We start from the raw sequence: 70,377 nt of genomic DNA, 5'->3' as shown, positions 1-70,377 counted from the left end.
CCCGCCTGTACTATTTAAAAGTTTTGTAGTCTCTGAGTACAACTATTCTTAAGTGTTTGTATCCACTAATAGTTGGAAGCTGTACATGTTACCCGAGTCCAAGCTTGCTCTACTCACCACATGACAGGCCAATAAATCCAAGAGACAACACGTCGAGGGAAGGAATACAACTTTATTTGGAAAGCTGGCCCCGAGAAGATGGCAGACTAATGTCTCAAAATAACCATCTTGTCTGGGTCTGGAAGCCAGGCTCTTGTACAGAACAAGGGTGAGAAGGAGAGGTGAGGAAGCAAAGTAAAAAGGCCATTAATCTTGCAAACACGTCCTAGAGTGGCAAGCTTCTGCGAGGGGGTGTGTTAACTTCTTCCTTCCTGTAGCTATCCACAGGTGGATAGGGTCCTGAGCAAAGGAGCCTTGATATTCAGGCAGAGGGGCAGGGTTCCCCAAGGCAGACCATTATGTAAAAACAGTGTCCTTTCAGCAAACAAGGCCACAAGAAGCAAAGGTTAACGTAAAGAGGCAGATCCAATGTGGAGTCAGTTCTCCCCTGTAACAGAGACACTTAGCTGAGCTGTATAAAATACAGAAACATCCTACAAGTGTCAAATAGCTAACAAGATAGCGAGCAGTGTTGGTTGAGATCTGAGAAAAGACAGGATCCAAAAAAGTTGAGCCCTACACGCAGGGTCACTTGCATTGTTCCACACATTTGCTGATATCAATAAGTAGCTCTCTCAGAGCTAGTGGAACTAAAGTAGAATTTTGAATCCCATCAAGGGTGAGGATCCTGGTAAACCATTCCCACTTTTAGCTGAGACTCAAAAGGGCTATACCCTAGGAGATGGGGTAAGATAGAAATAAGCAAGCTTTAGCTCACACTGTGGCCAGCCTTTGAGCCATCAGGGTGGCCCTGATGGAACATGGGTACAATAATACCAATATCATGCATTCTGTATAGGGTTGTAAGAATTAAATTTAGATAAAATATGTACCAGGCCTCCAGTGATACAATAATGCTATACATTTGAACTCCTTGAGCCTCTGTTTTCACATGTGTCCAAAATCACTCCAGTAGAGTTGTTTTCAGTTTTGGCTGAGACAAACTGTACATCGTAGCTGAATTCCTACCATGTTGCCATTTGCTGTGCTAGGAGCACGCTATCTATTACCTCCTTTCCAGGTGGATGAAAACATGAGACACACAGTTGTCTTCTTCCCTCTTAGATGTCTGAGAACCAAAAGCCTTGCAGGGGTCTCATCACAGGAGTGTCCTGAGGGAGGAGGAGGAAGAGAGAAGAGATGTTTTAGATCTTGGGAGATGCTCTTGATCTTCAACTTCTACTGCTAATTCTGAGCTCAAGGAGGAAAGAGATTACTTTGTTGAGCAAGATTCTCTCCTCCTGTATCCCAAGAAATTAAAAAAAAATTGACAACACAAGTCAGAAAGGGTCCCAGTATCTCTCACCCTATAGTCACTAACCTTTTAAGAAATAAATATCTGTTATAGTAAAACCCGTTTCCTTTGGGTAAGGTGAAGGGGGTAGGGGGTCAAAAATCTCATGAGGCTGATTTCAGGGGATTCAAAGCCCTGTATTTATTTATTTAATTTTTATTTACTGGGGGTATAGTTGCTTTATAATGTTGTATTCAGTTCAGTTCAGTCGCTCAGTCATGTCCGACTCTTTGCGACTCCATGAATTGCAGCATGCCAGGCCTCCCTGTCCATCACCAACTCCCGGAGTTCACTCAGACTCACGTCCATCGAGTTGCTGATACCATCCAGCCATCTCATCCTCTGTCGCCCCTTCTCCTCCTGCCCCCAATCCCTCCCATCATCAGAGACTTTTCCAATGAGTCAACTCTTCACATGAGGTGGCCAAAGTACTGGAGTTTCAGCTTTAGCATCATTCCCTCCAAAGAAATCCCAGGGCTGATCTCCTTCAGAATGGACTGGTTGGATCTTCTTGCAGTCCAAGGGACTCTCAAAGGTCTTCTCCAACACCACAGTTCAAAAGCATCAATTCTTCAGCACTCAGCCTTCTTCACAGTCCAACTCTCACATCCATACATGACCACAGGAAAAACCATAGCCTTGACTAGATGGACCTTTGTTGGCAAAGTAATGTCTCTGCTTTTGAATATGCTATCTAGGTTGGTTATAACTTTCCTTCCAAGGAGTAAGCGTCTTTTAATTTCATGCTGCAGTCACCATCTGCAGTGATTTTGGAGCCCAGAAAAATAAAGTCAGCCACTGTTTCCACTGTTTCCCCATCTATTTGCCATAAAGTGATGGGACCGGATGCCATGATCTTAGTTTTCTGAATGTTGAGCTTTAAGCCAACTTTTTCACTCTCCATTTTCACTTTCATCAAGAGGCTTTTTAGTTCCTCTTCACTTTCTGCCATCAGGGTGATGTCATCTGCATATCTGAGGTGATTGATATTTCTCCCAGCAATCTTGATTCCAGCTTGTGTTTCTTCCAGTCCAGCGTTTCTTCCAGTCCAGCGTTTCTCATGATGTACTCTGCATAAAAGTTAAATAAACAGGGTGACAATATACAGCCTTGATGTACTCCTTTTCCTATTTGGAACCAGTCTGTTGCTCCATGTCCAGTTCTAACTGTTGCTTCCTGACCTGCATACAGATTTCTCAAGAGGCAGATCAGGTGGTCTGGTATTCCCATCTCTTTCAGAATTTTCCACAGTTGATTGTGATCCACACAGTCAAAGGCTTTGGCAAAGTCAATAAAGCAGAAATAGATGTTTTTCTGGAACTCTCTTGCTTTTTCCATGATCCAGCAGATGTTGGCAATTTGATCTCTGGTTCCTCTGCCTTTTCTAGAACCAGCTTGAACATCAGGAAGTTCATGGTTCACATATTGGTGAAGCCTGGCTTGGAGAATTTTGAGCATTACTAGCATGTGAGATGAGTGCAATTGTGCGGTAGTTTGAGCATTCTTTGGCATTGCCTTTCTTTGGGATTGGAATGAAAACTGACCTTTTCTAGTCCTGTGGCCACTGCTGAGTTTTCCAAATTTGCTGGCATATTGAGTGCAGCACTCTCACAGCATCATCTTTCAGGATTTGAAATAGCTCAACTGGAATTCCATCACTTCACTAGCTTTGTTCGTAGTGATGCTTTCTAAGGCCCACTTGACTTCACATTCCAGGATGTCTGGCTCTAGGTCAGTGATCACACCATCGTGATTATTTGGGTCATGAAGATCTTTTTTGTACAGTTCTTCTGTGTATTCTTGCCACCTGTTCTTAATATCTTCTGCTTCTGTTAGGTCCATACCATTTCTGTCCTTTATAGAGCCCATCTTTGCATGAAATGTTCCCTTGGTATCTCTAATTTTCTTGAAGAGATCTCTAGTCTTTCCCATTCTGTTGTTTTCCTCTATTTCTTTGCATTGATCGCTGAGGAAGCCTTTCTTATCTCTTCTTGCTAGTCTTTGGAAGTCTGCGTTCAGATGCTTATATCTTTCCTTTTCTCCTTTGCTTTTCGCTTCTCTTCTTTTCTTCTGCTTTACAACAAAGTGAATCAGCTATATGGATCCACACATGTCCTCCCTATGGAGTCTCCCTCCCTACTCTCCCACCCTCTGGGCCATCCCGGAACACAGCTCTGGGCGCCCTGCGCCATACGGCAGGTTTAACTCATGCGGTGTATGTGTCAATCCCAGTCTCCCGACTCATCCCAACCCCAGCCCCGAGTGCACACAGCCGCTCTCTACATCTGTGTCTCTATTCTTGTCCAGCAAATAGGTTCATCTGTACCATGGCACCCCACTCCAGTACTCTTGCCTGGAAAATCCCATGGATGGAGGAGCCTGGTAGGCTGCAGTCCATGGGGTCGCTAAGAGTCGGACACGACTGAGCGACTTCACTTTCACTTTTCACTTTCATGCATTGGAGAAGGAAATGGCAGCCCACTCCAGTGTTCTTGCCTGGAGAATCCCAGAGATGGTGGAGCCTGGTGGGCTGCTGTCTATGGGGTTGCACAGAGTCAGACACGACTGAAGCGACTTAGCAGCAGCAGCAGCAGTACCATTTTTTTAGATTCCACAAAAACGCATTAATATACAATATTTGTATATTAATATTGTAATAATATTATTATTTGTATATTTGACTTACTTCACTCTGTATGACAGACTCTAGATCCATTCACTTCTCTACAAATGACTCAACTCATTCCTTTTTATGGGAAAGCCCTGTATTTAGTTACATCTGTCCAGCAAGCACTTTGAGCAGGCACTGCATGACCCACTCCTTCAATTTTCACAGCTCTTTTAAGGTTGTATCAGTTAGCGCTATAATACTGGATGCTCTATAACAAATACAACTTAACTTTTCAGGGGTTTAACACAATCGCAGTCTGCCATCCCCTCCCCTAACAGTCCATCGCGGGCGTTCCTGCTCACTGGCGGTTTTCCTCTTTGAGGTGGCTCAGGGACCCTGGTCTGGAAGTGACACGTTTCTCAGTGGTAAAAAGTTGTCTTTGCATCTGGATGCAAAAGGGGCTGGAAAACAGAGACCATGGTCGGGCAGTTCCCACTGTGGAAGAGGAAGCATGGGGTTTTGGTGGACAGCTAGTTATCTGTTTTGTAAATATCATCATCACCGTCCTCATCTCCATTTCTGGATGGGGAAACGGAAGCTCCAGTACTTAAATAACTTACCTAAGGTCATAGCTGATAAGTGACAGAGGCTGGACTTGGAGCCGGGCAGTCCGTTTTCAAATCCCACATGCTTGCCGTTGTATCTGCTATCTCACGGTGATGAATAGCAGGCAGGATCCACTAAGAAGGAAAAGAAAATATCAGACATGCTCTTGAAATTTTATTTTCACGAATAAAGCTTCTGGGACTTCCCTGACAATGCAGTGGTTAAGACTGCATTTCCACACCAGGGGATGAGGGTTTGATCCATGACTGGGGAACTAAGATCCTGCACGCCCTGCAGCCCTGCCAAAAAGAAAGAATAAAGCTCTTGAAATGAGGTAAACAAGCACTTGAGAAGAAGTGCTCTCACAGTCGCTCAGAGCTCAAACGCCGCCTTCTCAGAGAGGCCTTCCCGCTCCCCTTACCTTCCAACAACACTCTGTCTCCTGTACAACTGTGTATTTTCTCCATAGCACTCTCATTATCTGAAATCAGAGGCATACTTGTTTCTTGTGGATGGACTGTGTCCCTGACTAGAAGCTTCCTGTAAGCAGGGAGCTGGTCTGTCTTGCTCGCTTTATACCCCAGCGCCCATCACGGAGCCTGGCACACAGGAAATCCTCCAGAGATTTTTGTAAAATGGGAGGTGTATCTGCAAGGTACAGATGCATTCATTTATTCATTCTCACATTCTCACCACATATTAGTCATTCATTCATTCAGTCATTCATTCACTCTTTCTCAAATGCCTGGGCCTCATCTGAGGATTAGAATCTGATGCGTAGAGCCTACTCATTGGAAAAGACCTTGCTGTTGGGATATATTGAAGGCAAAAGGAGAAGAAGGCAGCAGAGGATGAGATGGTTAGATATCATCGCTGACTCAGTTGACATGAATTTTAACAAACTCTGGGAAACAGCGGAGGATATAGAAGTCTGGTGGGCTACAGTTCATGGAGTCACAGTCAGACATGACTTAGTGACTGAACAACAGCAACAATATTCTGAGGATGGAGAGATGATAGTCCTTGGTCTACGGGTAACTTGTGAAACCTTGGAAGGCTTCCTGTAGGAGGTGATATTAGAGCTGGAGGGAATATTTAATTGTGAATTGGAGAAAGGGGTGTGTCATATTACTTCTCTTGATGCTTTTACATCTTCCCTTGGTCTGTAACCAAATACACTGCTCCCCTGGGCTTTGTAAACTACCATTGTTCAGCACGGAGACGAGCCTGGCTACCACTTTATGATGGCAAGGTTCCTGAACCCTATCTACAATATAAAGAATAGAAAGTGGACTCACAATGGGACAAGGTGGGCTTGTCCTTTCTGTGTCTCGTAGAGGGGACAGGGGCAGGTTCTAGGTTTACAGCAAAGGGTTGGTAGCTTTCTTCAGCTTATAAATAAAAACGACCCAGTCATCCTTATGATGGCCAACCCACCTCAAATTCCTGGTCACAGCAACGCCAGTGTCACAGCTGTAAGCATAGTGTCCCTAAGGAGAGGTGTTGTTTGGTCGCTCCGGTCACTCTGCCACTCCACGGATTATGGCGCACCAGGCTCCTCTGTCCATAGGATTTCTCAGGTATGAATACTGGAGTGGGTTGCCATTTCCTTCTCCAGGGGATCTTTCTTATTCAGGTATCAAACCCAAGTTTCTTGCGTCTCCTGTATTGGGAAGCTGATTCTTTACCCCTGAGCCACCAGGGAAGCCCAAGGAGAGGTACTCAATGCTTTTCTTAGAAATCCGAGTGGCTACTCTCCAATTTTCTTTTTGGGCAAATCAAGGCAGTGGATATGACAGCTACTCATTTTTGGATACAACGAATACACTTAGATAACGTCACAAGTGACACGCCTGCAGGAATCAAAGTTAGGCTCAGCTGCTGGAGAATGAACCCTTTGACCTTTCCCAGTAAGAGGCTGCTGCACTGTGAGTTCTGATGCTAGCAGGAAGCTTTAGGAAAAGGATAAGAGCAAAGAACCAGGTGTCCCAAAGACATGGTTTTGGGAATGTTTTTCTTCTTACCATTGTAATAAAGTTTCAATGTCTGAAATTCAGAAAAATACAAACGTGCAGCAATGCAAACAAAAGGAAAATAAAAATCACCTCTATTTTCAAGAGCCCAGGGATAGTCAGCTTAGCATTCTGGTGTCTATTCTTCCATTCTTTATGCATGTATATGTGTGTCTTTTTTATAAACAGAAATAGGATCTTTGTGTGTGCTCAGTCGCTCAGTCCTGTCCGACTCTTTGCAACCCCATGGACTGTGGCCCACCAGGCTCCTCTGCCCATGGGGATTCTCCAGGGAAGAATACTGGAGTGGGTTGCCATGCCCTTCTCCAGGGCATCTTCCCAACCCAGGGATTGAACCCAGATCTCCTGCATTGCAGGCAGATTCTTTACTGTCTGAGCTATCAGGGGAGCTTTATCTCTTTGCAAACTGCCTTTTTCATGTAATAACACACTACATATACATGATTCCATTCCACTTCATTTGATTGATCATCTTTGATGAGACTATTTGGAATGTCTTCAGATATTCTATGGCATGACAACATCATAGTTCATTTGACAAGTCTACTCGGTGGATATTTAGGTTGTTTATAATTTTTTCCCATGATAACAAATGGTGTAATGATTATTTTCAAAGCTCAGCATCCAGTCAAGTGGTGTGCATATTTCAAAAGCATAACTTGTTCTTTACCAGCAAAGTGAAGTCCTAGCGGCTCTAGCTGAACAAATTAAAATAAAGGCCAATTTAAATAAAGTGTGTGTCTGTATATAATGGTAAATACAAAAATTAAACGCTCTTTTCTTTGAATAGATCTACTCCATGGGGATCATTTTGACCCCAATTCCTTTTTCATCTAACTGGAAAAAAGGAGATGTTTGCCAGGGGAAGAGTAGGTAGGTGGAACCACCAGATTTTACCTCCTTTTGTTATCCACTAGGGTTTTTGGCCTCCTTAATCAAGAGAAATTGATCAAAGGCCAGACAAGAAATTCAGGCAAGGCTTTACTGGGGCCCTTCCTGCAGCAGGGTGGAACGAGAACAAACAGCAGTTTCCCTTGGGGGCTCGCTCCCCAAGCACGCAAGCTGGTTCCTTATAAGCGCTGGGTCCAGGGGTGGAGCCAGAGGGGTGGCTCAGTGGTTTGCCCACCCTTTGGTGGTGTGTGTGCAGGGGGTATGCTCAGCACCCTGCTTTAGCTCCAAGATCTGCAGGAGTGGCAGTTGGACTTTTTGGTCTCTTTGTTGTTCAAATTTGCCCCATCTGTGCCTGCGCCGTTGTTTTTAGTCGCTTATGGTTTTTTCTAGTTCGAGTTCCAGGCAGAGACGTTTGTCCAGATGCAAGGCATTGCAGGGCTGCAGCAAAAGGTCGAAGGTCCCAACAAGTCTCATTTTCAGGAGGCTTTTGCACCTGGAGAGTTCACATAGGATTCTTAGGTGAATATGGGCACATTCTTTTTTTTTTTAAGATTCGCTGATACACACCCTTTCCCCCTTCCATCTTCTCTAAGAAGAGAAAGGGACACAGAAGAAAAGGCAGCTTCCTGGGATGTCAGAGATGTACCTTCCTCAAGGGACAGACATGTTCTTGGAGAGGGTTGATGACAGCCGTTTCCAGGACCAGCAACTGGCAGCAGCTGGCACCATGAGATTCTGGGTTTCTGTAACTGTGAGGAGTTTTCTTTTTCTCTCAATGAGCAGGTCCAGCTTCAAGTGTCAGAAATAGTTTCTTGCCAAACCAGCCTGCCAATAAAAACTGCTCCCTTTTATAGGATAATCAGTATAGATTAGGCAGTTTACATCCATCAACTTGCAAAGTGGGCATCGGTATTTATTTTTCAGGTGAAGAGACAGAAGTTGAATGGTTAGCTAACTGACCCAGCATCACATGTTCAGGAAGTGGCAGGTTCAGGATTCTAACTCTACTCTGATTCCAGAGCCCCTAAAGTCTTGTCGCTATGCCTCGTTGCTCCTCTGGTTTATTGTCATCCTTGCGTTTTTCAGTTCATTTTACAGATAATTTAAACTCCTCAGAGTTAAGATTTTAGCTACTAAAGGAATTGAGTTTTTTTTTGGGGGGGGGTTGTCTGTGTTTTAAGGTTCCAGCAATGCCGTTTCCTACCAATCATATATTTTAATTGTCAAAAAAACTGGGGATAAATCCTCAGAGAATTCTGAGACATGTTGACATATTCTCAATGCCTTTATCTAAAAATGTGGGCTTTTGCTTGCCATGGTGAAAGGGACTCACCACCTTTCAGGAATGGCCTCAGGATCCTCTGGGAGCTTTTCCTGATGTTCCTGCTCTGCCCTTCACTTCTGGATGGCAGGTCCTAGCACCCCAACTCTGGCACTAGAGATGTGACATTACCATGAAACGTGCAGTCTTGATGTCCACCTCTCCCAGACACGAGATCCTTCTTATCAGCGGTGCGCTCTGCCTTGGGTACCCAGCAGAGAAATCCAGGCTAAATTTTCTAGAAGAGCGGTCCTTACTCATTCACTTCCTGCACTTGTCCATTCCACTCAACACCCATTAATGGGGCCTCTAAGGCCACAGATAATCAATACAGAGTTCCAGCATGGACTGGCCTAGTCTAGTGGAGAGAGGCTGATAGCAACCCTGAATATTTAAAAGCAAAAATTTGAGAATTAATCAACAAAAGTGACATGCATCAACATGGATAAAGTTAATAAAATATAATGTTCATACAGATAACAAATAGGCACATGAAAAGATGCTCAATATCACTGATTGTTAGAGAAATGCAAATCAGAAGTATCATGAGGTACCACCTCACACTGGTCAGAATGGCCATCATTAAAAAGTCTACAAGTAACAAATGCTGGAGAGGGTGTGGAGAAAAGGGGCCTCTCCTGCCCTGTTGGTGGGAATGTAAATTGGTGTAGCCAATACGGAAAACAGTAGGGTAGTTCCTTAAAAAACTGAAAATAGATCTGCCGTGTGACCCAACAAACCCACTCCTGAGCATGTCTATGGCGAGAACTGTAATTTGAAAAGAAACACGTGCTGCAATGTTCAGGGCAGCACCACTTACAGCAGTGAAGACGTGGAGACAGCCTCACGTCCACTGACGGATGGACGGATACAGATGCGCTGTGCGTGCATACATACATATACATACAATGAAATGCTACTCAGCCAAAAAAACAGAATGAAATAATGCTGTTTGCAGAACATGGATCAACCTAGAGTTTATCACACCAAGTTAAGTAAGTCAGAAAGAGAAAGACAAATCCCATATGATACCACTTATATGCAGAATCTAAAATATGACACTAACTTATTTACAAACCAGAGACAGACTTACAGACGTAGAAAAGAAGCTTACGGTTGCCGAAAGGAGAAGGAGACGGGGAGGGATAGATTGGGAGTTTGGGATTAGCAGATACTGATAGATAAATAGATACATATTATATAAAAAATATAAAATTATATATAGATTATTATATATAAACAAGGACCTACTGTATAACACAGGAAACTATATTCAGCACCCTGTAATAAACCATAATAGAAAAGAATGTGAAAAAGAATAAATGTGTGTATTACTGAATCACTTTGGTGTACCCTGGAAACACAACATTGTAAACCAACTACTTCAATAAAAATGGTAAACAAGTCATAGAAGGATACATTCACTTTGGTATCGTTTATGTAAAGTTAAAAATGCTAAACCATACTGCATGTTGCGTAGTGACATAAACCTGTGCATGATAAACAACAAATTTATGAGTGTGGTTACCCCAAGGAACTGGGAGGGAGCAGGTTTGGGGGAGCGTGGGTGTGGGCTTCAGCTGTATGTGACATCTTGCTTCGCAAGAGAGGAGGGTCAGGCATGTTAGTGTCTGCTGCATTACTCTTAATCCATGTTTGTAACGTCAGTATTTCATTTTAAAAGGCAGATTTTAAAAATGCACACACCTGCACATACAGTCTCATCTTAATTTTGTATTTAAAAATGCATTTTGTTCATCATAGAGAAAAGATGGGAGGAAATGTGAGGTTAAACCACATGAAACTGTTATTTTTGTAGGTTATAAAGTGGTCAATTGTCAGCGATCTCTTATCAACCTCATACACTGAAATTACAACAATCACCATCTCTGAGAGGGGGATTATGGATGAGTAAAAAAAATTCTTTAACGTCTTTTCAGGTGTTCTCCCGTGATAGGTTGTATTTTTCCTATCAATCAGTCTTATGGACTCTGTGGGAGAGGGAGAGGGTGGGGAGATTAGGGAGAATAGCATTGAAACATGTATAATATCATGTATGAAACGAGTCGCCAGTCCAGGTTCGATGCACGGTACTGGATGCTTGGGGCTGGTGCACTGGGACGACCCAGAGGGAGGGTAGGGGAGGGAGGGGGGAAGAGGGTTCAGGATGGGGAATGCGGGTATACCTGTGGCGGATTCATTTCGATATTTGGCAAAACTAATACAATATTGTAAAGTTTAAAAATAAAATAAAATTAAAAAAAAAAAAAAAAGAAAAACTTCCCTGCGGATTGTCTGGGAAGAGAGAAAGCTGTCTCTCTGCTGCCCCCTTATGGCCCCTGCAGCACAGGGCTCCTCTGCCCAGCGCCTGCCAGCGAGTTAATCCGCGCCAACGGGTGGGGTCCTGGCACGTGAGCTGATGAGGCGGCTTCAGGTGGTTTGCCCAGATGTCTGATGATAACCACGGACACTGTGGGCTATTAGGATCGTTGGCACAGAGACACCAAACAAATAAATTGTTCTGGAGCCGTACAGATAAGTCCTGCAGCTCAAGGGCTAGCAAAGTCATTTTGAATGAGTATGAGCATCTCCTCCAGGACTGGGGGCTCCCATTCCCACACCCATCACCTTTCATCATCTTCAGGGGGCATTGATAAAATGGAGAAGTCAAATGAGGGCCGCGTGGAACTAAAAACTTTGTTAAAACTTTTTATTTTTAGAATATCACTCTATTATTAAGGGAATGTTCTTTTCAAAGAAATTGGGACAATTATAATAGTGAAATACTGTTTAAGAGTCAGTATTACTTCCTTTAAAAATTTTTTTATTTTATATCACAGTATAGCTTATTAACGGGCTTCCCTGGTGACTCAGACGGTAAAGAGTCTGCCTGCAGTGCGGGAGACCTGGGTTCGATGCCTGAGTTGGGAAGATCCCCTGGAGAAGGGTGTGGCAACCCACTCCAGTATTCGTGCCTGGAGAAGTCCATGGACAGAGGAGCCTGGTGGGATACAGTCCACGGGGTCGCAAAGAGTTGGACAGGACTGAGTGACTAATACACACATAGCCAATTAACAATGTGATAGTTTCAGGTGGACAGCAAAGACGCTCAGTCATACATACACAGGTATCCGTTCTCACCCCAATTCCCCTCCCATTCAGGCTGAAAAACCTGTGTCTGTTAATCTCCTCAAAAGCCAGGTAAAATATTCTGTTTAGTTGCCAGGAAAATTAACAATGTAGGATATTGAACTATTCACTTTACATGTAAATGTAATTTGGTATTGCAGACATGAAATTAAAAGACACTTACTCCTTGGAAGGAAAGTTATGACCAAACTAGACAGCATATTAAAAAGCAGAGACATTACTTTGTCAACAAAGGTCTGTCTAGTCAAAGCTATGGTTTTTCCAGTAGCCACGTATGGATGTGAGAGTTGGACTACAAAGAAAGCTGAGTGCCAAAGAATTGATGCTTTTGAACTGTGGTGTTGGAGAAGACTCTTGAGAGTCCCTCGGACTGCAAGGAGATCCAACCAGTCCATCCTAAAGGAGATCAGTCCTGGGTGTTCATTGGATGGACTGATGCTAAAGCTGAAACTCCAATACTTTGGCCACCTGATGTGAAAAGCTGACTCATTTGAAAAGACCCTGATGCTGGGAAAAATTGAGGGCAGAAGGGGAAAGGGACGACAGAGGATGAGATGGTTGGATGGCATCACCGACTCAATGGACATGGGTTTGGGTGAACTCTGGCTGTTGGTGATGGACAGGGAGGCCTGGTGGTTCATGGGGTCGCAAAGAGTAGGACATGACTGAGTGACTGAACTGAACTGAATATATTTTTACATAAATATATATATATATAATTTATATACATATTTATATCAGTTTTATAGCCATTTAAGGGGAACTGGAGAGAGTCAGCAGTGGTGAGGTGGAAAAAAAGGAGAAGTAAGGGAGAGAGGAGGCAGGAAACTCATATTTAATGGATTGGGCACTTTCTGAGGGTTGTGATATTAACATCTCAGAAAAACTCAGAGAAGGAGCCACCACTGCCCTCATTTCTGGGACGAGGAAACCGCAGCTTGGGAGGATGATGGAAAGCAGGGCTGGTCACACAGGCGGCTGGCAGCAGACATGGGGTCTGGACTTAATTCAGCCTGACCGCCCCGAAAGCCTTTTCTTTTTCATCTACCCTATGCTGAGGGAGTGAGACAAAGGAGGCACTGGAGCTTCAGAGAAAGATGCCGAGAGGGGAAAACGAGAAGGACAGAGGCACCCACGGGGAGCAGCCGCCACCAAGAAGAGGGGCCATAAAGGGAAAGAGGCAAAGGGGGGACAAGGCTTCACGCGCGTGTGCACACACGCACACCACCACCCCCACCAGACACAGAGGACGCCCGAGAGAACAGAAAAAAAAAAAAAAAAAAAGACAAAACGTTTATTTGACTGTGTCACGCAGGCTCTTGGTTGTGGCATGTGGGATCTAGTTCCCTGACCAGAGATCGAACTCAGGCCCCCTGCATTGGGGGCGCAGAGTCTTAGCCACGAGACCATTAGGGACGTTCCAAGACTTTTGCTGAACAACGTTCTTCCCTGTGGCCTGCTATGAGACGGAACAGAAGGCAATCAAACCGTGCTGCATTGCCACAACATTAAGCACAGAGGATGAAATGAAAGACCTGGCCTTGGTACTCTCTTCCCTGAACTTGTCCTCTGAGACTCTGCCAACCAGCCAACTGCACAGAGCACCCACCCTGCCCAAGTGAACATGCAGAGTGGTTCCGTGGGGTGGGGCGAGGGGACGTTCTCTGTCCTGAGTACTCGATGTCTACATGTCCGCTGCATGCCCATCAAATGGAATGACGTGTCATTAACTCAAATTTAGTACTAAAAACATCTGTGATAGTTTGGACATGGCTGAGTTGACACTTGATTTTTCTTAGAAAGCCATGTCCTGGGACTTCCCTGGTGGTCCTGTGGTCAAGACTCTGCCCTTCCTGTACAGGGGGCATGGGTTCTATCCCTGGTTGGGGAACTAAGATGCTGCACGCTATTGAGAGGCCCAAAATTAAAAACAACAAAAAAAGCCAGGTCCCCACAGGAAGAGCAAATTAACAATACAGTGAGATTGATCTGAGGGTGGTACAGTGGGAAAGGCAAGAAAGCAAGATGCTAAGGACGCTTAAAAGACTTAGGGAAAAGCAATATGCTTATCACCAATTCGTCTTACCTGATAAAGCAGGTCCCCCAAAACTCTATTGAGCTTCAATGTGACGGAAAGAATAGATTTTATTAGCCCAGTAAAAACAAGAAGGCAATGGCACCCCACCCCAGTACTCTTGCCTGGCAAATCCCATGGATGGAGGAGCCTGGTGGGCTCAAGTCCATGGGGTCGCTGAGGGTCCGACACGACTGAGCGACTTCACTTTCACTTTTCACTTTCCTGCATTGGAGAAGGAGATGGCACCCCACTCCAGTGTTCTTGCCTGGAGAATCCCAGGGATGGGGGACCCTGGTGGGCAGCCGTCTGTGGGGTCGCACAGAGTCGGACACGACTGAAGCGACTTAGCAGCAGCCCTCCCAGTGGCCAGACTAGTTTACCTCCCAAGGGTAGTGTGTGAGATTTCTCATTTCCCCATACTCTCACTGTATATTCTTGCAAGTCTTAAAACTGCATTTCTTCACTAAAATTCTACTTTCTTGTTGTTAAGTCATTAAGTCACGTCTGACTCTGTGACCCCATGGACTGCAGCACACCAGGCTTCCCTGCCCTTCGCCGTCTCATGGAGTTTGCTCAAACTCATGTCCATCGAGTCAGTGGTGCCATCCAACCATCTCATCCTGTAGCCCCCTTCTCCTCTTGCCCTCAATCTTTCCTGGCCTCAGGGGCTTTCCCTATGAGTCAGCTCTTCGCATCAGGTGACCCAAGTATTGGCGCTTCAGCTTCAGCATCAGTCCTTCCAATGAATATTCAGGGTTGATTTCCTTTAGGACTGACTAGTCACACTAAAATTTTTTTTAAAAACTAATTTTATTTGGCTGTGCTGGGTCTTAGTTGTAGCACATGGGTTCCTCAATCTTCCTTGAGGCATGAGGGATATTTTCAGTTGCAGGATATGGGATCTAGTTTCTTGACCAGGGATCAAACCTGGGGCCCCTGCATTGAGAGCATGGAGGCTTAGCCATAGGACCACCAGGGAAGTCCCTAGTCACACTTTAAAAAAAAACTAATTTGGACTAAATGCCAGTCAATGAGGTTCAATGATTCTTTTAATTAATTCTGGAGAAGCTAGAATTAGAACGTTCATTTTTATTCACTAGTCGTCCCTTCCTTTGGCCTTTAGATATAATTTATAAGCAGTATTGACTTTCACTCAAAGGGAGACATTGTCAAACACAGGCCTGTGATGACAGAAGAAAGACAAGCTCGTTCAAAATTCTAGGCATGGCCTGACAGGTCAAGGGCTTATGCAAGAAAAGATTCTACAAGAAGGGCTGCAATACGGAAGAACGGACCTGACTGCATATTAGATCTGCTTTTTACTTTAACCTTTGATTCGATTGCTTTTGCTTCCAGTTAAGAATGTTGCCTATAGCCTGAAATACACAAGATAGCCCATTCTCAAGGCTCTGACCTTTAAGGGTATAACACTTTTCTACTCATATAGAGAAAAGAAGTCGCAGAACAGAGAATAAGATTTGTCATATTGATGGTTTACAAGAATATTGTGACCTGACCTGTGTGGATAGCTGCAAGAACAAAGGATTTCTACACTAAGAAGTCTGGAAAAACCAACTAAGACCCTCTCTCACCTTGTCTTTGAAAATGGCTTGCTGAAACCCTTCTAGGAGTTTGGAGTTTTGGGGGCTCAACTCACCCATCTCCTTGGGGCTTCCTAGGTGGCATTAGTGGCAAAGAACCTGCCTACCAAAGCAGGAGATGCAAGAGACACTGGTTTGATCCCTGAGAAGATCCCCTGAAATAGGAAACGGCAACCTGCTCCAGTATTCTTGCCTGGACAATTCCGGGGACAGAACAGCCTGGTGGGCTATAGTCCATTGGGGTTGCAAAGAGCAGGACACGACTGAGTGACTGAGTGACTGAGTGTACATGCGCGCACACACACGCACTCCCATCTCCTTGCATGGCCCTGCAAGAAAGCTTTCTCTGCTCCAGACACTGATGTCTTGGTTTGTTTGGCCACATGAACTTGTGCTCAGTGCGCAAGTCTTTGCAGTTGTCAGTATTCCATGTGTCCTGCCTTTCCGCGTGTTTGGGGAACTCTTCTTTTGTGGAAACTCTTCTTTCCTGGTTTCTGAGGTTTGCAATGTCACTCTTTGCCCTGAGCCCAGGAGTTTTCCACAAACAGAGGGACGATTCAAACAGCTTAACTGTGCTGGTACCTGCTGCTGACCTGGGGCTTTACATTTTTATGTCATTTTTACAGCGCTTCCTCCCATTCTAATGTTATCTTAGTCGTTTTGCAGAATAGAAAGCTGAGGTTCAGAAGTTAAATAACTCATCTAAAATGAAACCAGGATAGAAACCCAGGCCTACCAGGCTCTGAATCTTTATGATGCACTTTAACGCGGACAGAGTGCAGATGGTAGTGATATCTGACAACAGATACAGTAGAAAGCCTGTATCGACAATTATGGGCAGTGTAAGGCAGTTAATAATGAGATAAATTCAGGTGTTTTGTAGAGGGCTCTCCATAGTTTAAGAAAAAGTTACATGTGTGGTATAACACAGTGGTTAAGAGCACATACTCTGGAGCTAGGTGGCCTGGCTTCACATCCTATCTCTGCCACTTCCTGGCTGTGTGACTTTGGGCAAGTTACTTGACCTCTCTGTGCCTCAGTTTCCTCAACTACAAGGTGGGGATTAAAAATAACACACGTTTCAGTAGGTCAGACAGAGAAAGAGAAATACCATATGATATCATTTACATGTGGAATCTACAAAAAGGGTACGAATGAATTTCTCTACAAAACAGAAGCAGAGTTACAGATGTGGAAGACAAATTCATAGTCATCAGGGAGTAAGGCAGGGGAGGGATGGACTGGAAGACTGCGGTGGACACATACACCCAGCTAAATATAAAACAGACCACGTAAGGACCTATGGCACAGCACGTGGAACTCTACTGCATACTCTGCGACGGCCTATACGGGCAGAGAATCTAAAAAAGAGCGAATACACGTGTACGGATAACAGACTCACCGTGCTGTGTACCTGAAGCTAACATGACATTGTAAATCAGCCATCAGTTCAGTTCACTTCAGTCGCTCAGTCCTGTTCTGACTCTATGAAACCCCATGGACTGTAGCCCACCAACCTGCTCTGTCCATGGCGATTCTCCAGGCAAGAATACTGGAGTGGGTTGCCATGCCCTCCTCCAGATGAGGAATACTCAGCTCAGTCCAGTCGCTCAGTCGTGTCTGACTCTTTGCGACCTCAGGGACTGCAGCACACCAGGCTTTCCTGTCCATCACCAACTCTTGGAACTTTCTCACACTCATGTCCATCGAGTTGGTGATGCCATCCAACCATCTCATCCTCTGTCGTCCCCTACTCTTCCTGCCTTCAGTCTTGCCCAGCATCGGGGTCTTTTCCAATGAGTCAGTTCTTTGCATCAGGTGGCCAAAGTATTGCTTTTTCAGCTTCAGCATCAGACCTTCCAATGAATATTGGTGTGTGTACTCCTTTCCCAATTTGGAACCAGTCCGTTGTTCCATGTCCGGTTCTAACGGTTGCTTCTTGACCTGCATACAGATTTCTCAGGAGGCAGGTCAGGTGGTCTGGTATTCTCATCTCTTGATGAATTTTCCACAGTTTGTTAAGATCCACACAGTCAAAGATTTTAGTGCAGTCAATGAAGCAGATGTTTTTCTGGAATTCTCTTGCTTTTTCTATGATTCAGCGGATGTTGGCAATTGGATCTCTGGTTCCTCTGCCTTTCCTAAATCCAGCTTGAACATCTAGGAGTTCTTGGTTTATGTACTGTTGAAGCCTAGCTTGGAGAATTTTGAGCATTAGTTTGCTAGTGTGTGAAATCAGGTATACTCCAATAAAAATTAAAAAAAAAAAAAGTTCAGTTTCAAAAAACCCCCACAAAATTTCCCTGGGTTGTTGTAATGATGAAATAAGGTGGTATTTGTAAAGAATAGAACGATGCCTTTACCTGGTAAACACTGCGAAGCGTATCATTACTACCACCGTGATCGTCTGTGGTGTGCACTGTTCCTCCCGTTTTATAGGTGAGGCAAAGGGTAAGCGACTCACCCACGATCGTGGAGTGAGCCAGGAATAGACTTGGGCCACAACCTGGGTCCCTACCATCCTGTCCAGGGTTTCCCACTCCTATAACTGCCTCCCAACTTCACTAAATGTAAGCAGAGGGGTTGCTGCAGGCCTTGGAATGTCGGTTGCAATTAAAGACAGGGCCAGGTATAATTCATGTTCTCTCTGAGAACAAAAGGGGGATCTGTAGAGGAGGAATTTCAGGAACTTCAGAGAAGCATGTGAAACATTCCACAGCAGTTCAGTCCAATTCTGTTTCATGAGCTTTTTCTAGCACGTGAATCCATCTTCCCAATCTACCACTCCCCTTTCTCTCCATCTCATCCCCATCACCTGTCTTTGGATAGCCACAGGAACTTTCTGCCTGGCATCCTACCTTCAACACATTCTCCTAACTAAAGCCAAAGATATATTTTAAAGGTAAGCCTACTCATGTCAGTTCTGGATGAAAATGCTTCGGTGTCTCCCCATGGCTCTAAGGACTTGGACTAAACCCTTTCCTCTAGCCTGCAAGACTGGGCTCAGAATGGACCCTTCCTTTCATTTCCTATCTCATAACTCATGTTCTGGGCTCCTTGGTCAAATTAAACTTCCTTCAGTTCCTCAAAATAGAGCTCTGGTGTTGGACACACAATCCCCTCTCTTTTAACCGTCTTACTCTGGCCAAGTCCTACTGATCCTCTGAGCTTCAGCCCAGAACGCAGCTCTTCTGGGAAACCTTTTTGCATTTTTCACTCCACTTTTTGCACTCTTGATAACACATGTCATGCAGCATGGAAACTGCTGTATCCTTGACTGTATCTCTCACTGGAATCTGGGCTCCTTGAGGACAATAGCCGTGCCTCTTTGATTCAATGCTACACCCACATCTAACACAAGAGCTGAAGATAAATACACTAGTTGAAACTGAGGACACGGAGGCTATTCCCAAAGAGGAACTTGTAGGTAGAGTGCGAAAATAAAATTATTAAGGGCAGAAACTTTAGGAACATTTCCAGAAATGGTGAAAGAGGCTGTTTGGAGGGTCAAGGGGTAGGCAACACCGTGGCAACACCTGTGGGAAGAGAGCGGTAAGAGAGCCCGGAGCGAGGCAGGAGAGGGGTTCTGCAGGGGAGAGGCGATTACTGACGGAGTTAGCTTTTAGGGGAGCTAGATGTGGATTAGGGTTACCCAGCTACTTTGGTTTGCCTGGTGCTGTCCCCGTTTTAAAATCGAAAGTCCTGTGTCCAGTGAAAACCCTGGGTTCAGGCAAACCTAGGTTGGTGGCGTTAGGGTGGAATCCAGATTATTAGAGGAACTGGTGGTTCTGGACAAGGGCTACTTCTCTCTGAGTTATGAGAGAAGGCAGAGAAGGAGAGAAGGGCAGGATTAAATCAAGGGTGTGGGCTGAGCCATCAGGCTTCCCTGGTGGCTCAGATAGTAAAGAGTTCAGTCGCTCAGTCGTGTCTGACTCTTTGGGACCCCAAGGACTGCAGCACGCCAGGCCTCCCTGTCCATCACCAAATTCCAGAGTTTACCCAAACTCATGTCCTTTGAGTCGGTGATGCCATCCAGCTATCTCATCCTCTGTCGTCCCCTTCTCCTCCCTCCTTCGAACTTTCCCAGCATCAGGGTCTTTTCCAGTGAGTCAGTTTTTCCTATCAGGTGGCCAAAGTATTGGAGTTTCAGCTTCAACTTCAGTCCTTCCAACGAACACCCAGGACTGATCTCCTTTAGGATGGATCGGTTGGATCTCCTTGCCGTCCAAGGGACTCTCAAGTCTTCTCCAACAGCTCAGAAGCATCAATGCTTCGGCGATCAGCTTTAATAAAGACAGTAAGGAATCTGCCTGCAATGTGGGAGACCCAGGTTCCCTCTCTGGGTTGGGAAGATCCCCCTCTAAAAGGGAATGGCAACCCACTCCAGTACTCTTGCCTGGAGAATCCCATGGACGGAGACTACAGTCCATGAAGTCGCAGAGAGTCGGACACGACTGAACAACTTTATTATTTAATTGTTCCTCATCGGCTTTGGAACCTTTCCCTGTTCTCTCCGGTCCCAGCGGCGCCGCAGTTAGGAGGTCTGCTCACCGCTAGGGGGAGGAGCGGCGCAAACAGACACGGGGAGAGCCCCTCTAGCTCTCGCCGACGAGCTCTCTATGGCGCTTGTCAGCCCGGCCAGGCCGAGTGGGGGGGGGGGGGGGGGGGTCCCGCCACGTGACCGAGGTGCCTCTCCCTCCCCCCACCCCCCCGCCCCCGCCCTCAGGCCGGCGCAGGCGCGGTGGTCGCGTCGCCGTCGCCGGGCTCCGTAGCCCGCGCCGCTTCTCCTCCTTCGGCCCCTGAGGCGGCCGCCCCGGCGGTGCTGCGGCTCTTCCTCCTGCGGCTGCGGGCCGCGGGGGCCGAGGCCATGTCCCGGAAGCAGGCCGCCAAGGGCCGGCCGGGCAGCGGCAGCCGCAGAGCCGAGGCCGAGCGCAAGCGGGACGAGCGGGCGGCGCGCCGGGCCCTGGCCAAGGAGCGGCGGAACCGGCCGGAGTCCGGCGGCGGCGGGGCCTGCGAGGAGGAGTTCGTCAGCTTCGCTAACCAGCTGCAGGCCCTGGGGCTGAAGCTGCGGGAGGTGCCGGGGGACGGGTGAGGCGGGCCCGGGAGCGCGGGGCCGGGGGGCGGCGCCGCGGTTCGCGCCGGGGCTTGACCGTCGCGTGCGTCGGCGGAGCGCGGGACGCCCGCGAGCCGAGCCCGCCAGGCGCCTCGTCCTGGCGAGCTGTGGGTCCTGACAGAAGGTCTCCCTTAGATCGGTGGCCGGGAAGCACCCTCTCCCCCCAGCAAAAATAAGGTGACTCTTAAGCCGAGACCTGAGGGAATGAGACGGAGCCACTCAGAGAGCAGGGCCGTACGAAGAGCTGTCCTGTCACAATGACGGTCAGACAGACGCAGGGAGGTGTAAGCCCCACTTGACAGGACGCTCGGACTCCTTTGAGCCCTTGCTGTTGGGTACTGCCCTCCTGCCACACTCGGGAAATTGGGCCTGCGAGGCCCTGTCGTTTGCTAAGTTGAAGGCAGCTTCTCTTGATTCTTCCTTGCATGGACTTCAGTTTCTCCTCTGTAACCAGTGGCGCTTACCCAGGGTTGCTTGGGGGGTTTAGACAGGAATCTAAGTCCAGCTTTGTAGGTCCAGCTTTTTGAAAGGACACGGGGTAAACAGATGGGATAGTAGGAGGGAGAGAATGGATGATGGGAAGGAAAAATGACCCGCAGGAAGAGGGATATGGATCCAGGAGTGTGGAGGAAAGAAGAAAAAGGGAAGGGAGAGGGGAGGAGATCAGTTAGCATCCCCATTGTGGGGGTAGGTAAACGGGAGTCTGGTTGCAGGAGTGTGCACTGTGGAAGAGGCAGTATTAATAACAGCCTGGCTATTGTTTCTTCCTTCATCTGGGGGCTCAGCTAGGCAAAGAGGCAAGAAAGATGAAGCTGAAGACCGTATAGAATTGCCTTAGCCTTAATCGTGGAAGAGGAGCAGGAAAACGTTTTTTGGATTACATTATGTTGCACCTTATTAATCAAGACTGTTTATGACCTGGCCTTAATTTACCTTTCCCAGTTTTCCTACACGGAGAAGGCGATGGCACCCCACTCCAGTACTCTTGCCTGGAAAATCCCATGGATGGAGGAGCCTGGTGGGCTGCAGTCCATGGGGTCGCGAAGAGTCGGACACGACTGAGCGACTTCACTTTCGTTTCTCACTTTCATGCATTGGAGAAGGAAATGGCAACCCACTCCAGTGTTCTTGCCTGGAGAATCCCAGGGATGGGGGAGCCTGGAGGGCTGCCGTCTCTGGGGTCGCACAGAGTCGGACACGACTGAAGTGACTTAGCAGCAGCAGCAGCAGTTTTCTTACATATGTGCAGTGTTTTAGGCAGATTGGATTTAGAGCTTGATTGCAATTTATTCGCCACCACCTAACACACTGCCTGGTACATTAAAGGCATTCACTGCTTTTTTGTTGAATAAATGATGATAAGAATATCATAGAGGAAGGCTACCTAGGCCCTTAGCAGGGCCCCTCAAAGAGGTGTTTTCTTAGTGGAGTCGCTACAGTTCAAAGGTTGCTTTGCTGGGTCTTGCTTTTAGCCTAATAGCTTGATTTTTGTCAAATATAGTTTATTAAATATTCTGGGCACTAGCCACTCATAAGCACAAGACATTGGTATATAAACCGAAGTACTAGTTGAATTTGGTGGGTCTGAGCTGGTGTCTGACTCTTCCTTACAAATGATTGGATTGCTTGTGTCTGCTATACTGGGGATGGTATTCCCACTGTCAGTGTGTCCAGGAAACTGACATACTCAACAGAAGGTTGCTTATGAGCAGGAATTGCGGCACAGGGAGTTGTAAGATCTTGAGGGAGTTTTCATAATGCTGTGGGAAACTTGGGGAGTACTGCTTCTGCTCCCCTGCCCCTGAAGAGAGCGTATTTCTTTAGTTAATTCGGCAAGCGTTGGTTGAGGAACGTGCTGGGAATACATTGCCTAGTAAGAGAGAGACAGGACAGCACGTCTCAAACATTCTGGTCTTAGGATCCCTTTGCCCTCTTTGGAATGAATGAGGACTCCAAAGAGCTTTGGCTTATGTGGATTACGGTTATCAGTGTTTACTATATGAGAAAGTAAAATAGAGTAAAAGCATGGTATGCAAACACATTATATTAGCTTTCAGAGTGATAGCATCAGATATTGTATATCAAGTAGCCTCTAGAAAACTCCAGTGTACACTTGTGAGAGAAGTAGAGTGAAAAGGATAACTGACATTGGTTGCGGAGTCAGAACTCTGAAAAGGCCTCAGAGACACCCTCCCTTCCCAAACTGGGCCGTACTCTAAGAATGAATGGTATAAATACTTAAAATACAAGTTGACATATTCTTTACAGTGACTGATTACAGCATACTATCGAGAAGAAAGCGGCCAGCACTCCCTGAAGTGGCCAGGGAGGCCGCGTCCATTCAGCACACGTTCATCGCAACCTGCCCTGCGCTAGATGTCTCTCAGAGAAGGCCATGCTCAGGCTGGGTCATGAAGGCCAATAGAAATACGCCAGGAGAGCGTTCTGGACTGAGGAGTAATATGTGTAAAGGCACAGGAGTGCTTTATTTTTGAGAGATCTGCAAAGTGTTGAGTATGACAAGGCCGGAGGCCAGCTTGACTGCAGTGCTCACGTCTCTCCCTTCTGACGAGCCTGTTCTTTGGACAGTGTTAGGTCAAATGATAATGGTAATTCCTCTTCTGTGGGCTCCGTGAAGCGAACCCCTTTCCGTTCACAAGTTCTTCCCATGGGTGCCATGCAGTGGGCTGTTTAGTCCTCTTTAGTATTACCCACTCCAGTACTCCTGCCTGGAAAATCCCATGGACGGAGGAGCCTGGTGCGCTGCAGTCCATGGGGTCGCTAAGAGTCAGACACGACTGAGTGACTTCACTTTCACTTTTCACTTTCATGCAATGGAGAAGGAAATGGCAGCCCACTCCAATGTTCTTGCCTGGAGAGTCCCAGGGACCGGGGAGCCTGGTGGCTGCCGTCTGTGGGGTCACACACAGTCGGACACGACTGAAGCGACTTAGCAGCAGCAGCATTGTCAGTTTTGGATATGGTGAAGACAGGCTTTATCACCGTGCAGTGGGTGGTGCTTCCTGTGTTTGTTCGGGTTGGTAGATATCAATGGATTATTTTGTTTGTTGATATTTCTTGAGTACTCTTGGTGAAATATGAAGTTAGGTAATGAAAAAATAATCAACTCTGCACTCTTCTGACTTTCCATTCTGGTCTGATAAGAATATTGAATAGCCCGAGATAGCATCTCGCTATATAAATGTATTCATTGTTGGCAGTGTGGCATTTGTAGCGTGCTAGAACCTTTGGGTGCTTGGGAATAAACCAGCTGGTGTTCTGTAATGTAGCCTGCATGTGGGCTGGACCAGTGTGCCATGGGTTAATCAGGGAGCCGCTTATGGGGTGTTGTGATGCTTCGTGGGCCACCTTCATATTTATTGTGTTGTCTGCAGGGTGGCCCCACATAAATTGGATTCAGTTTCAAAACAGGAAATATTTTAACCTTGATGTGGTTCTTAAAAACATGATTGAATGTAGCATGAACAGAATCTAATTGGATTAGGCAGTACAATAGTAACATTTCTCTGAACTCGATCCGGTTGTGTCTTCCTAAATGTAGCCTCAAATTACAGGACTAACTAGTAGTGTTCTAATATTAAAGCATTAAAGATTCATTAATTTTAGCTACTTATTTCTGTCTCAGACAAGTTGTTTTATTTTTAAAGTTCTACCTTGTTTTTATAATTGTAGGATTTTAGTGACAGAAAGGTATCTACAATACCCATTAGTTCCTACATCACGTGTATAGCAGCCTCATCTTTTGAGTCTTGCTCAGTGGTTTTCCACCTTGGTGGCACAATAGAATCACTTGGGGAGCTCTGGAAAAAAATACAGTGAGTGGGCTCTGCCCCAGATCAGCCACACCAGAATCTCAGGCAGTGGGGCCTGGTTGTGAATAATTGGGAAAAAAAAAGTCCACATGTGATTCTCAAGTGCAGTTTTATTGAGAACTGCTGATTTAGAGTCTAGACCCTAGTGCTGCTCAAACTTCAGCATAAAACAGAATCACCTGGAGGGCTAATTAAATCCTCAGTGAGACTAGATTGCTGGATCCCAACCCCAGAGAGTTTGACTCAGCGGGCCTGGGGCGGAGGGCTCAGAATTTTCATTTTGAACAAGTTCTCAGGTGATGATCAAGTTGCTAGTCAGAGATCACACTTTTGAGAGTCAGTGATTGAGCCCATCGCTGCCTGATCGAAATCAGAACCACATGTATAATTTGAAAAATTTTCAGGAGCCATATTAAAAACGTAAAATGAAAAGATGAAATTAATTTTAGTATATGCGGCAAGCCACTGTGTCTAAAATGTCATTTCAGCATATAGTCAATGTAACAAATTTTAATGAGATACTTTACATTTTAAAAAAAGTGTTCGGAATCCAGTATTCAACACTGAATTTGGATTAACCACGTTTCAAGTGGTTAGTAATCACCTGTGGACAGTGGCAACCGTCTTGTATAGCACATAAGTGGACAGTTCCTGAGGCTTGACAATAGAAATGTACAGAGTCCTTAGTCTGTGCAGTCTGTCTGTATAAAACTAACACAGAGTCGCCTTTTGTTTGTCTTTGTCTCTGTAGCTTCCTTGTTTTGGTTTTAGTTTTATTGCACAAGGATAACATCCCTTTCACCATGACAGACAGTTGGAGGCAGCTTTCATGTCCCCTGGAGCCTTCTTCTGGCTGAAGGTCACCAGGTTTAAAGCCACATCACCTCACTTGAACATACCTTAAAATGTACTGATCATAATTATATCTAGTACTCTAGCAGTGGTCTGACCTCAAAAGTGAAAGTCACTCAATCGTGTCCAACTTTTTGCGACCCCATAGACTATACAGTCCATGAAATTCTTCAGGCCGGAATACTGAAGTGGGTAGCCATTCCCTTTTCCAAGGGATCTTCCCAACCCAGGGATTGAACCCAGGTCTCCCACATTGCAGGCGGATTCTTTACCAGCTGAGCCACCCTGGAAGCCCAAGAATACTGGAGTGGGTAGCCTATCCTTTCTCCAGTGGATCTTCCTGACCCAGGAAGTGGACGGGGGTTTCCTGCATTGGAGGTGGATTCTTTACCAGCTGAGCTACAAGGGAACAAAACCTGACCCGCCACCCATTTTTCTGCATATTGTACTATTACTGCACCCTGTGTGTGTTTTAAGTCGCTTCAGTCGTGTCCAACCCTTCGATCCTATAGACTGTAGCCTGCCAGGCTCCTCTGTCCTTGGGCTTCTCCAGGCAGGTATGCTGGAGTGGGCTGCCATTGCCTCCTCCAGGGGCTCCTCCCAGCTCAGGGATGGAACCCAGGGCCCCTCTGTCTCCTGCACTGGCAGGCAGGTTCTTCACCACTGGTGCTACTTGGGAAGCCCTACTGTACCCTAAGAGCCCGTTAGTTATGTTCATGTCTGTGTTGCAATATTGTCTCGCGCTAAATCGTTGAGCCCCCAAAGCCCTTGGATGCTACTTGTGTGATTGATGACTTGTGTCTGTGTATCTGTAGGGATGGTGACGTGGTTCTGAAGTGGGGAGGACAGCGGCTGGAAATGCTTTTGGCTGTCCCATTGGCAGGAGAGCAGTGGCAGTGGCGCTCGCGGCCTCTAGTCGGTCGAGGCTGGAGATGCTGCTGAACACCTTCCGGCGCGTGGGACAAGGGACTGTCAGAACACCGGCAGTGTGAGGGCGGAGAGGCTCTGCTCTAGCGTAGTAGGTGAGGGTGTGGACCCGGAAGACAGCGGGGTCTCCTGAAGGCCCTCGGGCACTGGCCGCACTGTTCTCCTGAGGGTGGTGCGTGCTCTTCCTGGGCTCCCTAAGGGAACCCTGGTCATTTGTAGCGTGTGTTCACATTTCCTGTGTCATTGCCTTATAACTTAGGAAAGGAAGTGATCATCTGTCTTGATTTTTCATTTTGACTATTTTTAGTGAGCTCGAGGAAAGTTTTTTTAAATATAGAAAAGTATATTTAACATTTTAGGTACTCCCAGCTACCCAGGGGTAACTTCACTAACATTTTGGTGCCTGGCATTGAGTCCTGGATGCACCACCTACTGATTTTGTGACCTTGGGCACTTTACCGTAGGGGGATAGTGATTGTGCCTGTCTCATAGAGTTAATTGTAAGGACTGAATGCTTTTAGTGCGTGGAAAGTGCTTGGAACAGCCCCTGGCACACTGTCAGATGCGTAAGTGGTGGTTTCCGTGCTTTTTCCCGCGTACATCTGTGCGTGTCTCTGCATCTGTGTACGTGGTATGCAGATGAGCGTGTTGAGCTTATGCAGTGTACACAGTTTTATACCTGCTTTTTTGACTTGTGTGTGGAATATTCGCCCGTTACTGAAAGTTCTTAGAAGACATGTTACTTTCTGTAGAACACCATGAATTTTGAGATATCAAGTGTAAAATAACTTCATATGTAATTTTTTGCCAAATCGCACCTCTTAAATGGAGTTCAGGAGTAAACTAGTGGTAGCAGTTGGTAACGGAGAAGGTGCTGGCCCCACCCCAGTACTCTCGCCTGGAGAATCCCGCTGGCGGGGGCGCCTGGTGGGCTGCGGTCCACGGGGTCGCTAGGAGTCGGACACGACTGAGCGACTTCACTTTTGCTTTTCACTTTCCTGCATTGGAGAAGGAAATAGCAGCCCACTCCAGTGTTCTTGCCTGGAGAATCCCAGGGACGGGGGAGCCTGGTGGGCTGCCGTCTATGGGGTCGCACAGAGTCGGACACGACTGAAGCGACTTAGCAGCAGCAGCGGCAGTTGGTAAAGGTTTAAGAAAAGTTTGAGAGGGAAGCTTAAAATGGAGAACATGTTGTCCACTGGCTTCCTTTTTTACCCCTGTGGTGGAAAAAAGACCACCATTGTTAGATTTGAGCAACAGACCCCTCATTCTAGTGTATAGGACTGTTACGTTCTAGTCCCTTCTAGAATGTTGCCCCAGATAGATGCACAGTTTCTTGGATTCTTTTGTTTATAGAATCTGTTGCCTTTTAAATCTCCCTTCTTACCTCCCCACCCCCCAAAAAAGTATAAATCCTTATACGTTTGATGAGATTCCTGCCTCTCCAACTTTCTGTTGAAAACTCACTTTTCTAAGTTGAAAATAAAAAAAACCTCCGTCACCAAACACTTAGGTCTAAAGCCGTTTGAAAAGTGATGAGTTTATTTTTGGGATTAGAATGTCATAGATTTTCATTTGGAAGAGTGAACAGTTTGATGTGAAAGTGGGCAACTGTTTGGCTTCAGAACGGCTCTTGCCTTAGTTTTGAGGATGCCAGATTGTGTTCCAGTCTCTGTGTATCTGGGCTCTGTGTTTGTGATGTAGTTTGGAATTTTAGAAGCCGTTAAGGGGTGTGAAAATAAACTCTTAATATTTATTACCAGCATTTTAACTTTAGGAAGAAAACAAAAGGAAAACCAGGAGAATTTTCATCTGGCAGAAGTAGAAACATCACTGTGGCTCCTCGAGTAAGAGGAGAGGCGCCAGGGAGGGAGAGTGTCGCTGTGAGCTTGCCTGTGGGCGGCCCCAGTGCTCTCCCTCCCAAGCCTTTCTCCACTGTGTCCTCAGGACTCAGAACAGGGTGGGACGTGTGATTGCTTCTATTGGGAGCTTGACAGAGTGCTGTGTTTTTGATAGTTGTTGATTAGTTAGCTGTGCAGCCGTAGTGGAAGGGCTTTCGAAAAAGAGGTAGTAGATACGATTTACCATTTTGGAAGGAGATCTGAGCGTCATAGATAGCCCTTAGATGTGGAGTGGCCATAGTGTCTGGACCCTGTCTTCAGGTGGTTAGTAAATCACCAACTCCACTTGAAGCAGTGGAGGCTCAGAGAAGTTCAGTATCTTTCCCGAGTCAGCCAGCTCGTAAGTGGGGAGTAGATTCTTGTTTGTTGCCTCTCAAAAAGGTAATGTGGTTGAATATCTTCCCTGGTGCTCTCCTGCCCCTGGTATCTGGGAAGAATCCTGGGCAGTCAGAGGGTTGAAGCTTTATCTCTTCTCTGTGTGAAAGATTACCTTGGATGGCCTGCCATGAAGCATCATTGTTTGAGATGAACTAAGCTCATTTTTAAAAGGTCTTGACCAGCATTTTTGTTTTGATAGCAATTGCCTCTTCAGAGCTCTTGGTGATCAGTTGGAAGGACACTCACGAAATCATGTCAAGCACCGACAGGAGACAGTGGACTACATGATAAAGCAGCGGGAAGATTTTGAACCCTTTGTAGAAGATGACATTCCTTTTGAGAAACATGGTAGGTTCACCGTGGGACACTGGATCCTCCAGGAGTAACGCATTGGGCAATTAAATCCGTTAGCATCCCCGACCCTCCCAGCTAGGGGTTTGATTACATAAATTATGGCATTTTTTATTCAAAAAATATTTGTTTGTCTGCTCTGTAACAGGCAGCATGTTAGGCAGTTAAGAATCAGTACGTTTAGATGTGGGTGCCATTGATAAAAATGATGATAATTAACTAGAAAAGTGACTTTATTTGGGGTGGAGGGGAAGGGAGAAGGGGGAAGCAGGTTATAAAACAGTGTGTTTAGATTGATCCTATTTTTAAAAAAAGTTTTATTTATTTTTGGCTGTGCCTTGTCTTCGTTGCTGCACACGGGCTTTCTCCGGTTTCAGTGCGGGGCTACTCTTCACTGCAGTGCATGGCTTTCTCACTGCAGGGGCTTCTCTCGTTGCAGAGCGCAGGCTCTGGATGCACAGGCTTCAGTGGCTGCAGCATGCAGGCTCGTGGTTGCGGCTCGAGGGCTTTGGAGTTCAGGCTCAGTAATTGTGGTGCACGGACTTAGTTGCCCCGCAGTATGTGGGATCTTCCCAGAGAGGGATTGAACCTCTGTCCCCTGCAGTGGCAGGTGGATTCCCATCTACTGCGCCACTCCGCATTCCAAGATTGACCCTATTTTTAAAAGGTGTGTTTATACAAAACACATTAGGGAAGGTCTGTAGTTGGTGTCTGACTCTCTGAAACCCCATGGACTGCAGCACGCCAGGCTTCCCTGCCTTTCACTACTTCCAGAGCTTACTCAAACTCATGTCCATTGAGTCGGTGATGCCCTCCAACCATCTCATCCTCTGTCGTCCCCTTCTCCCGCTTTCCATCTTTCCTAGCATCAGGGTCTTTTCCAGTGAGTTGGCTCTTTGTATCAGGTGGCCAAAGTATTGGAGCTTCAGCATCAGTCCTTCCAATGAATATTCAGGGTTGATTTCCTTTAGGTTTGACTGGTTTGATTTTGTAGTTCAAGGGTCTCTCAAGAGTCTTCTCCAGCACCACAGTTTGAAAGCCTCAGTTCTTTGGTGCTCAGCCTTCTTTATGGTCCAACTCTCACATTCATACATGACTACTGGGAAAACCATAGCTTTGACTATAAGGACCTTTGTTGGCAAAGGGATGTCTTTGCTTTTTAATATGCTGTCTACATTTGTCATAGTTTTTCTTCTAGGAAGCAAGTGTCTTTGTATTTCATGGCTGCAGTTTCATGGCTTAATTTCATGGCTGCAGTCACCACCTGCAGTGATATTGAGCCCAGAAAAATAAAATCTGTCACTATTTCCTCTTTCCTACCCTTCTATTTGCCTCAGAATAATGGGACTGGTTGCCATGATCTTAGTTTTTTGAATGTTGACTTTTAAGCCAGGTTTTTCAGTCTCCTCTTTCACCCTCATCAAGAGCTTCTTTAGTTCCTCTTTGCTTTCTGCCATTAGAGTGATATCATCTGCAAGTCTGGAAAGATGCTAACAGTTTATGGTTGTTAGTTATGTTTTATAACTCTTGGCTCCAGTTATTTATCAGAAACCACTCTCTGTCTTTCAAGAACTTCTATTGAGGGGAAACAATAGGACCTAATTTCTAGGGGGTTTTAGTAAAGAGTAAACTAGATTATGCAATTAAAATAAGTTCTTAGTAAGTGCCAGCCATCTGAGGATCCTGGGACTATTGAGTACTTAAATTATCTTCTGTAGATTTTCTGATTTTTAAGTGATTATGAATTACTTTTATAATCAGAAAAACCAGTAAGGTCATTTTAATTTCTCCCCCAAACCCAACGACAATCTGATTTCTCTGAGGCAAGTCAGGGATTTAAATTAGTACTTTAATAGGCTCAAATCTAGTAAGAAAATACTTATGAGTTTTAAGCTTTGATTCTGACAATTATTTACTGAGACTGCTGTGCTAGGTGCTAATATATTTATGTGTTACAAATAGCATTTTCATCGCAGGGCTCATAGTCTTATCTGTCTCAGGAAAGAGAATCATTCTGTGTTTTGGAGCGCTGACTCTGGGAACCAGTCAGGAGTGGGTGGGGGGAGACTGCGAAGGGGCTGAGGTGGAGGGCTCTGCACGTTGGTGAAGGGGTGAGCACGTTCCCCCAGCGCTCTTCCTGGGGATGATGAGTGGGTCCAGGCCAGCCCCCAGTGTGGCAGTGTAGTTGACAGGCCTCCCTGGAGGTGGCAGAGACAGAGATGATTTTGAAGTTGTGCTTGAGGAATGGCTAGGGTAGCTGTGCTTTAATAAATTAAAGGGCAGCAGGAGGCACACATTGGAGCAGGAAGCTTTTCTCATCCATCACTGGGAAAGCGCTCATTCATTAGGCACAAGCAGCAAGAGAGACACAGCAGCGAAACTCCACCGAGTAGTTTCTTCTAGTGCCTGAGTTCTCACGGTCCTCTTCCTGGATCAGTTTTTGTCTGGCAGGCACCAGTTAATTAGGTGGTCACCAGTTTATAGATTAAATATGGATATATGGAGCAAGTTTTGTTGCTTAATGATATATGAAATGAGTTGAGTCATTGACTCAATAAATATTTTATGTGAAGAGAATCTTTAGTTTGTGACTTGGAGTTCTGCTTTGGCCCTCTTCAGTGAAGACCATGCGGCAGGTTTAGGGGGTGGAGGACCTTAGATGCACAGGTGCTGTGTCTTGGTTTGAGTATCACAGGGTAGTGGCTCTGATTGCCATAGCAGACAGAAGTGAAACCTGGAATCTGCACGTTCTCCTTGTGTGTCAGTGGAAGTCTGGACTTGTTACGTTTCCTGCTCGTGTAGTTATGTGTTTTTAATGTCTACCTTGTTACACTGTGAGATTCTTGAGGGCAGGAACTGTGTCTGTTCCCCACTGTGGCAATGGCTGGCACATTCGACACTCATATTTGTTGATGGAATTGAATGACTCACTTAACTCTTCAGGACCTGGTTATCCTTGCCTCTGACTGTGTCTTTTCTCTGGTCTATGGCTTTGGAGAATCAGCATCATCTTTTCCCTAACTAAACAGATACCCACCAGAAACCTGCATGTTCCTAATGCCTTCTCATACTGCTCACTTGTGAAGTCTTGTCACTTTTCCTGTAGTGTGTTTCCCTCATTTCTGCCGCCTCGCAGAACCAGGCCTCTGACCATTTGCCGAGATTTCTCCAGTGCTGTGGATTGCTCTCACTGCCTCCTGACCCTTTCACTTTGCTTTCCGTGTGGAAGCCAGAGAGGTGATCAGACATATATTAAATAGGTCTTCCCCCGTCTAACACTTGTAGGCAGCTCCCCATTGACCTCTAGAACCTTCCAACTCTTTAGCCTTTATGATGTGTGATTTTCTTGTTCCCCTACCCTCTTGCCATTTCCCAGTATATTTTCTTGCTCCCCCGCCCTGCCATCTCAGCATTCTAAGTTCCTGCCAGTACTGTGCAGTCCGTAAACTCATTGTGTTCTCTTTCTTGCTTCTGCTTGGAACACCATCCATTCCTCTTCTGTTTCTCTTTTACCTGCCCTTTGGGAAGCATTGTAGTTGTCTCAGCTGAGAAGCTTATCTGGTACACCTCCCCACCCCTCCCCACTGTTCACACTGGCTTATGTTCCCCACGTGGAGTTAGCCAAGCTGCAAGGTTTGAAGACACAGTCTTAAGACTGACTTCTGACACCAGCTGCAAATTTGTGGTTTCTCAGAACTATTCTCAGGTTTGATAGTTTGCTAGAAGGACTCACAGAGCTCACTGAAGTCTGTTATACTCACAGTTATATAGTGTATTACAAGGAAAAGATCCAGGTCAAATTAGCCAAAGGGTAGAATCATTAGAGAAGACTCTTGAGAGTCCCTTGGACTGCAAGGAGATCCAACCAGTCCATCCTAAAGGAGATCAGTACTGGGTGTTCTTTGAAAGGACTGATACTGAAGCTGAAACTCCAATACTTTGGCCACCTGATGCGAAGAGCTGACTGATTTGAAAAGACCCTAATGCTGGGAAAGATTGAAGGCAGGAGGAGAAGGGGACGACAGAGGATGAGATGGTTGGATGGCATCACCGACTCAATGGACATGGGTTTGGGTGGACTCTGGGAGTTGGTGATGGACAGGGAGGCCTGGCGTGCTATGGTTCATGGGGTTGCAAAGAGTCGGACACGACTGAGTGACTGAACTGAGAATCTTGGAAGGTTATACAAGGGTAAAATATCGGAAGGTTACACAGTACACAGTACTGTCAACCAGGGAACCTCACCCAAACATCAGTGTCCGGAATTTTTATTAGGCTGTCATCATGTAGATGTTATTGATTGATTGCCTAAGTGGTTGAAGTCATTCTCTAGTCCCTGAGGTCTTTCTAGTGTGACTTGACCAGAGAGGTCCTCCGAAAGTCACCTCATGCATAAACTTAGCATAAACAGTTAAATGTGGCTGAGGGGCCCACTGTGGATAATAGAGACACCCCTGTCACTTGGGAAATGCCAAGGTTTTAGAGGTTCTCTCCCAGGAGCCAGGGGCAAAGGTCAGACTTCTCTGTGTAAGGCCAGATGCTTTACTTCGTGTTTCTTTCCTGAAGCTCCTGCATATCACAGTGTCTGTTTTCTTGTTTGTCCCCCACTGGTTGTAAACTCCTTGAGGGCAAATTGTGACAGGCTGTATAACGCAGTGGCCAAGAGCCAAGATCTTGGAGTCAGGATGCCTGGGGTAGAACTCAGCTCTGCTGTGTACTGACTTGTGACCGTGGACACAGTTACAAACTGCCCTCTGCTTCAGTTTCCTCATGTGTAAGACGGTGTGCATGGTGGTACCTCTTTCACTTCTCTCAGAGGGCCGTTTTGAGGGTTCAAAGTGATTCATGAGATACAGAACGAACTGTGAACGTGCAGACTGCCAGACTCTGACAAAGCCACTGGACTTTGCTAGGCATATACCCCGATTTCTCAGTTTTGGGACTAGACGAATACCAAAGCGTGTTTGCATTTGGGTTTTTCCATTATAAAGACTTTGTTTTTCTTTCCTGTTTCCTTCATACAGTGGCCAGTTTGGCAAAGCCTGGAACATTTGCTGGCAATGATGCAATTGTAGCCTTTGCAAGAAATCATCAGTTGAATGTGGTGATTCATCAACTTAATGCCCCTTTGTGGCAGGTAGGTCATCTATTGAGGAATTTATGTTAAGCTTTTATTTAAAAATTATCGTTGGGGATATCCTAAGATAATGGGGCTTGACTGATAATATTGAACTATGCAGGGTAGCTTGGACTGTGAACCTCACCAAGCTTGTGGTGGCTTGGAATTAAACCCTGCATTACCAATGGAGGCTGAAGTATAATTCAGAGACTTAAAATGCCAGAAATACTACTAACTAACTAACTAACTAAATACTACTAACTAACAGTTAGTTAATTGGGTGATTTGGGGCAGAGAGCCTAATGTGGAAATAGCATAGATAATTTTGTAAAAATCTCTGGATGAGAATTCAGAGGATTTGCATGCAGATTCTAGTGTGAATACACCTGTTCCATGTGTATGTTTTTGTTTTTTAGATGCAGAGAAACAAAGACCAAATTGACTATAATAAAGTGTTGCTAAAAAAGAACTTTTGAACAACAAAATTTCATGGGCTAGGGCGTCAAGCTCTATGTCTGTGCTCTCCCCAGCTAGCCGTAGCATTCTGATAGTGTTTCTGCAGCAAGTAGGATTTCACAAGTGTTCAGTTTGTGCTGTGGGATGGCAGAGCGTGATGTTGAGCCGCTTAGGCCTCCCTTCCCCTCCTCATACCCCTTCGCCCTTACCGTTGGTATTCTAAGTTACCTTTGTGTTCTAAATTAACCTGATCTCCCAAACAATCGTCAAACCAAACATTCTGGAGCGTGGAAGTCAAAGGTCGGGATGAAAGTGTGCACAGACCACCCCTGCTCGCCTTCCTTGCACTTGTCACCCTGTGGCTCAGCTCCTGGAGACCGGCCAGGCGGTTCCCACCAGACTCCTCCCTCCCCTTCTCTACTGCTTCCCCAGTTCTAGCTTTGTTTACATTAGAAAGTAAAACATAATGATTATAGAACAATTTGAAAATTCAGAAAAGCCCATAAAGGCAAATAAAAATCACCCACACTTCCTAGAGATAATTGCTGTTAACATTTTAGTGTGTATCCATGTTATTCACACACACTCTTAAATATACAAACATTCGTATGTGACTGGGAAGAGACATACCACAGTGCCACAGTTTAAGAACTGGCTCAGGGGTAAAGAATATGCCTGCACCGCGGGAGCTCCAGGAGACTCTGGTTCTGTCCCTCGGTCGAGAAGGTCCCTGGAGGAGGAAACGGCAGCGCACTCCAGTACTGTTGCCTGGGAAATCCTGTGGACAGAGGAGCCTGACGGCTACAGTCCGTGGAGTTGGACAGAGTCGGACACGACTGAGCGACTGAGCATGCACACACACATAGATACATCCGTATGTATATATCTACACACAGTATATATCCCTATATAGCATATTACAAAGGTAGCAATGACCTTTCTTCCCTCATTGTTTTCCTGTGAAAAGTGAAAGTTTTAGTTGCTCAGTCATGGCTGACTCTTTGGGACGCCATGGACTGTAGCCCGTCAGGCTTCTCTGTCCAAGGGATTCTCCAGGCAAGAATAGTGGGGGGGGTTGCCATTTCCTTCTCCAAGGGTACTTCCCAACCCAGGGATCAAACCTGTGTCTCCTGCATTGCAGGCAAATTCTTTTTTGTCTGAGCCACCAGGGAATCCCATTTTCCTGTACCACCTGCATATATATTCCTTTGTAAATTGCTTATTCCTTTGCTTAGCTTTTGCTCTTTAAAAATAAAGTCAATTATAGATATATAATTTACATATATCAAAATTCACCCTTCTCTGGTGTATAGTTTGTGTTTGGACACAGTCATGTAAATGCTGCCATTACCTCAGTTCAGTTCAGTCACTCAGCCGTGTCCTACTCTTTGTGACACCATGAACCGCAGCATGCCAGGCCTCCCTGTCAATCACCAACGCCCGGAGTTCACCCAAATTCATGTCCATTGAGTTGGTGATGCCACTCAACCATCTCATCCTCTTCATCCCCTTCTCCTCCTGCCCTCAATCTTTCCCAGCATCAGGGTCTTTTCAAATGAGTCAGCTCTTCACATCAAGTGGCCAAAGTATTGGAGTTTCAGCTTCAACATCAGTCCTTCCAGTGAACATCAGGACTGATCTTTAGGATGGACTGGTTGGATCTCCTTGCAGTCCAAGGGATTCTCAAGAGTCTTCTCCAATACCACAGTTCAAAAGCATCAATTCTTCAGTGCTCAGCTTTCTTTATAGTCCAACTCTCACATCCATACATGACTCCTGGAAAAACCATAGCCTTGACTAGACAGACCTTTGTTGACAAAGTAACAGCTCTGCTTTTTAATGTTCTGTCTAGGTTGGTCATAACTTTCCTTCCAAGCAGAAAGCGTCTTTTAATTTCATGGCTGCAATCACCATCTGCGGTGATTTTGAAGCCCCAAAAAGTAAAGTCAGCCACTGTTTCCCGATCTATTTGCTATGCAGTGATGGGACCAGATGCCATGATCTTGGTTTTCTGAATGTTGAGCTTTAAGCCAACTTTGTCACTCTCCTCTTTCACTTTCATCAAGAGGCTTTTTAGTTCCTCTTCACTTTCTCCCATAAGGGTGGTGTCATCTGCATATCTGAGGTGATTTATATTTCTCCTGGCAATCTTGATTCCAGCTTGTGCTTCTTCCAGTCCAGCGTTTCTCATGATGTACTCTGCATAGAAGTTAAATAAGCAGGGTGACAATATACAGCCTTGACGTACTCCTTTTCCTATTTGGAACCGGTTTGTTGTTCCATGTCCAGTTCTAACTCTTGCTTCCTGACCTGCGTCCAGGTTTCTCAAGAGACAGGTCAGGTGATCTGGTATTCCCATCTCTTTCAGAATTTTCCACAGTTTGTTGTGATCCACACAGTCAAAGGCTTTGGCATAGTCAATAAAGCGGAGATAGATGTTTTTCTGCAACTCTCTTGCTTTTTGGATGATCCAGCGGATGTTGGCAATTTGATCTCTGGTTCCTCTGCCTTTTCTAGAACCAGCTTAAACATCTGGAAGTTCACAGTTCATATATTGCTGCAGCCATGCTTGGAGAATTTTGAGCATTACTTTACTAGCGTGTGAGATGAGTGCAATTGTGTGGTAGTTTGAGCATTCTTTGGCATTGCCTTTCTTTGGGATTGGAATGAAAACTGACCTTTCCCAGTCCTGTGGCCACTGCTGAGTTTTCCAAATTGGCTGGCATATTGAGGGAAGCACTCTCACAGCATCATCTTTCAGGATTTGAAATAGCTCAACTGGAATTCCATCACCTCCACTAGCTTTGTTCGCAGTGATGCTTCCTAAGGCCCACTGGACCCCGTACTCCAGGATGTCTGCTACCTGCGTATAGAATATTCCCACTGCCCCAAAAAGTTACCTCATGCTTCTTTGTAGTCACTTCTCCTCTTCCCCAGATTCTTGGAACCACTAATCTCATTTGCCTCTTGTAGTTTTGCCTTTAGTTTTCCCTGGTAGCTCAGCTGGTAAAGAATCTGCCTGTAATTCAGGAGACCCTGGTTTGATTCCTGGGTCTGGAAGATCCCCTGGAGAAGGGATAGGCAACCCACTCCAGTATTCTTGGGCTTCCCCAGTGGCTTGGACAATAAAGAATCCACCTGCAATGTGGGAGTCCTGGGTTCGATCCCTGGGTTGGGAAGATCTGCTGGAGGAGGGCATGGCAGCCCACTCCAGTATTCTCGTCTGGAGAATCTCCAGGAGAGGGAACCTGGCGGGCTATAGTCCATGGTGTTGCAGAGCTGGACACGACTGAGCAACTAAGCACAGCACAGCACGGTTTTGCCTTTTCAGAGTGTCATATAAATGGAAATATATCACTTTTTGTGTCTGGCATAATGTCCTCCTAACAATCGCACTACAACAGGATCAAGTAGCTACTGCCTAGACGGGTGAGGACTCTTACTTTACAGGGACACGGCGAGCCAGAGGAAACGGTATCCGCGTGTGCTGTTTGCTCTGGGGCAGTGTCGTCGCGCGTCCTCCCAGGAGAGCCGTCGTGTTACTGAGGCGCGCTCTTCCTCCGGATGTCTTTGAGTCAGGAAGACTGGTTACCTCCTTCATTGTCCCAGTTCTGTACTGCTTAGCAGAAGTCATCAAAAGCATTTGAATATACAGCATAACAATCCTATTCTTGAAGGAGTATACTCTGTGCCAACTTAGTAACTACAGCTTGCCTATTGCTCCATCAATAGCTTTTTTAAAGTTTCTTAATTTTCTAGGTAGTTGTGGAAGATATTTTTCAGTTAGACTTTTTTTTTTTTCTCTTAAATCCATGTATTTCTGTAGTGTTCCCTTTTATGAATTGCTTAACAGTCAAAGTGTGTGTTTTCAAAATAAATACATTTTCTGTATACCGTAATTATCCACTAGGTTTCCCCCATCACCCCCTACCCCAGTGAAGCATCTTATAAAATTTGAGAGTTAAAACTGAATTAGCTTTTATATTAATAATGAGGAGGTTTATACTCAGCCTACTATTTTTTTTTTTTTTTTGGCTGCAGATAGAATATATGCTTCTGTAAACAGTATAGACACATGTAAGTATAGACACGTATAGAAAGTGAACGTCCTCTGTGAGCTCCCTCACCTCGAGCAGCACAGTTAACACTTCGGTGACTGGTGCTCAAGTTATTTTTTCCTCTGGATAATACATACATAGTGTGTTATTATTATTTAAATATGTAAGTGCTGTAGGGATGACATCACTCACAGATTCTGATTGGCTTATTTCCTTCCCAGTAGTCTTCCTGGGAGATGAGCGGTGCTCTCTGTATTTTCTATGTGTCAAAACCAGACTCTATGCCCTTTGAGACCTAGATACTCTACCTGGAGAAAACTGCTGTGATTCTGACTGCTAGACCTGTGTGGTTCCTGTTTGTTTCATGGTTTTGCTATGTTTTTAGACCACAGATCAGATCAGTCGCTCAGTCATGTCCGACTCTTTGCGACCCCATGAATCCCAGCATGCCAGGCCTCTCTGTCCATCACCAACTCCCGGAGTTCACCCAGACTCATGTCCATCGAGTCAGTGATGCCATCCAGCCATCTCATCCTCTGTCGTCCCCTTCTCCTCCTGCCCCCAAGCCCTCCCAGCATCAGAGTCTTTTCCAATGAGTCAACTCTTCGCATGAGGTGGCCAAAGTACTGGAGTTTCAGCTTCAGCATCATTCCTTCCAAAGAAATCCCAGGACTGATCTCCTTCAGAATGGACTGGTTGGATCTTGCAGTCCAAGGGACTCTCAAGAGTCTTCTCCAACACCACAGTTCAAAAGCATCAATTCTTCGGCGCTCAGCCTTCTTCACAGTCCAACTCTCACATCCATACATGACCACAGGAAAAACCATAGCCTTGACTAGACTAACCTTTGTTGGCAAAGTAATGTCTCTGCTTTTGAATATACTATCTAGGTTGGTCATAACTTTCCTTCCAAGGAGTAAGCGTCTTTTAATTTCATGGCTGCAGTCACCATCTGTAGTGATTTTGGAGCCCAGAAAAATAAAGTCTGACACTGTTTCTACTGTTTCCCCATCTATTTCCCATGAAGTGATGGGATACTATTTAATAATAATGTCTTAGCTGCCTGTGACTTTGTGCAAAGATAAGGAGGTGCTGATATTTGGGGGATTTAACAGACAGTCTCAGCCTTCTAAAGGACAGGTTGAGGATTACTCTGGAGCCTCTGTGGAGATGGTGGTTTGGGGGAAATGCCTAGGCTGCATCTCAGGGCGTGTGTTTCGCATGACTCCTGGGAGCGCTGTTCTGGCCGGGTTGTGCTCCAGGGGTGCAGTCACACAGAACACTGTGAGAGCAGCACCTCTGGGGTGTGCAGTGCAGGAGTGCTGCTCAGCTGTACGTGGTTGTGTTTTGAAATTGACATAGATGGGACATTTGTGTGTTTCTCAGTATGTGTTTGATGAAAAATGCTGTTTTTATTTTAAAGACAGGGTAGATTTTCTGTGAAGCCTAAGTATGAGGTCTTTCAATTTTATGGCCCCCTTTCAAGGTCTTGGGAAGGGTGATAGCAATTTTATATATTTTTTTCATCAAAGAGGGCCCCCAGTTTTCTGAGATGCAAGGCTCACAAATCTGCATCCTGAGCATTTGAGGGGCTGAGGGGTCCTGATGCTCCTGAAACTTAGACTTACTTAACTTTGTGGTAAATTTGCCCACTTACTTAACTTTGTGGTAAATTTGTTTTTGAACATGCCTTTTCAAATGGCTTTATTTCTACTTAGTTGCATATTAAGTACATGGAGTCATACACACATGAGTGGGAGAAAGATGATTCAGAACTTGCTTAGGACGCATCACAGTGGTGCTCCCAGTCGGTGTTGTAGAGAGCCTGTGGACGGGGCGTCCTGGGGGCCAGGTGGCCTTTCTCTTCCGACGTGGACACCGCAGACCCTCGCTGGCATCTCCTCTCCCTCTGCCTGCAGATCCGCGGCACAGACAGGAGCAACGGGCGGGAGCTGCACATCGCGTACCGGCACGGCGAGCACTATGACAGCGTGCGCAGGCTCAACGACAACTCAGAGGCGCCCGCACGCCTGCAGACGGAGGTGAGCGGGGCCGGCGTCCTCTGCTCTCAGCCCTGTGGGGATCCGGTCGGGGGCTCCGTGCCCTGGAGCCAGAAGCCAGGCACGTTTTCATAGAAAGCTGCCTCTAAGAATCTGTGGGCTTGTTTTTTTTTTTTAAACTTTGTTCATTTGGGTGAGGGCAGTGGATAAAATTGTCATTCTGCTGCTTTCCCTCACAGTGATGGCTGTGGTTGCATGAATATAATTTATATAAACATTTAAAATTACTTCCATGTTTTAAAATTGATTCATGCTTCGTATCTAAAATTTGGGAACTATAGAAAAAGTAAAGAGAATAAAACAACATGAATCAGCATTTTTGTAACTGTTTTCGTATTTGTATAGCTTTTCCCATTATTTCGTATGTCTTTCCTCACGTGATCAGACACTTTCTTTGTAATTTAAAGACACACGGTGCGGGTCACTCTGTCCCCGTTTGCCTCTCTGGTGACAGTGGGTGCGGCCACTGTTGTTAGCACACCGTAAAACTGCCCACAGGTGTGTGCATATCAGGCATCACGTGCGTGTGTGCATGTGGTGTAGCTTTGCTAGAGTGCGCGCTCCTCATCCACAGTCGCGGCATCCTCTGCGTAGCGTTCTGCGCTGCGCGTTTCAAATGGAACATATCTCGGAGTTTAATTCATAGCAGGACATAAGGAACTTCCTACATCTTTTTAAACGGCTCCGTGGTTACTTAGTGTGTGGATGCATTATGATGTGCTTCAGTAGGCCCTTCGACGGACTTTAGATGGCTTTCAAACTTGGTTTTTACAAACAACACACAGTGCCTTACATGCATGTCTTTTCACACACGCGCGGGTGTATCTGTGGAGTAAATCCCTAGAAGGCTCTTTCCGCGTGGAGGATGTGTGCGTCTATGGCTTGGTGGCTTTGCCAGGCTGTTCCCTGCCGCAGTCTCACCAGCCCGCCCTCCCACTTGCAGCGTGTCTCTTCTGTACCTTTGCCGACACAGTGTGTTACCAGTTTTTAAATCTGTGTCACTCAGGGAAAAATCCTAACAGAATTTTAATTTCTATTTTTCTTATTAATGAGCTTATACATCTTTTCTTGTGTTTAAAACCAGTTTGTACTTTCCTGTGTGTGAACTGTATGCATGTTCTTTATTTTTTTTCTGTTCAGTCTTCTTAATGATTTTTGGGAAATCCTTTATGTACTAGGGAAATTAGCCTCTATTTGAGATATGAGTTGCAAAATTTTTTTCAGTCTGTTATCTTTTTATTATTTCTCATATTGTCTTTGCTATGAAGGAATTTTAGATTTTTATGTGGTTAAATTTATCTCATTTTCAAGACATCAGGTAAATGTCTTCTGGGTTTTTGGGTCATAATTAGGAAGCTCTTTCCCATTCTGAGTTTAAAAAGAATTTTCACATACTTTATTTTAGTACTTCTGTATGTTCATTTTTTAAAAGAAAATTAGGTCACGTCTCTATTTGGTACTTACATTGTACAGATGTGAGTGTATGGATTCAACTGTATTTTTCCTTGTTGTTACTTTCTTGAGCCCAAACTGCTTATTTTTATAATTACACGTCTTTTTCTCCATTGATGTAGCTTGCTGCTGCTTCCATGTACTAAGTTCCCATATGTAGTTGGGTCTATTTCTAGACATTGAGTCTATTCCACTGTTTTTTTCTGTTCAGATGTTCATGTGTTCATTGTTTTAATTAAGAAAGTATATTTTAAAATCTAGTAGAATTTTTCACCCATCATTATTTTCTTTTTTTATGGTTGCCTGTATATTTTTGCTTTTTTGTTTTATATATATGACTGTTAGAATAAGTTTGTCTAGCTAAAAAGTCCTGGTAGTATTTCCTTTCATTGTAATCTCATTAAATTAACAAACAAGCAGACACTGACATCTGTATGATGTTGGATCTTCCTAGCCGGGAACCTGGTGATCTTTTTATTTGTTTAATCGACTGTTTTCGGTTATCTGCAGGAGCGTTTTTTCATATAGATCTATCCCATTTTTTGCTGATCTTACTCTTACATGTTTTGTGTTTTCCGTCCCTTTTGTAAGGAAAGGGTCTTTTTTCCCTTTACATTTGTAGATATGAAATTTGATAACAAAATATTAGTTATGGATATACTCAGCTAGCCTACAGAGTTTTCTTTCTTTTTAATTGAGGTAAAGTTCACATAACGTAAAATTCACCATTTTCATGTGTACAGTTCATTGGCACTGAATACACCCACAAAGCTGAATAAACACTTCCTCTATCCAGTTCCAAATAATTTTCAACACCCCACAAGAAAGCCTGGTGCCCATTAAACAGTTACTGCCCATTGCTTTTCAGCCCCAGCCGCCACCAGTCTACTTTCTGTCTCTGGTTTTACTTTTTCTGGACATTTTTTATAAATGGAATCACACTCTGTGTGGCTTTTCAGGTCTGGCTTTCCTCAGCGTGATGTTTCTAGGTTCACCCACGTCACTGCATATCCCATTACTTAGTTCCTTTCAGGGTTGAGCAGTACTCCCGTTTTATTGATACACCACGCTTTGTTTACCCTTTCATCTGTTGATGGGCATTTGAGTGGTTTCTGTTCTTTGGCTGCTGTGAATAGCGCTGCTGTGGTTATTTGGGTGTAGTGTTTGTTTGCGTACCTGTTTTCAGCGTTTTGGGAGTACAGTGACCTTTGAACAAGGGGTCAGGGGTACCAGTGATGCACAGCTGAAAATCTGAGTGTAACGTACAGTTCACTTGCAGATCTGAGCTTCTGTGTCTGCAGTTCTGCACTTAGGTTTGGCCAGTGCTGAATTGCGCAGCACTAAGGCCTTGGCCCCTGGGAGCGTCTGTGTGAGCGCACCTGTGCGGTCCAGGTCTGTCAGCTGGCTGTGGGAGTGACGCGCTGGGCCCTGTGCTGACTCTGCCTTTAGCTTTCTGGGAAACTACCGTGCTGTTCTCCGCAGTGCATAGCTGCTCTGTTTCACGTCCCCACCAGCGGAGTACGCAGGGCTTCACTTTCTCTCCATCCTCACAGCACTTGTTATGTTTCCTTCTTTCTTGTTAAAACTGCGGCCAGCCTACAAGATGTGAAGTGGCATCTTGTGGTTTTGATTTTCATTCCGTGTGATTAACGATATTCAGCATCTTTTCATGTGCTCGTTTGCCATTTGTTTATCTTTGAAGAGATGTCTGTTCAAGTCCTTTGCACGTGTTTTAATTGCACTTTTTGTGATTTGGTTGTTGAGTTCTAAAAAGCTCTTTATATACTCTGGACACTAGATTCTTATATGACTTTCCAGAATTCTTTTTGTTTGAAGTAGTTTTTTTTTGTTTTGTTTTCTGTCTCTTTTAAAGGTGTAGAATTATCTGCAAATAGTGATACCTTTTCTTCCTTTTCAGTTTTATACTTCTAATTTTTCTTTACTGGGGGGCTAATTGCATTGCTGTTCTCCAAGACGTTGTTAAATAACCACGGTGGTGGTGAAGCTCCTTGTTGTGTTCCTTACTTGAGTGGGAATGAAGCTCCATTCTGTGGGTAATTTAACTACACCCACTCTCAGAAACCTGTAGTTGTTTGCAGTTATTCACCACCCTTCGTGGCAGTGGAATGAGCACTTTTACATAAATCCTTTCTGTCTGTGGTATTATTTCCTTGGATAAATTTCAAAGAATCCTGATACACATAGCCAAACTGTTAGGGTAAAGTTTTAGAATAGGTTTTGCTTTTTATTATACATTCTATGGAATATACTGCCCGTCGCTGGCTCCCACTTGCCCTTTTATTGGCAGAAAGCGAAAGTGTCCTTGTTTATGTCCCACTCGATGCATTAGTAGCAAGCAGAGGGAGAAAGTGATCGGAAGCCATGGACGGATGACTTTAGCTTTTCTGAAATGGGCTTAGGTCATAAAGTCCTGTGGACACCAAGTGAGTGGCCCTTGGTGGCTTTAGAATTGGGACTACAGGTTCCCATGAGTGTGGTGGTAGTACAGGAAGTTGGCGGACTCACGCTCACCTGTGATGATCTGCTCTGGACAGGAGCTCCAGCACACAGCTTGCTGAGCCAATAGAGCCTAGGGAAGCAGGTGAGAGTCGGGTGTGTGTCTCTGCAAGGTGAGCTGTCCTGCTGAAAGAGCTCATTGGGTGCTCACATAGAAGACTGATTCTGTTACTAGGCTCACAGCTCTAGAATCCAGCTGAGACAAGTATGTGCTGCCCGAGTCAGCAGTCATTGCCAAAATGTTGGTCTCTAATGCCATTTTTAGAGAAGGCAATGGCACCCCATTCCAGTACTCTTGCCTGGAAAATCCCATGGACGGAGGAGCCTGGTAGGCTGCAGTCCATGGGGTCGCAAAGAGTCGGACACGACTGAGCTACTTCACTTTCATGCATTGGAGAAAGAAATGGCAACCCACTCCAGTGTTCTTGCCTGGAGAATCCCAGGGGTGGGGGAGCCTGGTGGGCTGCCGTCCATTGGATCGCGCAGAGTCAGACCCGACTGAAGTGACTTAGTAGTAGTAATGCCATTTTTACTGAACAGTTTATCCCATATCTTAGGCCTTCTTTTAAAAAAAAAAAAAAGCTTTATTTGTGCCAGGTCTTCGCTGTGGCACCTGGGGCGTTTGATCTTCACCGCGCCTTGCAGGAGCTTCAGTTGTGGCTGTGAACTCTTTGTGGCGTGTGGGAGCTAGTGCCCTGACGGGTCAGACCTGGGCCTGCTGCATTTAGGATGTGGGGTCTTAGCCACAGGACCAACAGGGAAGTCCCTGGGCCTTTCCTCTTAACACTTCAAGTTGTGGCCTGGGGTCTCAGTGTGTGCATGAAATGTAGCTTCGTGCTTTCTGTTCCTTTAAGATGGTTTCTGAATGTTTTTTCATATATTTGAATGTTTTGAGATGATGGAGTATTTTCCTGTATTCAAAATTCTGAACATAAGTTGCTAGAGTTCCATGATTATCACTCTTTCTGCGTCCTTTAGTTTCAGATGCTTCATCAAGATGAATCAAATAAAAGAGAGAAGAGCAAGGCAAAGGGAGTCGACTCTGAGGATGACCTGCGAGATGAAGTAGAAGATGCTGTCCAGAAAGTCTGCAACGCAACTGGGTGTTCTGTTAGTATTTGTCGTGTGGTAACTGTGATTTAGCAGCGGTCCCTGACCTTTTTGGCACCAGGAAGTGGTTTCGTGGAAGACAGTTTTTCCACAGATCAAGGGGACCTGGGGGATGGTGGTTTTGGGATGATTCAAGTTCATTACATTTACCGTGCACTTTATTTCTAATCTAACGCCACCGCCGATCTGATAGGAGGGACTGGTCCGTGGCCTGGAGGTTGGGGATCCCAGGTTTATAGACAGGCATTGTTGAAAACCCGTCGGTACAGGTTTAACTTTTTGAGAAACTGCCACACTGTTACGGCCTCACTCTAGCATACCAACACCCGGTGAGCCAAAGCAGGCCCATGATGTTTGTAGTTTGATTTAGTTATGTAGTGTGACTTACTGAGAGCTGTTTATTCGTTTCTGTCTTGTTTTCTCCAGTTTACCCAGTATTGTTCAAAATCCTAAGAAAGTATGTGGGTTTATTATTTTCTGACTAGTGCACTTTTATATGAATTCACTTTATTAAACAGTTATTTCAGGTGTTCACCTTACTGAGAATATGAAGACATTTTCTAGATAGAAAGTCTTGAAACCTTGCCTCAGTTGCATCATTTTGCGCATCAAATTGTTGACATAGAGATGGACAGGAAAGTACACCCAGGTTCCGATGTGTTCTTTGTTTCTTTCATAGGATTTTAGTTTGATAGTTCAGAACCTAGAAGCTGAAAATTATAATATTGAATCTGCGATCATTGCCATGCTGCAGATGAACCCGGGGAGAAGAAATAGTAAGTCTGTGATTGATATTCCTAAGCTTTCAAGATGATTATGTTGGTGATTTTTCAAATATTTAATTTTAATATTTTTATTAATAATTGGAGAACAATTGCCTTATAATGTTGTGCTGGTTTCTGCTGCACAACAGCATGAATAAACTCTTAAGTACGCATATATCCTTCCCTGTGGGGCCTCCCCTCCGCAGTCCCCCCCCAGGTCATAGGTCATCATAGGCCACCAGGCTGAGCTCGCTGTGCTGCGCGGAGCTTCCCGCTGGCCCTGTCTACACGGGGTGGTGTGCATATGTCAGTGTCACTCTCTCAGCTCCTTTCCACAGGTCGGTTCTCTGTGTCTGTGTCTCTGTTCCTCCCTCTAACTAGGCTCATCAGTGCCGTTTTTCTAGATTCCATGCGGTGCATTGATAGATGGGATCAATTTTTCACTTTTAATCACGTGGCAGGTAGTTAACTGTATTGTCATTTATTCATTTAGCAGTTGTTTATTGAGCACCTTGTGTGTGCAGGCGATTTTTCCTGGGTGCTAGCTCTGCATCAGGAAGCGTGTAGTCTGGGGGTGGAGGGGCAAGGTGGAGGCAGGTAAGTAAACTGGCGTAATCATATGTAATGAAGTTGGCGTACAGGGTGCTAGGGCGTGCATGGGAAGGCCACCTAGCCAGTTTTGGACGAGCGGACAGTGTCAGGGAAGACTTAGCCTTTTAGAAAGAAGATTCCGTTATAATACCAGAATGATAACTGAAGTGGAATGGAGAGAAAAATTACTTTTCTAATGGAAATATTTACATTATTAGCATCAGTCAACTGGTGATGATTCAGAATTTTTCTTTGCTTAAACTGAGTTTAATTGTATGATTCAGAGGAAGGAAAAAAATGTTAATATCTGTTTTTGCAAGTTATTTATTTTTTGAATGATTTCAGTATTCATTGCCAGACATTTTATGCCAGATACTGTTCCTGGCATTATATTAATACTTTTCTGATTGGGTATTTTATTATCCTCCTTATATGTTTGTTGTACCTTCTTAGAAAGCTGATCGTGTGATTTTAAAGCAGCACCAGAGTCTGTGCTACCCTGTGTGGTGTGTACTTGACGGGGCTAAGTGAGGCTGAGGAACTAAACTTAAAATTTCATTTAACTTTATTTTTAATTTAAACAGCCACATGTGGCTAGTAGCCACTGTATTGGAGAGCACAGTTTTAGAGCTTATTTCCTTTCTGTTTTAGGGGTACAAATGAAAGATTTCTCCCTAAAAATTCATGTTAAAAAGTGGTTTAAACTGATACAGCACTCAGCTGGTAGGAAGCTGATGAGAGGATTGGTCAATGGGTTATTTTAAAATTTCTCTTCCAAATTTTACCAATAATTTTTTCCTTATGTTCCCCACTGTATTGACTTGATACTGGAATTTTGCCTCAAGGAAACTTGCTCTCTGAATGACAGTGATATAGGGAGCCAGGTACTTTGAGTCTTTTAACACTTGTCATGGTGTGTAACTATCTTAGATTTTCAGTTTAACAAACCGTCTTTCTCTGAAAGATGCAGAGGAGAAGCTTGAGCCCAGTGGTGGAGTGCTGACGCAGTGCGGTCCTTTATGGGAAGAGGGTGGCAGTGGCACCAGAATCTTCGGAAATCAGGGTGTAAATGAAGGCAGGACCGAAAGCAGTAAGGCGCGGGCCAGCCCTGCTGAAGAAAACACAGCAAATAAAAACCAGGTCCCAAAGGTAGGCGTGCTGGGGTTGCCGGCGTAAATGGTGAGTGAGTGAGTGAGTGAAGTCACTCAGTCAGGGCTCTGTAATTTGGCAGCCGTGGCGGGAACTTGGAGCTCGCGTTCGTGTGTGATTTTATTTTGATTTATAAAGTGGTTACTGTAGGAAGTACGGGGAGTGCCTGGGGGTATATGATGAAGCGGAATGAAGACCCCACTTGTCCCGGTTGGACTTTGCAGTGACGCACGGAAGGAAGTATACTCTGAGTTCCTGCTCTGTACACACAGATCGGCTCCTTCTCCTGCCTAATGTCACAGCGTGTGGGTGGCTTTCTTGGCTGATCATGTGATTGCACCCCATTTGTTGTAAATGCTGTCACCTTTAGCGAACACCTTGTGTATAAATCTTTGTATATTGCATTATTCGCTTGGCTAGAGTCCCAGAAGAAGAATTAACAGGTTAAAGGGCATGGAAATGTGAATCTTTTTAAGATCTTCTGGTAAGTTGTCAGATGGTTCCAAGAAAAGTTGTGCTTCTCCCTTCCCAGCCCAACACTCACAAGCAATATATGACGCGATGACTTTTACTGAATTTGGGACCTCTTGTTAAGATTTTTACCAGGAAGTTCTGAGCTTAGAATGTAACGTAATGTAAAAAGTCACAGGCAGGGGCTGAGATGCAGGAAGCTTGTAAGGATTCTGTTAGGACCCCTGGGGCAGTATACACAAAAAGGCATCCTGTGGCATTTTTGAGCATTGTCTCCAGCTGGCCTAGGGTTAATGTTTCTTTAGGTCACTTTGACTTACTTTATGAGGAGAATGGAATTGCCTATATTTGCTGGCCTGGTGCGGGGATGTACACTTGGACTGACTCACACGGCAGTCTCCTCTCTCAGGTCACAAACAAACAGAGGCGAGAGCAGCAGCGACTAGAGAAGAAGAAACGACAGGAGGAGAGGCACCGCCACAAAGCCCTGGAGAGCAGGAGCCACAGGGGCAGCAACAGAAGCGAGGCTGACGCGAGCACCCAGGTCACCTTGGTGAAGACCTTCGCGGCTCTCAGCATCTGACTCTGGCCTCCTGGGAGTTGGGGAAGCGAGTGGAAAGTGGAGGGCTGTGTGCCAGGCTTTCCAGTGAGGCCGTCCTTTTACAGAACAAAACTCAACCCACAGAATCACTCACTGAGTTAGTTTCCTTCAAGCTGCCTCTTTTTTGTTCCGAGTTTTGTCCAGTGATGTGTTTTATTTAATGAAAGTGCAGTGAAGCCATTCATGTTCTGTGTTTAAAATACCGAGTTTTAGGGGTGGATAGTTAGGTAAAAAAAAAAAAAACACAAAAAACTTTTAAGTGTGGTTTTATTTGTCCTGAAAATTTAGAGTCTGGTGACCCTGGGATCTTTCCTTAACACTTGGGGTGAGTTTTGCTGTAATTGTGGATGAAGTAGTTTAGATTAATTGCTAGAAATTCAGAGGACAAGTTTCCTTTGTTTCTGTTTCATTTTCAAACAGACATTAATATGCAGGATAGTTTATAAATGATCTCCAACTCAGGTACATGTTTAGAATTAACTTTCTTCTACTCCAAGTTAATCAGAGAATAATTCAGGAAATGTTTTTCCAAAGTAATGTGATAGGGAGGTTGTGGCCTGTAGTCAGGGTGGCGGTTAAACAACCGCGTTTCTCTTCCTGGTGGTGATGTTCAGATGGGATTGCAGGCACTGCCGGTTCGTTTGTACTCAAGCCATATGATAAATGGGCCTGACTGTTAACTAGGCCTGGGCCTTGCGGGAAAGTTGGTCGTGTTGCTGAGTGTTTGATACTTGCTTCTTGGTGGTAAGAAGGTGTTGCATGACTGCTTATGATACAGGTCTGGGATTCTGAAAGCATGCAGTCCAGAATCCGTAGTTGTGAAGGGAAAGATCACGAGAGTCTGAGGTTTTGCACAGGAGGAGTCTGAAGAGTTCTTTTTGTTTTGTATGGAGAGAGTGTCTGGAAGACTTGCTAAGGTTTTTCATGTTCACATTTTAAGTGAGTGACTGTCTTTTCTTACTTGCTATTCTAGATTTAGAGAGATTCCTTCAGAGGGAAAGTAACTTGAGCTGTTGCTTAATTTGTTAGTATTGTGAAAATGAAATCCCATAAAGTGCTGCACTTTCTTCTTTCTAGTTAAGTCCTGATTGGGATTTTGCTCTTGGGAAAACTCTCCAGCACCCTCTGGAAGTCGTCAGGGACTTAGGTTAGACCAGCTGGGCTGAGAAAGCACTGTGGCTGAGGCCCTGCCGTGGCTGCACAGTGCTGAAATAGTCGGGTTTGGGCAGTGGGAGGCGTCGTTCCTCAAACTGAGTTAGATGGATGTGAGCTTTCAAACTGACCCTTCAGGTGGCCAGTCTTGGACCGTTTTGCCTTTTGAGGACCTGGTATTGGAGGAAATACTATGTGCTGAACTGAAGGGTGAACTGCTGGTTTTCTCCTCCATCTCAGGTTTCAGGGTCACAGGAGCTCCAAGGCAAGCGGGAAGCGCCAGGACGGCTTCGACGCGACAGACACAGCGGCGTGTGGGCTGCCCTGGGGCTCAGCGGGTTGTCTCTATCGGCAGGCGACTTGCTTTCTTTGGTTTTGATTATGTGTTTTAATTTTCTGTGTGTTGGACTTTGGTAACTTTCCATGGTTGGAGCCTCAGTAGTCTCTTGGGGGTTGCCCCCAGGACACGCTGGTACAGTACATGAGCCTAGCAGGTTTAGAAACGACAGAGCGTTTTTTCTTTGCACACTGCAGAGTGTGAGTAAGAGCTTCTGGCGCTCAGTGCGAGGAGGTGAGCCGTCTCTGTTGCCTCGCTGTCTCCAAGGGAGCGCGCACCACTGCTTCAGGCTCTGTTCTCCTGGCTTTCCACTGTGGCCGAGCATCTGAGTGGGTGCTGCTGCTTGAATGTTTGTACTGTGAAGATTCAGGAGACCAGCTCCTCTCACACGATTAAGCAGTTAGGAGTCTGAAATAGCTGAGGGAGACCCATCGTCAGAAGTAGGATTGCTTTATTTTCATGGCTAAAGATCGTGGCCTTGGGCTCTGTTGGGTTTTAGAAGTTGCTAAAGAGTTACTATAGAATATTGGGTGCATTTATTTATGAATTACCTAATTCTGAGGATGCGCTTCGCCTTTTCTTGGGTAAAGTAACTGGTTTTAAAAACTAATCTGGTGGCTTCAGTAATTGTCTTGTATTACTATTTCACAGTTTTCCAGTTATAATTGGTCTGTGTTCAGTATGTTAGTTATTAGGGATGGGGCACATGTATCCAACTGTAGTGATATCTTCTAGCTAAGGGTTTAACTGTAAACCTCACTGCCTCTGTCCCACCAGAGTATGAGGTAGGTGCAGTCCATGTGGTGGCTGGTGGCCTTGGTAGGCTCGGGAGAACCCCCTTATTGGCAGCCAGGTGGGGGCCTGGCGTGTTTGCTGCTCCTGGGCTGACTGCTCAGTGCCGGTTGCCCGTGCAGTTACTCAGGGGCACAGCATAGTGAGGAGTGACGTTTTCTTAACCTCTGAGGCTGTTAGATGTTTGTTCTGGGGGGTTATCTCCGTAGCTTTGGTCAGGAGAAAGGGGATGGGGTGGTGGTCCATAGCTGCTTACTTGTCTTATAAGCTGTACATAAAAGTTTCTTGAATTTTTTTTAAAAAAAGATTTTTTTTTAAGGTCAAAACAAGAAATAAAATTTTAGTGGCAACAGCTTTGTACTAGAGAGGTAGATGCATTAAAACAGCATAGAACCAGAAATTCTAAATTAATATAGTTGCCACCAGGAGATGTTAGAGAGAAGTTGTGTATGTATATTGGATTTTTCAATAATAGCGTATGCTTTTAGGAGTGAAGTCTGGCTGAAGAATTGTGGCAGAAAGGAGTCTCAAAGGGTCGAGCTTGTCTGTGGTTCCCCCTGTAAGCTCTGAATATACTTCCACACCCCGTGTGATTCCGAGGGCTGGTGAAGTGGGAGCTCTGCTGTGGGGCAGCTGGGGCCGGGCTTGGAGGGGGTGGTTCCTGACGCGCCGCCTCCCCGCCCAGGGAGCTCTGCCGGCGACGGGGGCGCCGCGCCGTGTTCCATAGGTGGGATCAGGACTTGGCGCGGGGCCGTGCCTGCCTCGTGGGAGTCCTGTCCTCGGTGTGCAGTCTCTCTCACTCTGAGAAGCTCTCTAGACTGCCTGGGCGTTACCAGGTCCACAGGGAACGCCGTCAGGTTACCTCTGTGAGACGTTCAACCCAGAGCGTGCAGTCGGCTGAAGGAAACTCGGGTTCCTCGTCAGGGCTGGCTCACACTCAGCCTGGCCAGAAGGGTCGGTGTGGGCGGCGTGACGGGGGAGCTTCTTGCTTTCGGTGCCGTGGCCCTCTGGCCCCACTTGGGGTAGACGCGTAGCTCTTCACCTTTTTACCTCAAGGCTCTGTCTATCTGTGGCAAACCTTTAGACTCAGAGTCTGATGCAGTTTTTTTGTTTATTTTTGTTTGTTTGTTTTGGCGTTTTCATCATTCACTGTTTCGTCATCTCAGCTTTCAGAACAAGTGTTGCTCAGACTCTGGGGCCTCCGACGGCTGTTCTGAGGCGATTTGATAACGGCACTTTCCACAAGGTGTGTCTTTCTGACTCTAAAGCAAACTGTATGTTTCCACTGATGTCGTTAAGTTGAAGATCTCGATTTTAAATGATGGCCGATCTTCTGCCGTCACCTACGAGAGAGGGGACCGACAGTTGGTTTGCAGCAGAGACACTGAGCAGCAGTCACGAAGTGCGTGCACGGAACTGAGCTCAGAAGGTGCCCCCAGAACCCGGCCCTGGGCAGGATTTGGGCCTTGTCCACTGCCTGTCCCCATGTGTCCAGGGTAACATGCCCCGTGAAAACCTTAGGCTCTTACCCATTTCCTCGGAGGGATTACCTTCTAGAGTCCTGCTCCCATAGTTCAGACTACTTTGTAACTCGATTAAATTGTCTAGCATCCTTGCAGAGTTACTCGAGAAGGAGCTGATGCCAGTGAAGAAGAATTTCTGTGAAAGCGCGAACGTGTGTGTGGTGACCTTGCTGTGAGCAGGGCGTCCCTCGGTCCAGAACCACTGGTGCTCGCTGTGCCGCAGCGCCGGGCAGTCACGACCACTGGGCAAAAGCTCGGCGGCCCAGCCTCCCGCTCCCATCTCAGCATCCACCGGGGCACCGTTGCCAGCTGTCCGTGATGGGGGTTTGAGTGTGGCCCCAGGCCTCGGCCTGCACGCTGATCCCTCGGCCACAGCTGGAGTGTTGCTGGGGCTCCTCTCCTGGTTCATCTTCTGGGGGGAACGGCCCTCGGCCTCCCCGGAGCAACCCTTCCAGCATCCACCAGCAGTGAGCACCGTGAGAAGGGAGGAGCCGGGAGCCTGACGGCAGACCTCTGTTCCCCGTGCTAACGGGGAAGCGCTGGTGGGCGTTAGTCCCCTTGACGAGGGAGGGCAGGTGGGTCTGTGGAGAACACCAGAGCCCCTGTGGCTCAGCCACCTTCTCTTTTTCTCCTAATTGCACTATACTTGCTCTCGCTGCAGTCCGGAGATACCCAAGACCTCCGTGGGGTCGTGACCCAGAGACTTGGCAAGTCTCGCCTTATCTGTGGAGCTCGACAGGGAGAAATGTGACCATTGTCTGATGTCTGTAGTTCATTTCTTCCTTCTTTCCTTGCGTTGTGTTACTCTGAAGCGTTTTGTTTTTATTTACCAAAGTACTGTACTTGGCTATTTGCAGTGTTTCCAAAACCAAATATTTTCCTTTTTTGTGTTTTTAATCTTCAACACTTGGTGCAATAGAAGCTGCAAAGATGTGCCACTTTATCTACGAAATGGAGTTTTGTACACCAATAAATTCTAGTTTAAAGACAGAGTTTCGAGTTGTCTTTGTCACTGTCTGACCGCCGTTTGACGGCACGAGATGGAGAGCCTGCTGGTCCTTCTCAGAGACTTTGCAGGAAACTGGGCCTGTTCTGCCCGTGGACAGTCGTTTGGGATCTCACTGAGCTCAAGCATCTGATTGCAGCTTCCGTCCAGATGAGTGTGGCCGCGCACACGGGGGGCCCTCCTCCTCTTTCCACCTGGTGTCTAAGAAGGTCTCTCATAGTTAGCAGTTGTCTAAATACAGAGCAGCTGTCTTTTGGCTGCCCCGAGGGTTTCTCTAGAACTCTGGGGCTTGGTTTGACTCCATTCCAGGAGGGATCGCCTTCCCCCAGACACACGTGGGCAGCAGTGACTGCACAGGTTACCTGGAAGAGGTGCTCGGGACGGGGAGGGGCAGGCGGCCACAGAGCGCCAGACGGATGGGACCCCTGGGCAAGACCGCCGGGGCCGGTCCCGAGGCCAAGGTTGCTGCCGTCTGGCCAGCCGCATCGCAGCCTTGTGGTTTTGGCCTCTGGGTTCCCGCCTGATCTTGTTCTGTGTGCTCATCAAGCAGCCTGTGGATGGGCTCCACGGTGCCTCGACACCGAAAGGGCTCTGCTGCCACCCTGGGTGGGTGAGGACTCCAGCAGCTGGCGAGGCCGTCCCTTCCCTCTCGGTCACTGTCCTCCCCATGCGGTTTGCCTCCCTCCATGACCCGGAGACCTTGGGGTGCACAGATGCTACCCAGTTCCTGAGCCCACGAGGCCCAGACGCCGGACCCTGCTCACCCGACTGAGAATCTCTGAAAGACCTGCTAGGACTGGAGTGCTGCCCCATGTGGGGATCTGCCCCCCGACCCCAGGCGGAGAACGTCCACGGCCTCCTTGGCGCTGTTCCTCAGTGGTTCACCTGGGGCTGGGGCCGGGGGCTGCCTGCTGGGCTGCGTGGTGGTCCTGGGGCTTCCTGCCGGGGTCTTGGCGACCTGTGAGGTTGGGTGAGTCTGCAAGGGCAGAAGTGTCCTCGGGCGTCAGGGGACAATTACAGGAGTACAGTTTGTCGTTTATGTTTTCCTCCAGGCTGCAGCCTTGCTGACTCCGCGTGAGGGAGAGTTTATGGTGCCAAAGACTGAGATGCCGTGAAGGGCAAGTGGCTGTTCCCATGTCCCCTCTTGGTAACTAGTCATGGTTGTCTAGAAGAAAGCAGGGTTGGAAAACCCAGCATTAAAGTTACCTGTTCCCCAGATGGGCAGAAAGTGCATGTCAGCCTTGAGATTCAACCAAGATTTGTCATAAATGCTCTGCTCCAGTATGGGTTTAGCTGGACTGCTGGACAGAGCGGGCACTCAGCCCGCAGTGATGCAGTGATTTAGAACTTTGTACGTTAAATAGGATCTAGACCAGTCCTGCTGATTCATGGATTCTGGTTTGGCAGCAGAAAAACTTTTCCGTCTTGGAGAAACTTGTCTGAGATTCCCTATGTAGAGGGACTTAGATATATCAAGATAGTCAGCTTTTGTTCAATATATTCACCAAACATCCAGGAGTTTATCATTTACTGAACCTGTGCTGTGTTGGAATCTTTATTCCTGGGCATTGAATCAGGCATGGACCTTGTCCTCGAAAACCTTTCAGCCCAGCGGTGAAAGTGGACACATAACTATGACCCAAGAGAAGACAGGCCGTAACAGGAGGTTCCAATAGGAAAAGGCTGTGAGTTCAGAAGGGAATGAAGTGTCGTTTAGATGAGGCATGAAAAGGGAAATAGGAGGTGTAAATGGGGAGTGAGGTTTTGAGGATCGAAGGGCCAGCATAAACCCCTCGAGTGGGAGAGTGGGATGTCCCATGAGTTTGGGACAGAGTTTACTAAGGATGGACAGTTCATTTGGAGGCAGACTGGGGACTCCTTTCTTCAAACGCTAGTCACATGTCTTTTTGCTCCCAGAAGACTATTCCTGCGCTTGCTGAATGAATTCCAAACATCAGGCATTCCCGATCCCTCCTGACCACGTATTCTCGATGTTCCAAGTCCGCCTCCGTGTGCATTTCTGACCTTGGCACACATCACAGGTAGCGGCCCTCCAGGAAAATGCTGCACACCATCTCTCGAGCCAGTTTTGCCTTACTGCCTCTGTAGGACATATGTTCAGGGCACAAAAGGTTAATGATTTCCAAACACATGTCCACTGAAGATAAATGAGCACTCAGAGTAGTGAGCCAAGGGGCTGTTCAAGTAAATTAGTACAGTATTTATCATGTGTATGATGCCACTTCCGTAAAATCACCATGATCATGTATCTGTGGATTCAGTTGAACAGATACTTAGCATCTGTCGTGGGATGGATTCGACAGGGGAGACAAAAATGCAAAGTAACCTAGCGCAGATGGAGCTCTCTGAGGCTCCAGGCACTTTGGATAAGTTGTCTCATTTAAACCTCAAAACCACCTGGTGAGGTTGATGGTCCTGTCCCCATCTTACACAGGAGGCAATAAATGATGGGTCCAAGACCACAGATTTCAATTCAGGGCAGTCTGCCCGCACCATGTAGGAACCCAAAGTGAGAGCCCAAATAATGGGTACGTATCCCTAGGAAAGGTAAGGACACATTGCTTGGTCCTTCAGAGGAGGGCGAGATCTCCAAGTGGAAAAACATGGAAGAGGCAGCATTTGGGATGTGCCTTCAGCACGCGGATGTGAGCGTGGTGAGGAGTCTATGAAGAGGGAGCCTTCTAGGTTTCAGGAAGCTATTGTGGAGCTGCAAAGGGAGGTGGGCCTGTCCTAGCAGTGGTGAAGAGCATAGGGAAATCCATGTGGCTGGATGAAGGCCTGGAAAAGCCCATGAAACCAAGCTTGAATGCTAGGGGTTGGTGGACAATGGGGAGCCATAGAGGGTTCAGGGCGGAAGAGTGATGTGATAGAAATCAAACTGGGAAATGAAGCTGGGGCTGGTGGACTGGATGGAGAATGAAGGGCTGAGGAACATTTGGTTCTGAGAGCCCGATTTTGGCTCCATTACAACACTCGCTAGTGAAGAGTGACTGGTGGTGTCTGTCTGGAGGTTGGCCACATCAGACTTGTCTGTCCCCAGTATTCAGCGAGGGGCCAGGAGCATAGTTTGTATGAAAGTGTATTGAGGGGAAGAATGAAATTTAATACGGTATTCAGTTCTCCAGAGACTACAAAGAACCCTGAGGAAGCAGACAAATGTCCATGAAGTCATAATGGGACTCAACTCGGGAATTCCAATGTGATTTGTTTTCTAACCACTTATTCAGCAAGTTATTTGATTGAACACTTGGTTCACAGCTTATGCTAGGGGCTAAGTGGGAACAAAAGCAAAACTCATCCAAGTCCTGTCATCAAAATCGGAGAGGCAAGCTATGACACCTTCAGGTGACAGAGCTTTCTTTCAGCCTCGGTTTAGTCCCATGCGTCATTCATTCATTCACTTGCTCAAAGAACTGAGAAACAGCATTTATAACAGTGCCTGGTGAGCGCCAAGTGCGTGATAAATGTTAGGAATTGTTACTACGACTGTCATTCACTTATGGGATTCTTTATAAGGCACTCGGCATTATTTTGTGTACATTCATACATGCTAATTTATTAAACCTTGCTACAACCAGCCTGCCTGGGAAGTGTCATTGTTCCATTTGACAAGTGCAGAAACCAGAGCTCTGGCCATATATCAGGGCTTTTTGATTTCAGTGTATGTATGAACCACCTGGGGGTCTTGTTAACCAGCAGGTCTGGGATCAGGTCCATGATTCTGTTCTAATAAGCTTCCTGAGCAGTGAGGTCTTGAATGACCCACTGCTGCTAACTGGCAAAGCAGAGGGCTCTACCTGCAACCTCCAACATCAACTTCAGGGTTCTGCTTTCCTCTTTTCAGTCCTTTCTACCAAGTCTACAGCTGGAAATCAAGTGTATGGGCTATAGAGACACACAAACAGGACTTAGATGGAATCATTGACTCGTTCACCAAATATTTATTGATTCCTGGGAAAGCGGGCTGCGCCGAGGTTGTTCTCAAGTTCTACTTTTCACCCTGTCAGATGGTTAAACAGCTGTGGCGTCACCAGGGCCTCCTCCCAGCGCCACATCACGCCCAGAACACCGCCTTGCCTTCGTCTCTCCCGAGTCAGACCCTTCTTCCTGGGCTTCTCGTGTGTGCGCTGGCACCGTCATTCTGAGATGTCTTTAAGGACTTACTACTTCTCAGCTTGTTTATTACTGAAGATACGAGAGGACTGATTTCACTAGCCCTGAAACACACTTTGCCCGCCCTGACAAAGGGAAATCGAGGTTTAAACCAAATTTGTTTGCTCCCGGCAGCCTGAACAAAACGGACGCCAGAGGGCGCCTCAGGACCACGCTTCCTAACAAACGCGGCCCTCTCTTCCCCACCCACCCGCGTTGCACTTTAAGACCTCATCTCCTGGTGATTTTTCACACAGGATTTGAGTCAGTCACAGCAGCAAAGCACGCACATCTGCCCTTCTCTTGTTTGTTTGGCCAGCACAGAACTGCTTCACCGTTTAAAATTTATGATGATCATCTTTTCGATGGCATCAGGCTCTTTCCTGCCCTCAAAGCCCTGAATGTTGTCCGCATGCCAAGAGATGGAGAGGGAGTGAACGTTTAACCCTGTCCACTGTGAGCTTTGCCCGTGCACTGCGTTTTTACATGCTTTATCTCACTGAATAGGCTCATCCCAGCCCTGGGAGATTTTATCCGCATATTACACACAGTGGAGTATCATGTCTATATTTAGGAGTAGAATCTGCTGAAGTTTATTTCTTCCCAGGTAGGCTGCATTCCAATTTGATGGGAATCCTTTGGTGCATTAAATTGGCTCCAAAGTCAGTCTCAGGATGCTGGATGTAAGATGTAGAACTCTTTCCTCTTCCCCTCCTGGTATCAGGAGCCGGGCCTGGCATGGGTATCCTCACAGCTGACCTTCCCTGGGCACTCTGGGTTGTCCATGATGACAATCAGAGGGGTGGTGGGCAGTGACTGATACCGACTCATGCAGAAGAAGGTCCACTGGCTTGGGAGTGAGGACACCCCTCCAGGTAGAACCTTCCCTCTCTGACCTCCGGGGTGCCCCTCTGCCAAGGGAGGGCTGTGAATCAGATGATTTGAGAGCCTCTTTTCACTCTAAGCCAGATTTCTAATGGGAGGGAATTGAAGCCTGATGACATGGTGGGGGCAATGTTTTTAGGTTGGCATTTGCGTGCTTTTCACATTACGCCATATGGCCAGAAATATTCCTGCTAGAGACTGCCATTATTATCTCGGATAAGACGGTAAAATGTTAGAAAAAAAGAGAATCACAAAGACTCATTGTAATGGAAAACTCAAAGGACAGAGTGTTGGAGCTGCATGCAGGGGCCGCCCGAGCCAGACCCACGCTATGTCCCCGTGCTTAGCACATTTCTGGGTGCTCGAGAAACAAAGGCGTGAGTGAAACCGGAGACTGATGAACCCTGCGACACAATCTGAGGGCCAGTGTTAGAATCCTGGGCGAACAGTATTCACATATCAGAAGAGGGGACTGAGATCCCAGGGGGACGGGTTGTGGAATCTTCCGGGTGTTTCAGGAGCCCCCTGCCCCCGGTCTGGCTCTTTTTGAGGGCGCTGTGGCCAGGGAGGCCAGGGACGGTCCAGGGCTGAGTCTGGGGCCTCTCAGGGAAGGATGGGCTTACGGGAAAGGAGTTTTCTGGCGGGAGAGCCTTTGGTGCTAACCCTCCCGAGGCCTGGGGCCCCGGCAGCTGGAGGCCTCAGCGGGAGGCAGAGCGCACCCTTAGCAGGGCGGGGTGGGCCCAGTGCACAGCTTGTTGGGGTAATGGGCGTATTTGCGGTTGTAGGTGCCCAGGTTGCGGCGAAAGCAGAGCGCGGCCTTCTTGTCACACTCGCAGGTCTGTCGCTGGCAGCTGGTTCTGCCGGCTGGATGGGATGTGGGCAGTCAGGGCCTGGGAACCTTGGGCCCGCCACTCCCAGCCATGTGCAGGGGAGCGTGCTGGGGTCCACGTTCTCTGCCCGGAAGCCCACGCTCACCAGGGGGATGCTCCGGGGGGATGCTCCAGGGTTGGGTGAGAGAACGGGCAGGGTGCTGAGGCCCTGCTGGGGCCAGGGATGCTGGAAGCCTGGAGATTTGTCCTTGCTGTCCCTTCCTCTCCCAAACCCACTCCACTCCCCTAAGCTCCTTCCCCACGGGGAGACCACCTGTCCCAGCCCAGGGAGGGCTGTGTTTCTGGGCGACCCTTCTCCCACGTAATGGATTGCTAGTGGTGTCGGCAGCCATGAACCAGAGAGGAAAACTACTGAACGGCAGCAGCTCGATCCCGGTGACCTGGGCGTGCCCCGGAGGGCCTGGAGCTGGGGCCTGCGCCTGCCTCCCTCAGCGGGGATGGAGCCCGTTTTTCCAGCATTTATCTCAGGGCTCCCCCTCCACGTGCGCACACACCCAGCCTGGGGAGTGGGGCGGGCATCAGCTCTGTGGGCTCCAGGGGCCCCAAAGCCTCCTCTTGCCTCCATCGCCTCTGTCTGTCCTCAGGGGCTCTGGCTCCTTTTTGTCCCCACGAAGACATCCCCCAGCTCAGACATGTCCGGCTTCCTCAGGGTCCCTCGTGAAGGTCAGCCTCATTTCCCATCTGGGTTCTGCTCTCCCCCCAGAACTCAGATTTGGCAGGGGCTTAACAGCTATGTCAGCTCCCAGGAGCTGGGCTAAGCTGGCAAGTGTGAGGTTAGGTCTCCCTTTTACAGATGAAGAAATAGGAGGGGTTCTATTCCTTGCCCAGAGTCACACGGCGGGGAGGGGACTCCCTGAACCTGTGTCCCATTCACCTGACCCCTCCCTTCACTCACCCTCTCAGCGCTGTCCCCAACAGGTGGCTTCCCAGCCTTGCATGAACTCCCCGTGACGGGGAGCTCATTACCTGCTAAAGCCGCTTTGCTGAGTGGATGGCGATGGCAACAGGACACTTGGAGCCCAGCCTGCCTCCCGCAGCTCTGTTTCTTGTCCCGTCCCGCCCCCAGGACAGACCCCAGAGATCTGAGTCTTCTTTGACCCTCCCAGCCCCCTTGTGCTGTGTCCTTCCAGCTCCAGGCCTGCCCTCCGCCTTCCAGGCTACTCCTGGCTTTGCGGCAGGAAGAAGAACCTTTGGTTCTCCGATGTGAGTTCCCTTCATGGGGCTGGGCTGCATGGAGCCCTTTACACTGATTCGGGTCCAGCTCTTTCCCCAGGCTGGGGAGCAGAGGAGAAGGCTAACTGGTCCAAGTGGGCATGGGGCCTGGTGAGGAGGCGCCCCGGTGTGGTGGGTCAGCCTTTGGGGGTCTGTGGTTCCCCATCCGAGCTCCAGCCTCTGGGTCTGGGGCTCCGCCCTCGAGGCCCTGTCCTGGGGCAGTGCCCCTAGTGGCTGCCCAGGCCCTGGGGAGGGCTGTCTGGGCACAGCTCCTCTGGGCGGGCTCGGTGCTGTCCCTCTGCTCTCCCCCCAGAGGCTGGAGCTGGTGGGGGCGCCTCTGAATGGGGGGGTGTTCCTGGGGTCCCAGGGCAGGAGCTGATGGGTCCTGGGCTCTCCAGACTGGGTGCCATGGGAGCATCTGGGCGCAGGGACACGCCTCTCCCTGATGCTGTGATGATGGAAGACCCGCCTCTCCTGCCCAGGTGACCAGGCTCAAGGGTCTCCATCAGGAGAGGGGTTCCTGGCTGAGTCCCCTCCCTCTCTAGGAGTCTGGGGGACCCCCGGGTCTGCTCACTCACCGCAGAAGATGCTGTGCCTGGTGGCTGAGAAGAGGTACCTTTCCATTTTGGGTTCACAGCCCAGCTTCTCCAGGCGCCCGTAGCAGCAGTCATGGGCATGGCAGCACCTGTGAAGGTCGTGGACGGCCTGAAGGCGCCTGTGAGCCCAGCTGGGCTGGACTGGGGGCTGCCTGGGGGGCTTAAGGCCCAAAGGGGCTCACAAGTGTGGTGGTCATGCCTCAGCTTCCTCGGTACCCCCAGCTCCCCGCAGGATGCTCCCCCTGGCGCCTCCATCCTCCAGGCAGGACGGCGGCTGGGCCGCCTGCTCACCAGTCTGTCTTGTCCACCGGCCAGTGGGAGCCACCGACACCGCAGTAGCAGCCGTAGTCGTTGTACTGCAGCGCGGGCTTCCCCGTCATCCTCTCGATCATCACCCCAAACTGGACCAGGTTCCCGCCGGCCAGGGCCGCTGCGGGGACGGAGCGGGGAGGGTGTCAGCTCCCTCGGGGCCCCACCCTCTGTGGCCAACTGCAGTCCCCACATCTGAGTGCAGGCATCTCTCGGATCGTCTCGGGAACCTCCACCTCCCCAAGCACTTCACTCCCAATGATAAGAGTGCTAATCAGTAATACGACAGAGACGACAGAGGAGATGGCTGGACGGCATCGCAGACTCAGTGGACATGAGTTTGAGCAAACTCCGGGAGTTGGTGATGGACAGGGAGGCCTGGCGTGCTGCGGTCCATGGGGTCGCAAAGACTGAGCAACTGAGCAACAATGCCAGTCAGTAGTGCTGTTCCTGTGACGCCACTGCACCTTGGTCTCCTGGTCCTCACCTGCATTGTGTCCCCACCCGACCTCCCACCCCTGCTCTCCTTCCACTGTCTCCCAGAACTCCCCCGCCCCCGGCTCATCCTCTAGGCTCCCATCCCAGTTTCCTGATCCTCTCCCCTGGTGTCAGCCGCCACCGCTGACCCCCAGGAGCACTCTGTCCACACTGGGTCCCATCAGATGTCGCTGGATAAACTTCCTGACTACCTGGACTTCCCTAGTTCCTCTGGGTCCCGCGGCTGCATCAGTGGGGGCCCGCCCACCCGGCAGGTTAAAGGCAGAAACGGACACTCAGGTCGGGGGTGGAGCGCGGGCGGCAGCAGCTGTCGGGGGCCCCTGCCGGCCCCACTCCCTTGTCTCCCCAGGCCGTCCAGGCTGCAGCCATGCCCCCTGGCCCCCTCTCCACTGGCCAGTTCTTCCTGGGCCAGCACTGGCCTCAGGGTGACCGATGACACCCTCCCGGGGGCCTGGCTCAGGAGCCCCGCGGAGTATTCCCATCTGGGGCAGAGCAGGAATGCAGGCATGAGGGTCACTTACCCAGAAGGCATAGGAAGGTCAGAAGAGGGGGTCGCTTCATCCTGGGGGGCGGGGAGGGGAGCAGGGGGCAGAGAAGCTGGGCTGTGGGAGACGGAGACGGAAGCCAGAAGGGGCACCTCTGATCTCCAGGCACCTCCCCGATTAGTTAAATACCCGGGTCCTGTCCACTCCCCATCATTAACCCCTGAGCACCCAGTGATGCAACGATGCTTCCAGCTCTGACACTCTGGCCAAGTCCCAGGGGAGGGGCCAGGCTGGGGCCCACAGCTCTGCTTCCAGAGCCAGGCGGTGGAGCCAGCCTCTGGGCCTTCTCCTTCCCGCCCTTCCCACCACTGCCCTCTGCCCCAGAATCCCTGCGCTCGCCCCTCCGTGGAGCTGGGAGCCTGGGCCGTGTCAGGGGCTTTTCCTTCGTGGGGTCTTTTTCTCACCCTCATTTTACGGACGCTGCTCCTGAGACTCAGAGAGGCTGAACTCAGATGTCCTGGGAGCAGCAGGGGTGAGCCTGGCCTGTGTCCACGCCACTGGCTACTTCAGCTTGGCTCTGACTCCCCGCCCTGCCCCTCAACCAGCCCCCGTTGGACCCCGACAGGGCCTGTAGCTTGCTTGGCTAAATGACAAGGCTCTGGGCGCCAAGAACCTAGAGTCCAAGGCTGGGAGCTGAGCCAGCTGGGCTCGGGGGTTTATCTTTCCTGTTCTTTCTTAGGTGTGCTACTGCTTGCTTGACGGGTAGCGAAAATCCTCCCGGTTGTGAACTCTGTCTCCCCAAAACCCTTGAGCAGTGGTGTAGCGTGGCTCCTGTAGAAACAGGCTCAGTCTGAGTCAGCTGGAAAACCCACATTCCAGCAGGGACTGGAAGCTTCCATCCTTTTGATGTCCTCTTGGGGCCTGCACGGCGGAGACAGCAGCTTCCTACTTCGGCGTGGCTCTGAGACTGCTGTCCCCGGAGTCAGGTCAGCATGTGGAGGCTGGGCTTCAGAGTGTGGCTGGAGGTCAGCAGGACAGAGGAGGGGACCCAGCTCTGCTGTGATCAGAAATGTCGGGGTCCCACCAGCCTCAGCCTCACCATGGCCTCGTTTGCTGGCTGGAGTCCACTCAGGCAGAATCGGACACAAGATGCCGGGACCTGGCCTGTGACTTCCCCCTGCCTTCCATGTTCCTGGTCTGCTGGGATAACCAGATCGGCCACTTCCATCAGTGTCCGGGGTCTGGGAGCTGCTTGGTCTGTGCCCCTGGAGTCCCGTTTCCGCCATTTGTTACATTTCCTTGTGAGGAATTTCGGTTTTTCCTGTTCCTATTATGAGGATAGAAGCCATCTCCTTCATGGGAAAGAAGGAACGCTCATAGCCAGCTCAGCAGTCCCCGCACCACTGTTTACTCTACGGCAGGACCATGCCAAGCTCTTCTCCAGCAGGATCTCCAGGAACCTTCAAACAGCCTCATTATTCGGTCATGGTGATCATTCCCATTTTACAGAGGAGCAAACGGAGACACACGCCTAAGTAGCTGGTGAGCCAGAACGGGGGCCCGGACAGTTCAAAGGGCTTACAGGAGGCAATACCAACAGTAGGCAGGCTGCCGGGCACCTGTGATATTTTTGAAAAAAGTGAAAGTGTTGGTTGCTCAGTGGTGTCCAACTCCTTCGTGACCCCATGGACTGTAGCCCACCAGGTTCCTCTGTTCATGAAATTCTCCAGGCAAGAATAATAAAATGCGTTGCCATTTCCTTCTCCAGGGGATCTTCCCCATCCAGAGATTGAACCCGGCTTTCCTGCATTGCAGGTGGATTCTTTACCATCTGAACCACCAGGGAAAGGGGCCCTCAAAATTTTCTCTCATCTTTGAAGTCAGAGTGAATATAATCCAGCTTGGGTTATATTTAGCTTCATACCACTGTAGTCACAGCATCTGCTTTCCAATTCCGTTTTTTTTTTTTTTTTTAATGAGGAGAGGGTCCATGAAAGGGAGAGTGGCCAAGGGTCCACAGTAAAAACCGTCCTGTAGCCTCGAGCTGAGCCACCTGTGTCGGGCCTCCCCTTCAGGAGCTCACTGAGGGTCTGGCTTCAGCATCCTTTCCTGGGGAGAAGGCTGGGCCTCAGCCCGCAGATGGGGAGGACTCCCAACTCGAATTCCCTGGCCCAACTCGATATTCCCTATCCCATCCGGGATAGAGTCCCTGGGGAGGTGTCACCTTGCGGTGGGGTGGGGAGGGCTGGTGGCAGGGATCTCGGGCGGTGATTTGGGATTAAAGATTTTTTAACCCTGGACAGTAAAGCTGGGTAAGCACTGACATACATTCTGCTGCGGCCCTGCCTCCAGCCCCTCCCATTTCCTGCTCAGGACTTCTCCTGGAACCCTTTCCATGCTGGGCTGTGCTCACCCACTGGGAGAAGACTTGGGAGGAAAGGAGCCAGAGAGGTGAATCCCCTTGGCCAGGGTCACCCGGCTGTGCGGAGTCACCGTCTCCGGTGGGGGAGGGGGCGTCCCCCTCTCCTTTTGTCTTTTGAGTTTAACGAGGGCGCTCCTGGCAGCCCAGGCTCCTGGCCTGGGTCATTATATCCCAAACAGTGAGTCACAGGGGAGCTACCTCCTAAATAACTGAAAATTAGCTTTGATTCCTGGGGAGGTTTGCCCCACAGCTCTTCCTCCAGCAGCATAAAGGGTGTTTCCCAGGAAGGGCCGAGTTTCTGAGACAGTCCCTTTATTGAGCCATTTTGAGTCCTGGCCTGACCAGGATGGGGCCCCTGTGAGCTCTGCCAGAGTGCACCTGCGGCAGAAACCTGAGGACTGTGGGGCCAGAGTCAGGCAGGGAAATGCAGGCAGGCTTCCAGGAGGCGGTGTCCCCAGCTGAGGTTGGAAGTGGGGACGTTTGGGAGGAGACGTTTAGGCATTCAGGAACTGTGGTTGGTTTTATGGTTTTCTCACGAGCAGCACAATGTAGCTGAAAGCTCTGGATCTCTGCATGACTGAGACAGGGACTTGAGTGTTCACCTAAGCTCCACCACCTTCAGGCTGCGTGACCTTGGCTGGTTCCATCACCACCCGAGCTCAGTTTCATCATCTGTGCTGTTGCTGTTCAGTCGCCACGTCGAGTCCGGCTCTTTGCGACCCCGTGGACTGCAGCACGCCAGGCTCCTCTGTTTTTCACTGTCTTCCGGGGTCTGCTCAGATTCATGTCCATTGAGTCGGTGATACTGTCTAACCATCCCATCCTCTGCTGCATCATCACTAATGGGGGATAATTAGGCCTACTTTTCAGAGTTTGGGATCAGATGAAAAGGAAGTGAAATGTGGAAAGCTCTTTGCAGGGCGCCGTGCCCACGGGAGGAATCCATAAACACTGGGTCCCTCCTTAACCTGGTCACGGAGGAGGCAGCTGCTGGCCTAGAAGCTCAAAGCCCTCATCCCCGCTGGAGGCCAGCGTGCAGCTGGGCCCGGTCTCCCCGCTTTTCAGTGGGGCTATTGCCCTCACTTGCAGATTCTAACTTCCATGATGGAGGAACAGGGAACAGAGCCCCATCTCTCAGCAAGGGCTTCTGTCTCTTGGTGTAAAGCTGTCCCTGTCGTGAGAAGACACCATCCTCCTCCTACTTGGCATCATCATTGTCATCCTCATCACAAACAACCACCATTTATTAAGTTCCTACAGTGTTGCAAGCACTTTGCGGAGAGCTCGTCATCTGCTCAATCTCATCCCTTCCATGCTTACCCTGGAGCCTGAAGGATCCACAGCCTCTCCCAGCAAAGTGCAATCCCCTTCATCTGAAAGAATTCATTGCTCTTCAGTCAATAAACTAGACTGAGGATCTTCTAGGTGCTGGGGCTCCACGGGAGAGCAAAGCCAGACCCAGTCTCTGCCCACATGGAGCTGGCAGTCCAGCAGGGAGACTGACATTAGTCATTGTATACTGAATGGAAACTTTCAAATAGGAATAAGTAGCCCAACCAAATGTTCCTTGGGTTTATGAGACCATTTATTGGGGATGTCTGATCTGGGCAGGGCTTCCCTGTGGAAGAAATGATTTAGCAGGGATCTCAAGATGTTAATAAGAAAGCGGGGAGAGTTTAAATGGAAGGATAGTCTGTGCAAAGGCTCTGTGGTCTGAAGGATGTGGCACTTGGGAGGGGCTGAAAGGAGCCTGGGGAGTTGGGCTGGTGGTGCGTGGGTCTTGAAGGGCATGATTCACTGGGAAGCTGATCCCGGGACCTTGACCTCCCGTTCACCTCACAGCTTGAGTCTGATGGACAAGTGGCCTGGAGCTTGCATGATGCAGGAGAGGGCCTGAGGTCCCCCATGAGAATAAGGTCCCTCTCTGCAAGACCTCAGCCTGGACAATCCCGTGGATGGAGAAGCCTGGTAGGCTGCGATCCATGGGGTCGCAAAGAGGAGGACACTACTGAGCGACTTCACTTTCTTTCTTTCTGAAAGACCTGGTGATATTTTCATCCCAACGAGGAACCTCCCTCCGGTGGGAACAGGCTTTGTAGAGCTGTCATTGCAGAGTTGGGTCCTCCCATTTGTGATGGAGGGTAAGGAACAAGGATCCTTGGCCTGGGCCTGTTGTCTATAAGGTCGCCAGCATCTTTGCAAAGTGGCTCTGCTGAGCCTTGCTGAGCTCTGTCCAGGGAACGGTGGAATGCCGTAAGGGTTTGAAACAAGTGACTTGCTTGTGTGTTTGGACAAGGTGACTCTGGCTGCTGAGAGGTGAATGAATGGGAGAGACAGCAGCCAGGAAGAGAAGCAGGCAGGAGAGCGGGGTACCGTGGACTCCAGGGTGGGCCCACGCTTCAGGGGACACCTGGCTCAGCGCAGGTGGGTGGTGGAGCCAAGGAGGAAGGATGATGAACGCACCGGGCGCCACCCCTTGCCGGGCAGGTGCAGGGCCACCGAGGGAGCGGAAGCTGAGAGTCTCCGTCCCAGATGGCTTCAGTGCCCCCACTGGTCCAGGAAGGGAGAAGGGGGAACAGGGATGCCCACACAGGTACGGGCCGGGGTGCTGCACAAGCTCCTGTGTGATGCTGGCGGGGGTGTGTCTGTAAGTTCCCGTGCATGGTGGGGGTGGTGGGGACGTTCAGGCCCGCCCGCTGGGAGGGGCCCCTTTGCTCCAGGTACCATAGGGTCCTGGTTCAGATGATGCTGCGGGCTTCGTGGTCAGGCTGCCTGGTGTTACTGCTGGCTGACTTGGTGTCCTCGGGCAAACGACCTCACTTCCCACACTCTATTCCTCATCTGCACAGTAGGGACGTCAGTAGAGTCCATCTCATAGCATTGTTGGGAGAGTTAATGAAATAGTACCTGCAGGCGCTTCCCTGGTGGCCCAGTGGTTAAGAATCCGCCCAGCAATGCAAGGGTCACCAGTTCGGTCTGTGGTCCGGGAAGATCCGACTAAGGCTGGGGGCCGCATCTACTGAGCCCTCGTGCTGCAAATACGGAAGTCACGTGCCCAGAGCCTGTGCTGCAGAACAAGAGAAGCCGTCTAATCCAGAAGCCCTCACACCAAACGGAGAGCAGCCCCTGCTCGCTGACTCCCAAGTCCCTGTCCTGCTTGGTGATGGTCAGTCTTACTCCTAAAATTTTAACATTTTTCGGGGCTGATGAGTCCTCACACCGTGTGTCTAAATATTTAAAAGTTATCAATCAAGCCAACAGACTGGGAAATAAAGCATGTTCTATGTTTCCATCTAAATATACTTTCCCAACAATAAATTGAAGAAAATATGGAAAGCCACAGTTTTTATGAAGTTGAAAATTAGAAATATGTTCAAATCGATTGAGTTTGATTATTCTCATGTGCTCTGTTGATGGGCTGGTAATGTTTGAATGACTTATAAAGACAGACACACTTCACAAATTATTATACATTTATTCCATAAACTATATTTCTCTTGCTTTCATTTCAGCAAAATCAACTATGCTATATTCAAAATGTTCACTAATTTGTGTTCCTCTGACAGTAATGATCTAAAAGATTTTTTAAAGACGTAATTATATTCAAAGTGTATGAAATCTAACTACGTTTCCTAAAACAGTAAATCTAAAGACAAAAAAAAAAATATCAAATATGCAGGTGATATCACCCTTATGGCAGAAAGTGAAGGGGAACTAAAAAGCCTCTTGATGAAGGTGAAAGAGGAGAGTGAAAACCCTGGCTTCTAAGATCATGGCATCTGGTCCTGTCACTTCTTGGCAAATAGATGGGGAAACAATGGAAATAGATTTTATTTTCTTGGGCTCCAAAATCACTGCAGAAGGTGACTGCAGCCATGAAATTAAAAAAGACACTTGTTCCTTGGAAGAAAAGCTATGACAAACCTAGACAGCATATTAAAAAGCTGAGACATTGCTGCCAAAGAAAGGTCTGTATAGTCGAAGCTATGGTTTTTCCAGTCGTCATGTATGGATGTGAGAGTTGGACCATAAAGAAGGCTGAGCACCAAAGAACTGATGCTTTTGAACTGTGGTGCTAGAAAAGACTCTTGAGAGTCCCTTGGACTGCAAGGAGATCCAACCAGTCCATCCTAAAGGAAATCAGTGCTTAGTATTCATTGGAAGGACTGATGCTGAAGCTGAAGCTCCAATACTTTGGCCACCTGATGCGAAGAGCCAACTCATTGGAAAAGACCCTGATTCTGGGAAAGATGGAGGGCAAGAGGAGAAGTGAGCAGCAGAGAATGAGACAGTTAGATAGCATCACCAACTCAATGAATACGAATGTGAGTAAACTCTGGGAGATGGTGAAGGACAGAGGAGCCTGGTGTGCTGCAGTCCATGGCGTCACAAAGAATCAGACATGACTTAGCAACTGAACAACAAAACAACTTTTTAAAAAGGTTTTTCCCCTAAAGTACTCTGAATTCTCTATGAAAATTAAAATGCAAAATATCAATGACAGCACATGATACACAAAATTGTAAATGAAATTATTTGAATAAGTTGACTTTCTGAAAGTTTTTGGTGAAAGTTTAATCACACATGCCAAATATTTTAATAAGAATAAAACCATTCCCAATTCTAACGTTCGGTGTCATTCAGTTGCCAA

At 47.6% G+C, this 70,377-nt stretch overlaps 2 protein-coding genes across 3 annotated transcripts; one reads left to right on the top strand and one right to left on the bottom strand.

Annotated features, from left to right (window-relative positions):
• Window positions 1–20,490: 20,490 nt before the first annotated feature.
• OTUD3 (OTU deubiquitinase 3) lies at window positions 20,491–54,242 on the top strand. Of its 2 annotated transcripts, XR_233788.5 has the most exons (9): window positions 20,491–20,831; window positions 28,947–29,095; window positions 34,123–34,235; window positions 40,651–40,773; window positions 45,739–45,870; window positions 46,550–46,646; window positions 48,190–48,374; window positions 49,255–53,792; window positions 53,912–54,242. XR_233788.5 is itself a non-coding variant. In XM_002685731.6 (8 exons), the coding sequence occupies exons 1-8, from the start codon at window positions 20,611–20,613 to the stop codon at window positions 49,426–49,428; spliced, it is 1,194 nt and encodes a 397-aa protein (XP_002685777.1). In that variant the 5' UTR covers window positions 20,491–20,610; the 3' UTR covers window positions 49,429–54,242. The 2 variants fall into 2 exon arrangements, 1 of the variants encoding a protein (XP_002685777.1); XM_002685731.6 differs by having other exon boundaries at window positions 49,255–54,242.
• A 5,793-nt stretch (window positions 54,243–60,035) lies between these two features.
• PLA2G2E (phospholipase A2 group IIE) lies at window positions 60,036–63,380 on the bottom strand. Its single transcript, NM_001192086.1, has 4 exons — window positions 63,341–63,380; window positions 62,304–62,442; window positions 61,995–62,101; window positions 60,036–60,178 (listed from the first exon to the last, which is right to left on the bottom strand). Exons 1-4 carry the CDS (start codon window positions 63,378–63,380, stop codon window positions 60,036–60,038), a joined length of 429 nt encoding a protein of 142 aa, NP_001179015.1.
• Between the last annotated feature and the right edge of the window lie 6,997 nt (window positions 63,381–70,377).

The sequence above is a fragment of the Bos taurus genome, chromosome 2 (genome assembly GCF_002263795.3).
Source record: "Bos taurus isolate L1 Dominette 01449 registration number 42190680 breed Hereford chromosome 2, ARS-UCD2.0, whole genome shotgun sequence".
NCBI classification, from domain to species: Eukaryota; Metazoa; Chordata; class Mammalia; order Artiodactyla; family Bovidae; genus Bos; species Bos taurus.
The sequence above is the reverse complement of the archived record's forward strand: the minus strand, read 5'-3'. Positions and strand labels throughout refer to the sequence as shown.

Excerpts from the sequence above, each read along its gene's own strand:
- OTUD3 (XM_002685731.6), top strand. The coding sequence starts at position 20,611 with ATGTCCCGGAAGCAGGCCGCCAAGGGCCGGCCGGGCAGCGGCAGCCGC. Across the intron at positions 20,832-28,946 it reads CGGGAGGTGCCGGGGGACGG|CAATTGCCTCTTCAGAGCTC; the intron begins GTGAGGCGGGCC and ends TTGTTTTGATAG. Across the intron at positions 34,236-40,650 it reads TTAATGCCCCTTTGTGGCAG|ATCCGCGGCACAGACAGGAG; the intron begins GTAGGTCATCTA and ends CTCTGCCTGCAG.
- PLA2G2E (NM_001192086.1), bottom strand. The coding sequence starts at position 63,380 with ATGAAGCGACCCCCTCTTCTGACCTTCCTATGCCTTCTGG. Across the intron at positions 62,102-62,303 it reads CCGGTGGACAAGACAGACTG|GTGCTGCCATGCCCATGACT; the intron begins GTGAGCAGGCGG and ends CGACCTTCACAG. Across the intron at positions 60,179-61,994 it reads CAGGCACAGCATCTTCTGCG|CCGGCAGAACCAGCTGCCAG; the intron begins GTGAGTGAGCAG and ends CATCCCATCCAG.